We start from the raw sequence: 72,089 nt of genomic DNA, 5'->3' as shown, positions 1-72,089 counted from the left end.
ACGTCGTAACCAACATGATCGTTGTCAATTAAGTAAGTAATAAGCATTCCATATCACGCTTTATGTTTTTATTGTTAGTCAAAATTCTAGAAACGAGTTACTGCATATTTACAGATCTAAAATGTCCTTTATTTAACAATAATAATAAAATTTACAAATCAATTTAGATTGTAAAATTCATGTCACATATCATTATTTACAATTGATTTACATATTTTCTGGCAAAGCTCGTTTTTTGGAATATTATTGTTTGTACGTTGATGATATTTTAAAAGACTACATATTTTGGCTGTGGTAGTTTAATATCGTTTCAACTACAAGCCACCTTTACTTGGGAACATTTTTTTGTTTCAGTGTTTGCTCAATGTTTATAGTATATCTAGGGGAATGCAAAATTAGACAGTTCTACGGAATATTATTGAATAAGCTATATAAAAATTAAGGTATCGTTAATTTGCCTCCTATTTTATATATAGATGAGAATTTTATTGTACATTTGTTAAGACTAGCTAAATATACTAGTTTACTTGTACCTTCTGATCAATTCTTTTCTATTGTAATCAGATTCGTTATAAATATTTGATTGAGTTTCGCTCCTATCGATTTCTCAAAGACTGAGTATTGTTTCAGTTCCTCGATTGTTGTAATTTGTTTGTTATAAGCTCACAGAATTGTTAGTTACAGGATGAAGCTACCGATAAGCAGTAGGCATATCCTATGTTTTTTGCAGTTTATGGTAAAGTTTATAATTGTATTGATGAATGAAATAAATATATTTTATTTGTTATTTTTAAACATGTTAAGTTTGTACTATAGAGAAATAAATATAATATTGTTATCTTACGATTAGTAGTAACAAGCAGCCAAAATAATTAATTGTACCTAATCTAAATATTAATTACTAGTCAACTTCAAATATATGAACTATGAATAAATAAAATTAAATGTAAATTTGAAAATGGAATACTTGTATAAGATGTGAATTCGCATTATATTGCACCTAGTTGATAAGGAAGTAGCGTAGCTCGGCGCAAGGGGGCACGGGCGGCGCACGGTCCACTGCGGCTCTTGCGCGGGGCGGTCACGTGACGTGCGCCTGCGCACGCGGGCGAGGCTCGGGATTCGGAGGCAGCAATGTCACCAGAAGGCTTCAATCGGAACCAAAACATTTTATATAAATCTATACCCGTGGGCTGCCCGGAAACCCCCTGCGTGAAACCAAATTCTAAATCACATTTTAATAAAAGTTAGAATAATTAAATAAATTATATTATGTGAGTAAATCCATTTATAGAGAACTAAAAATAATTTATTCATATTTAGACGTCAGACGGAGTTTAATAATGTTATTATATATCACGTTTTCATGATTAGAAACGCTACTTACACAAAAAAATACAGTTTAGACACTGCACTCAACGATGAAAGCATTTCTATTAGACAAAAATAAAAGACGAATAATGCAATTCAACGTAGAGTTAGTCCAGAGAAATATATATTTAATTTATCTAAATAAATTTACAGAATCTAAATGTGTAGATTTTCCCTGTCATTTGCTGAAATAAATGTCCGTGTACCTTAAATAAATATGCCGTTGTCCGTTAGAATATAAATAGGTTTTAAATTGTATAATTAATTTGCTATTTATTAAAGTTTTAGGCCTGCAAAAAGCACACGAGATTTTAAGACATAGTTTTGGGAAGTTTATGAAAATGCACGTTACTAAATTGTGATTTACTTGAATACTCATGAAGTGCCAAATTTTGAGGCTGTAAAACTTTTATATTCGCTTTATAAATGGTTTATGTGCTATGTTTTGTCATATCATCTTAAATGTAGCTGGCTAAGCAACGCTGTTGGAAGAAAAAAAAAGTAGAAAATAAATGTGGAATTCTAGAAAAATCTAGGTATCCTTTCTGTCAACAATTTTCCCTGTAATAAAATTCTAATTTTTATTTTGCGCTATCGCTATCTAGTTAACGTATTCCCTGATTGATTTGTTATATTTTTTAACTAGGCAATCTGAAACTAATACGTTAATACGAAAATATGAGTAGCTCTGAATAATCCGATTCGCTTTTAATCATGGACCTAAGTTTCTTGTAATTTACACATATTTTGTTCAGTATACCTATTATATTGTACTTTAAAACCTGTTATCAAGTCAGACGTTGTACACCACGGACCGATCAAGTTGTCTAGGTTAGCAAAAAACGCTTTAGTTATTAATATCTCACTTGAAACTTTATCGTCGACACGACGAAATATTAATAATATCTGATTAGAATAATTTCCTACGTACTATGTTTACGCATTTTTAACCCCACCGAATTGGAATGATTGGATATTGTTGAAATGAACCTAAAATAATTTGTAGCTGTTTATAAATGTTCAAGCGTACTCAACGACTAGTATCTTCACAATGTGTACTTGTATGATGTTCTAACTACTCAGAAACGCGATGTAAACTACTCTCTCTAAACAACAAAATAACTTCTCAAAAATATCTGCCTAGAGAAATAAAGGCATTGAATTAATCATGTCTTTTTTACGACACTTTTGTTTGCAAATTGGCATAAAAGACTCCACATGCGGCGTTTATAAATCAATATTAATAATCAGTTTGTAAAATCCCGATTATTATAGATAATTAATCTTGATTGAAAAGTGTAAACACCGTTCAAGACTACATTAAACCAGAAAAATATCGTTACGAACACATTTAAAAAACTCTTTAATACATGAAAATGAATAAATAAAATGTTTTTAAAAACATTCATCTGAAATCGGACGTAAAAGCAAAATTTCATGAATGAAAATACTCTACAACGCCCTATTTTCAGGCGAGGAAAGGATAAAACTACATACATTTATTCATTTTTTTTAGTTGTTTATTTATAGTTTGAGAAGCGATTCGCTAAGAAATTTTAATAACATTCATTCATATTTTGAAATGAATGTAAGCTGTGATATTTTTTTTATTAGGTGCGAGGCATTTTCATTTGTCATTTCCAGTGTTACTGGATACATCTACTGTAAAGAAATAAAAGGTTTAGTTAATTTACTTTTGTAGTTGACAAATCACAATGTGAGAATAGACGCTGAAAGACAAGCGAGTAAGTGAACATCACAATCAATAATGTTAGAGAAGCGAGTAACCCTTACTCGATCGTGAATAGTTTAACGCGCCATCGCCAGTCCTTTACGCGAACAAGCGTGCGCTCGCGTCGAATCTGACGGGCAACTGAGTCGCGTCGCCGGCTCCCGCAGACAGCGTTCAGCCGGCCGAGCGTTGACCCTGTCTGGTGCCATTCAATCACGAAGTATTTGATAAACTTTAATTTATTTAATGGTTTTATTTTCATTGTATATTTTTTTGCCATCCGGTGCCATTTTTTCTTATCGCATTTCTGCATTAAAATAAAGTCCTGTCTGTGTGTTCGCTATAAATTTCATAAAGTTTTCACAAATAGATTGAGTTATTATTGAAGATTTAACTTAGGTATCTTTCACAGAGCAAAATTCTATGTGTGGCTATGGTCTTTCACTTGAGGTCTAAGTTTACCATTCCATTTATTAAAGTTGCTGTATGAGTTACTTTACTTGTTATCAAAATTTTGAAAAGCATTATTCATCAGTCGTCTGTGGGGTCTTTATCGTTGAGACAATTTTGTACAATAATAGTTTATTATGTAAAATTATTTAAACGTGCTTCAAAATGGTTTTTATGAAAAGAAAATTTCACTATTAAAAAACAAAAATTAGTTTTTAAAAGAATTAATATGATTTTTGCGGTTATAGCATGTTATAAATAACCGTAATAGCTTTAACTAGAAGGTACCTGATACTGAAAACAAAAAGAGTATTGCAAACCTATTTTTTAATAATAATAAGCTCTTCAATTCTGGCTCCGCTAAAGTCTTGAAAAACTAAATTTCTTTTATCTTCTTTCATGTTGTGCTCTATTTACAGAGCTTTACTCCCCACTGTTCTAAGTAGATACCTCTCAACAGTTAAATTTCTTTCTAAGACCAACTTTTCAATTTTAGTACAGATCATAATTTGATATTTAGTTGTATCTATCTTCAAATTACTAAAGTTTATAATTACATTTCTCACTATGTTTCTCGATGCAAGCTAAATTTTATGGTATTGGTGTGGTTAATGATGTTGCTCAAACTGAATAACTTTAAACATGTAGCTACATTGTACGAAATTTAGTTCTGTGATCCAATAAATTATATGATCTGTTTTATTGTTTTATTTGAAGCGAAATAATGATACAAGCGTTGCTGAAGTAGCTTAAACTACTCGTACAATCAAACCAAAGGTAAGATAGCAGATAATAGAAATGAACTGATTTGCAGAAGAGTAGGTAGTAACAATTCTGCAAATTATTTTATATCATCTGAATTTCGTAAAGTATTCGTCGACGTTTTTGCCTTTCCTTTAGTTTTTTAAGTACCTGACTCGTCAGTTGATAAAATAACTACAGGAGAGTTAAGAGCTACATAAGAGTCTACTGCCACACCTGTCTGTATATAACAAAAATGCAAGCTTAGACTCTACTAATGAAAACACGTATAACATTAGCCGGCATCTTGGCTCTTTCTCAATTCAGGGTAAATGCCAAGATAGTAGTTTTGACTCTATGTAGGTAGGTACATACGAGTTAAATTACGAATAGATCTTTCCTATTTGCTTTTGCGATGATCGGTTCGATTATTATTCAGCCGCATTATCATTTCAACGCTGTTTATCGACAGTAAGTTATACTGTAATAAAATCAAAATCAAAATCAAAAATCAAAATCAAAATCAAAACGTAAATATTTGGATAAGCGTTCATATTAAATTTACACAATATCGCGGAGTTAAATTGACTGACTTTTGAACTTGACCTTTACATTCGCTCGCGGGCAATAAAGAATGCATTTGTATTTTCAACGCTCCTGCAATAAATGCTGCTGCCTCCAATATCAAGGTTACAACTACTAGGTATAATAGAGAAAATAAACCGTCGTTCGCGGAGCCTTTCCTGGAAAACGGTGGAGTCTGCCTTTGCTGTGCCACTGTTCACAGAATCGTTTTATTAGAATTTTTAAGCGTAAATAAATAAGTTTTCTCTCGGAAATGGTAAACAAACAGACTCATGCTACTAAATTACATCAGCATCTACGAGTATGTAGACATTAGCGTGAATACTTAGTATAACGATTGTCATTTTATCTCGATTTTGGTATTCGTTGTTAGTATTTAAGTAGTTTGCTTTGTTTTTAAATAATTAAATTCAATGATGTTAAATGCTGCCAACATGGAATAAAATATCACAATCCCAGTAAAAAAATATTCCCCTTAAGAATAATTCTAAAGTAAGAGAAAATACAAGTTGTAATAATTCCATATTTATCATCTCCTCCTAACTCCATAACCATAATAAATTAGGGTTTTCGCGAATGAAAGATCCGCTAGATGGCGGGACGTGGATGTGGGGTCTGACTGCTGCGTGATTGGTGGATTTTGATATTATCTGTCAATGTCATGTCAAAAATAACCAATCATGCAGCATTTGGACCTCGCGTCTACGTATTGCCATCTGGCGGATTTTTCATTCGCGAAAACCCTCAGTATCATACACATAAACAATTTAACATCGTTACCAAATGCACGACACCGAACTAGGTACAAAATTAGTAACAGAATATCTTCTCTGCAATATCAATCTACCAGCAACAAGCATTTTGGTCGTTACAGTAGTTACTCACAATATTCGATTACAATTATACCTCCCACAGAGAGATTCACAATAATAGTTCACGGCACTGCACAAGGTACAGCCACAAACTGACTAGTAGACTGCATTATTATTTGAACATACTCGTATTAACGTTATTGCTATGTACTCGTATTTTAGGCTCCGTTTCTGAACGTTGTTGTTCCGCATTGTACAGTTATCCGATTTTGTTTTTTGCTATAGGAATAAAAGTTACACAGTTCATTACGGCTCGATGAATCATTCCAGAACTATCCGGAACTTCAGTAGCTGGAAATTTTGATCAACTGAAATAAAATGCGCGTATATTTTAGCAAGAAAATGCTTGATTACTTATCGTAAAATAAAAGTCAACTTCAAAATATGTACCTATACTAACATTCAATTTCATTTTTAAGCAACCTCGATGTTGTAGGTATCTTCTGTGGTTCATTTAATTCATTATTTTCAACAATATAGCGCTTTTCTTCTTCTCTCTTTATCTCAAGAATGTTAAAGAAATTCAATGGCCGCGTGAACTTTCTTATTATTCTTTGTTCGATCCGTATTGCTTTGTTGTTATGCACTAGTCCGCGATAGTATAAAACCATTGAATAGGAGTGAAGACTAGAATAATAATAAGACCTGATGAAGATCGGGATGATGTAGGTAGGTATGTTTAGAACTTGACTTCCAACTCAATGCTAGAAATCAACTATGAATATAAGTGTAAATTATTTTTAATTAGAAAAAATATTGTTTTTATATACAGGGTGTTAGGTAAATGGGTATATGAGCCGACAGTAGCCCATGTTAACTTGGGCATATAAATGGTATGGTGAAGTCAGAAATTTGATTTTAATTTTTTAAATTTTCATACAAAATAAATTTTATACAATTTTTTGACTTCACCATACCATTTATATGCCCATGTTAACATGGGCTAGTGTCGGCTCATATACCCATTTACCTAACGCCCTGTATAAACGAGTGAATGGAGACAATAAAATATATTTTGTTCAGTGTTATCAAATTATGTAAGTACTTTAACATGAATCAAATGTAATATTGAATGAATATCAGTTATTTATCCTTTAAACGTTTTGAATAGCAACACTCACCTATTCATTTTGTGTTTTGACATTTGATTTTGATGTGCTTTTTCAAGTTTGAATAATACGAGTCATCCTGTGCCAGTTTACGGGGAGTTGTAAGTAAACCTATTGACTATTCAGTAATCTGTACTTACTGCATATTTACATAATATTATCATGTTTCGTGAAACTAAACTAGTTTGTACGTACTATACTACAGTTAGAGATGGTTATCTCTAACTCTCTAACTTCGTACGCGTGTATCCCGTTTTACCCCCTTCATCTATCTTACGCGGCTTAGATTTTTTCATACAAATGTTTTTTCCCGCTAACTCCCGTTCCCGTGGGAATTTTGCAATATCCTGTTATAACTAAGCTTTAAGTTTACTAAGGTACCATGCATGCCAAATTTCAAGCGTCTCACTTAAGCGGTTTAGATGTTTCATACAAAAGGATTTTCCCGCTAATTCCCGTTCCCGTGGGAATTTCGGGAATTCCTTTCTTAGTGCACCTCTACGGTACCTAAGCTACTTCCCTTCCAAATTTAACCATTAAAGCTGCACACACGACGGAAGCTTAAAAAATTGAGTAACTTCTCCCGTTTTCCCAAAATTTCTCTTCACTATACTCTGCTCCTAAGTATACTATAACCTGCCTAGGATTATGAAGAATAATTGTACCAAGTTTCGTTAAAATCCGTCGAGTAGTTTTTGTTTCTATAAGGAACATACAGCCAGACAAAAATTTTACTGATTGCATTTTTGGCATCAGTATCGATCACTAATCAGTAATCACCCCCTGATAGTTATTTTGAAAATATATTTCATGTACAGAATTGACCTCTCTACAGATTTATTTTAAGTATAGATAAAAAGACCGACCCGACTGCGCCAGAAAGAGGGTTATGTTTTTCGAGTGTATGTATCTAAATATATATATAACTTAAAGGTCAGTCACCTTGAAGGTCAGTCACTGACTGACATAGTGATCTATCAACGCACAGCCCAAACCACTGCAGCACTGGACGGATCGGGCTGAAATTTGTATTTTGATGCACACATACCTAAATGAATAAGTCACAATTTAAGAAGTATATAATTTATAAGGTGTCTGTGGCTACTCCATTTTATAAAGTTGAAAGCAAATATAAACATTTGAGATAAGTTGGATAGTTCCCGAGATGTTGCGGACGGGAAATCCCACTGGGCGCACGGCTAGTCTGTATTATAAAAGGCAAAGTTCTGACTGATTCATTTTCTGTCTTTTCATCGCACAGAAAACATAGTTGAAAACAATGATATTATATAAAAACAAAAGCAGATATGTTATAAGCGCTCGCGCTGTGAATACTCAAATACGTCCCAATTGGGACGTCTTGTGTTTAGTCTTCGTGTGGCCTGCGTCGTGCGCAATCGCGTGCGTACCACACCGTAAGTTCCTGTTCTTACCAAAATAAATAAAAAATGCCATCGTGTGTGTTTCGAAAGTGTACCAATTATGACTCTAAAGTAAACAAAATACAAGGGATCTCTTACCACATGTGATTATGCAAAATTATTTAGTATTTATATTTTCAATTATTTATGCAAACAATCAAGACGCCATGCGCCATGTTCAAGTTAAGAAAGAGAAAGCGATCTTGTTTTGACGTTAGAGCGATAAGGATGCGTGCGCTGCGGACATAGATTACTTAGTGCAGAATCGTTAAAACTATAGCTATCTCTTTCATTTGCGTGCTATTTCGTATCTTTTGTTTCACTTATCAGTTACATTTGTCAATGTGTGCAATTTGGAATAGCTCGGCACGGATTCAAATCGTAATTTCTATGAACGTAACATATCTATAGTTCTTTAATATCATTGGTTGAAAACTTCAGAAAATTTTCTACGCGTTAGTTGCAAAATGTGTAATATTGAACTTCTTTTATGTTACCTTTTTAATGGCATCTCATCCATCCATCACATCGTCCTCTTTCAGCACTTTTGCCAGTATTCATTTTGTAGCACTAAATGTTACTGGATTGGAACCACAGGTCTAAGAAGCTTAGCCTTGGATTATTATGTTTGCTCTACGGTACCGGGGACGCGCTTAGTCCTTTGCCAAGCTTTGCACAAAGAACTATTGTGTAATATGTAAGGCTGCAAGGGGTGTTCAGCGAATCAAATATAATCAGATATTCAGTATGTATTAAAAACTTATAGGGATTGAGAGAATCGGAAGTAAATTAATTTATTGAATTACGAGTATTATGGTTTAATTCCACAAATTCATTTTAATTAACCGACAAAAAAAAGGAGTTTCCATGTTCCACTCTATGTTTTTTTCCTAGACAGTTTTTATACATGTTCAAAAATGAAAAAGGAGTTTTTTCTCTGCGAAAAGGCTAGGTTAAGTGCTCAGCAAGAAGGAATGCACCGGCATGCCGCGGCATTCCTACCTCCTTTTTAATTTTTGAGCAGATTGTATTTTACGACGAGTATTTTTACCCGACTACGGCAAAGCAAAAGGAGGGTTATGATTTTGACAGGCAATGTATGTATGTATGTTCATCGGTTCCCTCGTAACTTCTAAACTACTTATCAGAATTCGACAAATGACATAGGCGTAGTCACACGTTACATATACCTACCTACCGTAGCACTTTGACAACGTGTGACTGCGTGTTGCGGCTCAATCCGTCTATCAAGCGTCTCTAATACTTAATTGCATAACTTATAATTAAATAATCAATTAACTTCCTTTCTTAACTAAATCGTAATTTCTAATACATGTAATTGTTTGCTATTGCTTTGTCGCAGGCGTTTTTAAACTTCATACTATTTTGTACTGTCAAAATCACTTACCTTCCAGTCGCCGCGCGATACGCACTATTGTAATACATTTTCAAATAATACGAAATATTCATCAAACCTGAGTTTTATTGGCTCCGAATGTCAGCGAAGACATAAATTGGTGGCCCATGAGGGGAATCTAGCCACGAAACCAAGAAGAATTCGCCAATATCCTGCAAAAAGTTCGCCGCGTCATCGTGCTGACCAATACTTCAGGAAGACGAAATCCATCACCGAGGACAAGGGAACACCGATTGAGCTGCTGATACTGGCACAGGAGTCGATCTAAAGCTTCACACCGGCTGCAGTTCATGAGATAAGTGTCCAAATTTCCAAAATCCTTTCCTCCTATCATTCCTACAACCTATCGCATTCCATAGCACAGAATAAGTAATAGTACAGGTACAGAAGGATTACTCCGCAAGACGATTTAAATAAATGCGAGTCTTGCTACGACGCGATACAGTGGAATTCAGCTCGCACAGCACTACGTACCTACAATTTTATTCACCTACAAGTTTTGTCTCTTTCTATCGCGTGCCTCTGAACTCTTCTTACGCTGTTAGGGTTGCTGTCTAGTAAAAAAATAATTAATGTACTTATTTGTAATGAGTTACGTATGTAGGTAAGTGTGCATTCATTATGGAAAACCTTCATAGTAGGTTAGGTTCCTATACTATCCTAAGAATTATTGATTACCTACATGGCCAACATACCTTTCAGCATCTTTGGGAAGCGAAAAAAAAGATAAATCCGGTAGATTACTTTTCGAATTTAAACACCCGAACGCCGCACAATATTTCTTTCTCTTTATGTCCATTTTTAAATAATACTTCGATCATAGAATTTTAATCATACTACAACGCACGCCAGCGTCCTGACGAGCGCGCGCGTGACACTCGACTGATATAATACCCGCCGGCGGGGCGCTTCGCTGTAGGTAATTATCGGATATACCGCGCGGAGTGAGCCAGGCCTGACATCAGCTTTTGCAGATAAACTTTGCGGGTATGGGCACCTAACGCCATCTATGGGGAAGTTTTGAAACGTCACAAATTAGGCGGGAGCTTCAAAATTAGTTCCAGCCGATTTCAATACTTTTGTAGAGTTGTTTCATTGTCGACTAGAAGAAAATTTAGTGAAAAAAGTTGCTAGGAGTGAGGTTATATTTATGAAAATAAATTAAATTAAGATCTTATTAGAGTTTTATTGAATTAAAATAAAGAGAAAATCACTCTGCCACATCCAGTTTGATGTGCATGTGTAAAATGAGAGTGGTGGTGTGAAGGTTATTAGCTAGATGGCGCTTAGAGCGCTGTTATTGATCAAGTCTGCGAGAGCAGGTAAACAATATATTGGACTTGTTTTGTTCATAGGGGTAGGGGGTTGGTTTCACTTTCGCTAGCCCCGTCAACACGTGCTGTTTATCGCACTCTTCTCTCCTGAGATGTCTCGCTCTGTCACCCGGTGTGGACTAGACAGATTTCCGAGAATTCTTTAAAATCTGCGTTGAAGTAAAACTTGGAATATGTAGTTCAAGTTCAATAACGTCGCTTACGTTATGCATGTGTGTGTAACGCAGGTTATTGCAGTTTTGTCACTTGCTTCGAGCTTTGTTTTGATTTGTGAGGACATTATTATTTTAGTAAACATGATGTTTATGACGATGTCATAATTTTTTAATGACGATGGCTTTAAAAATCGGATAAATATTTTTTTGTTATCATTTCAGTTACGGTTACAGTCCGTCAGACAAATAATTAGAAAATATTAGACAGTTTTTTTTATTTTATTTCATAATTAAATAATAAACAGTGCTACATAAAGTTAAAATGTCGTGTGACGCGACGCGACTCAATATAATACATAAATACTGTAATGATTCGATTATGAAAAAAATTAAAAATACGTATCCAATATTTTTTATTGTCTGTCTTGACGGACTAAAAAGAATTTCGACTTCATTACCCAGTATCATCCCAATTATGGAATAGAAAAAGGTTTTTATTTTCGGAGAACCCTTTGTGGCGGTTGTTTACTGTGTGTAATGTTAAATTATGGACTAAAGTATGGTAACGGTAAGTAATGGTAGGTACTTATCTGCTAGGCGAGGAAAAAAAAATTTCAAAAGGTGTTAGCTACTTGCCTGAAGATTTATCTTTGATTTTCAGTATCGTTGCTTTTTTCTGTTTATTACCATCCATACCTTAATAATTATCTTATCCGGACTACTCTAAACAGACATGCATATTTTTGTTTCCATGTTTCTCCTGCCCGAAGAACCGCTTTATCTACCCGTCTCTCTAAATTTCTATCATGACCCCCTTACTCGAGGCCACTTACCTGGCCTCTCTGCCGTTGACGAAGTGGGGTGCCCTGATTCGCATCTAGATTTTAATATGTTAGACCTAACAAGCATCGGGAATACTGCACTGTAACTTAGCAGTTTTTTCTAAATAAAAATATTATGAGATGAGAGTACATAATATCAAATAAATTTCTGACAAATAATGTACCTATGTTAAAGTCATACATTGGAGGAAATCATCAAAATTATTATGACTCCTGAAACATTACTTCAAATGAATACTACTAATGAAAATATCTATTCTCCAAGCTTTTATTTGACTTCATTTTTAGTATTTTTTTATCTCCAGCCGAAATTACCGGAATTAGGTTTTTGCAAGGTAATAAATAGTATTTTAAATATGCAGACAAATTAATGTACATATTTAGAGAGTGCTGGTAGCTTCTCGCCAATGTATATGTCACCGTAAAATTGTGAATTTCGTCAGATTATAATCTGACGTAGTTAAATTACAATCTAACCTAACCTACAGTCCGCTCAACTTAAGCTGAGAATTGCATTTGTGTGAGTGCACACCGATAGTGTAGAGTGGCAATCGGCTTGAGGCGCGGCGCGTCCCGCGCATGGTTTAAACCGGTTTATACTAGTTTATAGCAAGCGGCCTGAGGCGCGGCGCGTCCGCCACGCGTCACTTCCCTGCCGCTCACATACTTCACTTCACCCCCGGTACTGGTAGCAGATAGATAGACGTGTAATTTTATGTAATTGTGTTCCAAATATTAGTGAAATGGCTCCTACTGTAAGTGAATTTCCTGTACGAAAACCATTAAGCAGGCAAGTGAAAGAAATTTTATGCTAATTGAATACGTATTTTAAAGGTGTGAACGAAAAGTTTTTAGTCTGTTTTTATTTTGTAATTTTATAAATTTGTTTGTCTTTTTGTTGTATTTTGTAAGGCTGGCTGGACGCCCTCTCTATAAACGGTGCTCGCAGAATATCAGCGTCGAGGTACTTCGTGCCTTGTTAATTGGCATATGCTGAGCGAGGACCTGTTTTTATTTATTTATTTATTGAAAAGGATGTGTCAAGTGTCGTTACATCGGCCCAATTGGTAGCTAGTGTTTTATGGAGTTCCTTTTAATAAAACATTAATTTTATTTGTATGTGTTTTACTAACTGTACTTTTGGCGATCACTCACACAAATGCAATTCTCAGCTTAAGTTGATAGGACTGTAACCCACTGTTAGTTTACAATCTAACGCGATATATTATAAACTGACAGAGTTCACAATTTCACGTTGACATATACAAGCAAACTTGTAGGCTCCATACTTTACACACATTTATGTACAAGATTTAAAATTAACAAAGTTGTCGGCCGTTTGGTGTAGTGGTTCGAAACGGACTACTATTCCGGAGGTAGCGGGTTCGATTCCCGCACAGTACAAACATTCATGCACACAGAACATAATTTAAGTATGTTTATATCCGTTGTCTAGTACCCATAGTAGGTACAAGCTTTGCTTAGTTTGAGACTTGAAGCGCAGTGTAAATGTCCAAGGATATTTATTATTATTTAAAATAAGTAAGATAATATTTTTATAGTGGTTTTTTTATGCAATACTTTAAAAAAATACATAGGTACATATTATTTCTTAAGTAAGTACTTTTGTATTCTTTTAAATTATTTACCATAATTATATTTAGATAGTTCTGTGAATGATTGGATGGTGATCGTCGATATTTCAAAAAGTTTTACTTTAAGGTATTGGCATATAGCCATATGTTGCACTCTTTGCCGGATAAAACGCGGACAGTCTTTGAGTAGATGGAGTATATCCTGGACAGCATTTGGATCGCAATTACACTTGTCGGTCTCAACTATCTTGAATCGAAGTAAGTATTGTCGGTGATAGCCGTGACCGGTTAGAATTTGTGTCAGGTGGAAGGAGTATTCCACCTGAGCGAAAAGTTGGATAATGTTGTCCAGGTTTGAAAGCCAGTTCCGAGTTTTAGTATGTGTGGGACAAATCTTGCAACTGAAATTGGGTAGACTTATGTAAGTACGATGACAATGCAATGATATGGTACCATTGAGCTGGTCTGATGATGGAGTCTGGAGGTGGCCATAGAAACTCCTAAACGAAACGGCGGAATCGCATCGAGTTTGGGTTCGTTCGATTTGTCTTTTCGAGCACTGTGATGCTAAATGATGGCCAGGGTTCTGATGATGTAGTCGGAAGGTGGCCATAGGAACTCCTAAACGAAACGGGGGAAAATAATCGAGTTTGGGTTCGTTGGATTTGCACACCCGAGGACTTTGGTGCTAAATGGTGACCAGGGTCCGGATGATGGAGTCGGGAGGCGGCCATAGGAACTCCTAAACGAAACGACGGAAACTCATCGAGTTTGGGTTCGTTAGATTTGTCTTTTCGAGCACTACCGTGAAATAGTGTTACATTACAAGAAATGCGGAGATTGAGAACAATTAAAAAGTGTAAAATAAAATTATAATAACAAACTTTTTTTTAAACTAGCTTTTATTTTATAATGCAGTTGTACAAAAACGAAAAATAACCCAAAAAAATGTACTTACCTAAAATAATTTGGAAAGCTTGTATCGCAAACAGAAAACAGAGGAATCGAAATTATTTTATGTACGTACAATTATTATTTTTTTCGTTTTAGTACAACTGCATTTTAGAATAAAAGCTTGTTTTTAAAAAAAGTTTTTAGATTTACCTACCTTATGGGTTTTTCATGTTATCAGAACTCAGAGTGAATTTAATAAAATATGTACTTATACTTTAAGATGATATTCCTTGAAATATGATTATATACCAATAATGTAGGATTAAACATAATGCAGTGTAATTAATTGTCATCTGCAAATTACGCTTATCTTCTTACTAATATTATAAATGCGAAAGTTTGGATTTCTGGATGTCTGGATGTTTGTTACTCTTTCATCCAAAAACTGCTGAACGAATATTTATGAAACTTTAAAATATTATTGTTTATAACCCAGAATAACATAATAGGCTATAAATTTATGACGATTTATGACAAAATTTCACACGGGTGAAGCCGCTGGAAAAAGTTAGTACTTATTAATTATATCTCAATCACAAGTCTTTGTGAAATAAATCAAATTAGAATCCTCTTCGCATCTTTATGTTATACAGAACCTCCCTATTTTTTCCGAAATGCTGACAACGTTAAGATAATTGTGAGATTCAAATTCACAAGAGGTCATACCTACTATAAATCTTGATAGGACGGGAATGTTAATTTTATATTAAACAAATATTCAGTCCCACAGATATTTTAATGCCTTATGCGTTATAATGTCGAATATGCTGACAATTATTGGAAAAATAAATAATATATTTAGTTTTATTTCTTTCACAGCTCTATTCAGCTTTGTTGAATACATTCTCGCTTCGAATACGCTGTAGATAAATAATTGTATTTACAAGTTTGGGACACATTCATGTGATAATACTTTTGTATATACACATACTAACCTTACAAGCAATCTTTGATAAATCTCATAATATGTATACAAGTATTTTAAAGAAGTAAGTGTGTATAACTACAAGAGTATTATATTTAAAGCTTAGTTCTTAAACGTTGTAGGCGATTTGGCTACAAGCATAATGTAAAGTAAAACAACGCAAAGAAAACCTATCCAAAAAGTTAAGCTATGTACAAGTCATAGAATATACAACCTTTTGTTTTCACTAATACTGTTTCTTCAAGGGCACTATGGTGTTCTATGTGGATTAAAATAGTAATAATATTATTGTTATAGCTAGTGTCTCACTATAGTTTGTATTTATTGCTGATTTATAAGCTTACTCGGTTACTTATGTAGACCTTGGGACTACCTCCACGAAACTGTCAGTTTCATGTTACTTACCTCAAAAATGACAGACTTTCATGCAAAACCATAACTTTACAGGCTGCAGCAATGTGCTTTCAGCCATTGAGATTGTTTATTTATAAAAATATCTTTTTTTTTGTTTCATTCATCAAAACCTTTCCAACACTGATGCTCAACAACCCCGGATTTTATGAATTACGTACGATTTCAATTTCGCCCCCACTTATTGGGTTTACTAAATATTATAGAGGGAGAAAATTAGAATATAAAAAAATACTTTCTCTTATGAATCGGTAGATATGTTAGTTCATATTTTTTTTGTTTTAAGTCATAGAAAACAGAATAATAATATTTTATCGATTGATATAATATTAATGGCCAGAATGGTATTTATAAAAAAATTGAAACTAAAACATTACGAAAGCCTGTCACCTACATGCATTAATTGTAACATAATTATTATGGCCTTTACACGGCACAAAATATTGCTCCAATATCTTATAATCTAGAACATGAATGTGACCCGTTACAATTATTTCTCAAAAGATGATCACTTACAATTTAATTACCATCTAACTTTTAATAATGGTGCAGGTATAATCAACCGAAAATAATATCGCGATTAAGCGAATCAACCGCTATTGGTTACCTATCTACATACAATACATACATTGAAACTGCAATGCCTAATATATTACATTAAATTCACACGAATTTCTGTACAATTGATTCTATCTGATAACCGCTTTTAACATAATAATCTAATAATATGCAATGTAATGGTTATTGATTTACTAAAAAATACTCGTCATAACCACATAATTATCAAAAAATTTGACGATACAAACTTACAAACAAAAATTTTTAATAAGAAATTATTATAAAATATACCTTACACCAGAATAAATTATTTGAATTGATATCCCAGTGGTAGAGATTCTTGATTATTATCAATGATCAATAACACCCGATTAAAAATTCTGAGATGAAGAAATCTTTGCTTTACCCTTCTTTGCATTAATCTTAATCCGTCTTTTTAATTGAGCTCTCTAGCCGTTTTTATAAAAATACACCAAGTTACATGAAGTTATTGAATTCAATTTAGTATACGGGGTGAGATTTTGTAATGCCACCTGGAGGGAAAGTACTCTTAATACTGTGGATAGAACATTTACTCAAAGAAAACATTCTTTTAATTTTGAAAACAAAAAGAAGCAAAAATATATTTCCGAAAATTTTGCGAAAATTTACCACCATACCATTTTTTTGTAAATAATTGAAATAATTTAAAATTGCATGATTTTCCTTTCATCTGATTTATCAATTTTGTTAGAGATTTCATCCTTATACCTACTTAACCTTAACGATCGATGCAATAAAAATAAAGGATGTAATTTTTAACAGATTTTAGTTGGTTCGATTCCCGAAAATAAAGAAATGTTTTCTTTGAGTAAAATGTTCCATCTACAGTGTGAAGAGTACTTTCCCTCCAGGTGGCATTACATAATTCCATCCTTTATAAAATTTGGATCATACAATATTCGTAATGTGGTGTACTATTTATATTCATTTTTCTATGTAGCCATGCCAAATTACTCATAGTTATAACAATCTATTACATTACTACATAGTATTAAACAGCAGTGGAAATTTTAATTCATTAAGATATTTCATTTTACATTAATCTTATGCGATAACAATACAATTTTATCATCAATTGCTAAAAATGTAATTAAATTTCAAGGCTGAAAATATACGTAACGACAAATCAATGTCTTATGAGTACATATTGTTTGAATATCATTAAAAGTTTACAATGTAATTTATAACCTATTGAAAAGGCGACATAGCATCGATAACAAGTTCAGAAGAATTACATATAAACTTTATAGCCACTGAGCTTAGTATTTGAGAGACAGAAGAAGAAAATAATGTAAGACGGGACAACGAATCAGTATGTATGCTTCAAAAATAATAATATTCTCAGTTACCTTTAAGCTCTGTGGCTTTAAAGTGAAATAAGTATAAAAAGCTAGTGAAATGTTTTGTTAATTATGATTTTTACTCTATGTAGATATCTTCAATCGGATACGCTGTCTCTATAAACTTCTGATAAAACCTCTGGAAAGCTCTCCTGAAAAGATAAAATAATATGTTATGAAACTATCTTTTATGTCTTTATGGACTGCAAACTCGACTTATTGCTTAAATGTGTCTCAGAACACTAGATTTCTCTGTCTCTGTGTCTGTGGCTGTTTTTCAAGTTTCATAAGTAATGATGATCAATGATCTGCCGGCGTCTTAAAAAAAGTTTTTAATACTTTTTAAGTTCTCATCCCTCTTTTGCCCAGATTTTTAAGAATAAGCTATCAAATTAAATAAAAAGTAAGCATACGTTTTTTATTTTCAGTAATATCAAAATTTTTTATGAAAAAATACACACTAAGAAATCATCATCAAATCTAAAATCGGCGATTGAAGGATTGCACTATAACTGTTAAAAAATAATATTTAAATAACTAAATGCAGGCGTTTCGTACAATTTTAATAACATAACAGTAAAGAACTACTACATAGATGGATAAGGCAGCATTTCGTGTAACAAAAACTCTTTGTTTTTGCTGGCTGTTTTATTTTGCTGGCCACTTTTGTATTTTTTAATTTTAAATTTGTCAAGAACGTGGTTTCGTAAAGAAATACACTCAACATTAAATAAACCGCACCTTCCGCGACGTGAACTTTTAAGAATTTCTTCTGACACAATCATGGTGCCCCAACAATATTGGTGTTATTTGAAAGCCCAATAAACATCCTTAAAGAAAAACACATTTCTTAATAAATGATTAAAATATACCATAAATGTGACTTGAAAAAAGACCTCACTTTGGGCTCACCTCTGGGATCAATTAGACCAAATTTTATGGTTATAAAACCAAATAATGATCACACATGTCCTCTTTAACAGATGGATAGCGATTAATCCCAAATTAACAGTTTTATAGGCATAAAAGTTTGCTCAAGCGTAACTACCTATTTTTTGAAGAAGTGACTCTGGATTCTTCTACAGACATATTTTTGGGGTAAAAACCTATCCTTTAATGAAATGAAGTTTAGAACTAGGCTTTTAAATGGTGCCAATATTGGTGGGAAGTGGGGATGCATACGTTTGAGAAGTGCTTGTTGCGTGAGGTGCGATTTATTTGATGCCGAGTGTATTTTGATGCCTGCCAATCAATAAACGTAAAGTATCAGAGCTGAGAACTCAGAATTTTATTGAATATTGTATTAAACATAATGTGCAGGACGACTACAAATCGGCCGAACGGAACCCTAAAAAGATCAAAAGAAACCGCAGTAAATACCTATACGTACCTATAGGTATGTAATAAATCATCGGCGCTCGGCAAGTACATCAAAAGACAGAGACAGCGCGAGCGCGCAAAGGACAGCGATAGTACGCGCGCCCGAAGGACCAGAAAAATGTGCAGGACTGTTTATTTATCCGGCCAAAAAACTGTACGGAACTGTCGGAGGCCAGATAACTGATGACTGGAGTGAATGAGCGGAGTGGGCTGTACGGATGCGGTGAAACGGAGAGCGGTGGACTGTAGACTGTAGAAGCTCCGCTGGACGGTGTGTGTCTCCAATCGCTGCACTACTATACTATAATCGGTGGTGGATCGTTGCCACGTCTTCGTACCTCGTGGCTTCTATACTATGTGCGGTGTGACGCTATTAAACGGTGAACACGGTGCGGTCGATGTCACACGCTGTAGGAGTCCGGTCAATACGGTATCCGTAGTCGCTATGCTATACGGTGTCCGAGGTCTATGCTGTAGTCGTTGTTCTATTCACTATCTTCACTATGCGCTCTTGAGACTCTTGCGTAGACTGTTCTTCGCTGTACTATCGGAGACTATTCTCTTCGGTTTACTTCAGAAGACTATGCTTGGTGCGGCCCGGCAGCCGGTTTATATACCCATAAAATCCCGCCTATTTTCTAGAATAATACGCGGTCCGCCCGTATTCGGGAATACGCAAGTACTTACTCGAACTCGCGGGAGTCGTAAACAAACTATAAGGCGTCCGGATATGAGCCTTATCGCGTAGATCGTAAGGGCGGTTATCGCGGGCGCGCGTACTATCGCTGTCCTTTGCGCGCTCGCGCTGTCTCTGTCTTTTGATGTACTTGCCGAGCGCCGATGATTTATTACATACCTATAGGTACGTATAGGTATTTACTGCGGTTTCTTTTGATCTTTTTAGGGTTCCGTTCGGCCGATTTGTAAATAAGGCTCATATCCGGACGCCTTATAGTTTGTTTACGACTCCCGCGAGTTCGAGTAAGTACTTGCGTATTCCCGAATACGGGCGGACCGCGTATTATTCTAGAAAATAGGCGGGATTTTATGGGTATATAAACCGGCTGCCGGGCCGCACCAAGCATAGTCTTCTCTAATCAATCGAAGTGAATAGTCTTCTGAAGTAAACCGAAGAGAATAGTCTCCGATAGTACAGCGAAGAACAGTCTACGCAAGAGTCTCAAGAGCGCATAGTGAAGATAGTGAATAGAACAACGACTACAGCATAGACCTCGGACACCGTATAGCATAGCGACTTCGGATACCGTATTGACCGGACTCCTACAGCGTGTGACATCGACCGCACCGTGTTCACCGTTTAATAGCGTCACACCGCACATAGTATAGAAGCCACGAGGTACGAAGACGTGGCAACGATCCACCACCGATTATAGTATAGTAGTGCAGCGATTGGAGACACCGTCAGCGGAGCTTCTACAGTCTACAGTCCACCGCTCTCCGTTTCACCGCATCCGTACAGCCCACTCCGCTCATTCACTCCAGTCATCGATTATCTGGCCTCCGATAGTTCCGTACAGTTTTTCTAGCCGGATAATAAACAGTCCTGCACACATAATCTTGTACAATTATGTCTATTTTTGTGCCATGTGGTTTTTGTGCCTTCTAGGATACTATTCGGATTTTAGTATGTTTTTAAACAAATTAATCAGTATTGGAGTTTATCGTATTTTTGGTTTTTGTCATACCAATCCTACCACGCCACTCCTGTTCCGACACAAATACATGAAGGAGTCCTCCATTTTTCCCTCTGTTATCTGTCGTTTTTCGCTTTATCACCTGCCGTTTTTCATTTTAGGTACTTATCTGGTTGCAGGTCGTTAATTTTGTGAAAGGGAATTGTTTTCGCTATTTTGCATGCACCATGTGCTTGATTTAATAACTTGGGTTTTTAAAATGTAGTCCAAAATCATTTATAATTCCGTGAGTTGTTATTAACCTCCAGTACCAGTAGTCCGATTGTTCGTCCGGTTAACCAAACTATAAACTTTTTAGTAGCAGTGCATCGGTTCAAAAGTAGAACCGAACTACTGATACTCTTTAATAGCAACAGTTTGGTTGGTAATATTCAGAAATAAATTGAACAATATTATTTTATTGATAATTCTATAATGTTATTATATTCAGGTCAAAGTGAATGCAGCCTGCATTATGTATGAACAACATTGTCGGTCTCTACACATTTTGTTCTGATCCGATCTGACAGTGCGGGCACGAGCAAAGAACGTAACCTGACAGCTGCTGGTTGCGTTCATTTCATCTGGTCGCAGACCGTAAAACGCTTCATTAAATACACTCTGTATCACCAAAGGTAGTTTGTTTAAACTGAAATGGAAGATGATAATATTGTTACTGTTTATACTTACCCCACGGCTTCGGCGACAGGCCTAGTAGACTCCTGGCCCCGGAAGACGTGGCACGCAAACCGTTGCAGCGTTGGATGCTTTGTGATGAATCCCAGATACCGGTGATCACGGGGGTGAAACGCGCAGAACGATACGTTCTTCAGCGAGTAGAAGTAGTCAATGCAAGGGCCACTACGACTTCTCTGTAATAATAATTTAGATGTGTTCAATAACGCGAGTAGTTATTCTTTCAAATTTATTTAGTGTTAGTTTTGTATATTGAACGTTTCATCATCATGTCAGCCATAGGACGTCAACTGCTGAACATAGGCCTCCCCCAATGATTTCCTTCATTCTCAATAGTTCTACTGAAAGTGAACAGTTTTACCGTAGAACTACTTTTAATAATTATTTACTTTTTTTTCATTTGTTTATAAACGATATTATATATTTTTTTAAATATTGTGTAAAAATAATATTAAGTTTTCTTCAGAAATAATGTTCCCACTAGTTTCACTAGCTAGGTATTCGGTGGTACATTTAAAAGTAGAACTAGTGGGAAATAAGTCCCATTAGTACTACGAACTATTGAGAATGAAGGAATGATTTCCACAATGACCGGTTGGTAGTGGTCTGCATCCAGCGCAAGGAACATATTTACTAGGATCCAGCGCCTTCCTGTTATCTTTATGAGGTCGTTGGTCCACCTTGTGGGTGGATGTCCTCCTTTCCAGAACCTTGCTGCCCCATCGGCCGTCAGTCCTGCGTACTATGTGCTCTAAGCTGTGTTTCAAGGTTGGGCAAAGTTAAGAACATAATGACTAGGTCACAGTCATTTTACTATCATCATTATCATCTGGATATTTGGTTTCCACTGCAGGAGTATGAGGGTCATCTTCTTTCCCTAACATGTCTAATTCACCGGACGCGAAAGGAAGGATTAGGCCTACGTCGTCACCCTAGTCAGATGGTGTGTCGAGGCATGATATCCTTTAGTCGCCTATTTATGAAAGAGTTGGGGTGGTCATATTCTTCAAATATTCAATGTGTTAATAAACATAGGTTAAAAATGTAACACTTACATCTGGCTTTGATCGGTCGACCATACGTAGGCCTTGGTCTGATACTTCCAATATACAGGGCTGCACGACTGGTTCTCCACTGCACTCGCCGACGATCTTCTTCACCGCTTGACATACCACACCTGTTCCTTTGTGAGCCAAGGTTTCTACTGACCCCATATATCTAGAAAAAAAGTGTAACTCAAACAGTGTTCAAAGCATTTAGTTGTCTTGTGGTGTAACAGTCGAACTCTAACCCGAATCTGGATTGGATTCCCACACCAGTTGCAATTTCACTTTATGTTTGTTAACAATAAAATCAGGACGTTCTAGCAAGCTTCAATAAATCCGATTTACAAAAAAAAATTAGAGAATTCTTTCTGCGGAGGGAAATTTTGAGCTGTTACGTTTTTATTTAGCACAAGCGGCCGCCCGCGACTTCGTACGCGTAGATCCCGTTTTACCCCCTTCATCTATCTTACGCGGTTTAGATTTTTCATACAAAAGGATTTTCCCGGTAATTCCCGTTGCCATGGGAATTTCAGGAAATTCTTTCTTAATGCACCTCTACGGTACCTAAGCTACGTCCCTTCCAAATTTCTAGTGCCTACGTTTTGCCGTTTAGGCTGTGCGTTGATATTGTCAGTGAGTCAGTCATACAAAAGGATTTTCCCGCAATTCCCGTCCCTGTAGGAATTTTTCAATATCCTGTTGTAACTAAGCTTTAAGTTTACTAAGGTACTTGCATGCCAAATTTCAAGCGTCTAACTTAAGCGGTTTAGATTTTTCATACAAAATGATTTTCCCGCCTATTCCCGTTCCCGAGGGAATTCCTAAGTATACTATAACCTGCCCAGGAGTATGAAGAATAATTGACCTCTCTACAGATATATTATAAGTATAGATGATGCCAATGGTGGCTCATATTAGTCGACACCCTGAAGACTAAAATATTCCTTATCAATATTTAATTTTCTTCTCTTTTATAAACGTGAATCATAATAAGCATAGAAATAAATACCTCGAGTACCTACAATACAGTATAGCTTTCCAGCTGTATGTAAATCGAATTTTCGTATAGATCCAGTTTATTCTGTAACCTATTATTAGTATCTTTTGATAGAGCTCGTGAAACACTTTCAAAATAAGGAAGTAACCAGTTTTTCGATATCTTGTGTAGTTTTACAAATAATCAAGTGAGATCACTTATCGTTTCCACCCTGTATAAAATGTACTATCACTATTTGAGATATACAATGTTATACCAAACACAACGTTATCTTTGGAAGGGCCACCATAGACACGACACGCGCCGTACTCTCCATTCTGAATGCGGTTACCCACTAATATCACTATTCATCAATTTCCCGTTAATACTCGTAATTTCTCGGTACTTGACGTCAAACTGCAACGATCGTCACAGGGCGTGTAGTGGCCTCTTTGATTAAAATTAAAAGCGATATAAATAACACAACGCCCCTTCGTCCATTCAATGTAGGTATTTGCCGACAAGATTAGCTTGACCTGGTATAATAACTCCTTTCGGAAATGTCATTGCAGATTAAATTGAATGAATTTATTCCCAATGATTAGACAGATACAAAATTGTCATTTAGGAATTTTACATTGTCATGTTGTTGGATAAAAAAAACCTCTGTGGTCTAGTGGTAAGACCACCTGCTTTAGACGCAGAGGTCCCGGGTTCGATGCCCAGCGGGGGCAGATTTTTTTGTTTGGTTTGGTTGGTGGTAGGGCTTGTTCTAAGTCCGCCTGGCTAGCTACCACCATCTTACCTAAGTCTGTCGCCATAACAACAATGTTAACAGCATTATTGTGTTCCGCAGTTAGAGGTAAGATAGCCAGTTCCTCCGTGGTTGAGGATTCCGGGTGAAGCTCGCTTCCACCTTCGGCCTGATCGTCACTTACCATCAGGTGAGATACAGGCCAAGAGCTTCCTCGTTGTGGATTAAAAAAAAGTCCTGATCAATTGTACTACCGTTACAAAGAATGAGATTTCCATATGCTTGTGTGTGTAAAGTATCCAGATATTTAAAAAAGTCTATCATCATAGTCGGATAATACTTACATTAGATACGGGTCCCGTATGAAGCCAGGATACGCCTCCAATAGTTAGTTACACGGGGGTATTTATTGGTCTTGTAAGAAGTGCTTCGCTTTGTGGGATCATGACGTTACGTTTTGTTTCTTATGAAATACTTACTAATATTAAATAATATACTACTTACCCTAATAAATATCTCTCTCGTTTCACTTTGGCATTGGCTGGGTCAAAATCGTTATAGTCCATGTCAACAGCATACGCAGACGGGAAAATTCCTTGTTGGCCTGTCCTGAGATTTACACCTGTGAAAAAGGAGCAGTTGATAAAATATTCGTGAGTTGTTTGTATTTACATTTTATTTACTTGTGATTCTTACCTTCGCACCATAAATCATCTGCTTCCTTTTGTACATAAATGGGATCCCCAATTTCTACTTCGATTTCATCGTGATGTCTAGGGTTGAACTTGTGTAGGCCTCTGTGCGTAGCTTCGAGCATTTCTAGTTGGTTATGTGGAACTGTTGTCATGTTACCCGCAAAATGAATGCCGCTGATACTGCAACTTGATGATGGTGATACTAAAAAAAATAAAAATACAAATATGAAAATCTAGATTATGTTGAATTGATGGTGATTATGAAGGCAGAATACGTCTATTGCATTAAAAGATCTTCATAAAAAGAATATCCATTAAGAAGAGAGATTGTGATGTTTTAATTACCTTAAGTATAAATGATAAAAGGAGTGCAAGTAGATTATTTTTTCAATCGTGAAGACTGAGGGAGGGTTAAATTGAGGTCACTACTTCAGCGTTAGACTTAATGAGCCGCCATAGAGGCGTCTGAGATGACTCATTTTTTACTTAACCTGCCCTTCGCAGCTGGGATCAGATGCATATTTAGATTGCAAAAATATGATACAAAATACGAACCATTTTGTTGTAACGGCGTTGGTGATATACTTTTCGGCCCCGTGTCGATAGGGGAGTGTGCTGTGCTGTGTCCACTGTCGACATCACCCAGACTCTGCAGTCTCTCCGAGTCAGGGCTCGAGTCTTCGTCAAGGAGGTACCCGCACTTGAGCACTAGTAGTGGTCGGCCCTGGCATCCTGGTCTGATCAGCACTCCAGCGAGGGCTCCTAGCTCATCAGCGAGAGATGCGGGCTGGCTGCATGCTAATATAGAAGCTGGAATTTGTGAAGATTTTATCTCAGGGAATGTTTCCTAAAACTTTTATTACGGCATAATAACATATTATTTGGTAGCTTTGTTTACTCAAAACTTGACCTTTGTAATATAAATTAATATTTTATTAAGCCTTATAGCACAAGTTTGTCATTTTTTATAGCAATATTGGTGTAACTGTAATTGAACTAAAGATTAAGTTTTGATTTCTAATACAAAATAATATTTTCATAACTTCTTTGCCTTGCCATGAGTTTGTTCCCAATATTTTGAATATCTACCTACAGTTTTTTTAGGGATTTAACTCGGATTTAATGGGCATGATGATAGATTTTTGCCTCAGAAACAAAGAAGTTCCAATAAATAAATGGTGCACAAATTCCTCGAGATATCACTGTTTGAAAATCAAATTTTTGGACTTTTTGAGTAAAACTACCCAATAACCCTACATACTAAATGATTTTTCTTCGTGCACCGCTTAAAGATTTCTTTGTTTGTTCCTATTTTATATATGATAATGGTAATATAATGAACCACAGCATGTCATTGATATTTATTTATTCTTTTTAAATATAGGCACAACAAGATCATTTAACTTTCACCTATCGTGGCTTTACTTAACTACTACAAAAAAACTTTTTAAAAGCATTAAAATGTAGATTGGTTTTTAGAATTTTAACTTTAACGTCTACAACTAAATTAATTCTTCTTCAATGAAACATTAAATAAGTTGTAACCAATTTTTGAACACAGTATTACATAAGATCCGATGGTGACAGTACTTTAACGTGAGTAGTAGTAGTCGCCTATGCATGCATGTTCAATGGTGCCCTATAATCGTTAATGTACATTTATGAATTCTGATATCATCGATTTTCTTTCCTTATTGTGTCAGTTATGGTTTTCTCATTGTATTCAATCAAATGGAGTTGTCGTATAAAAAATGAGCAATTTTTTAAGTAAACACTATTATTTAGAATTTTAGAAGGTACCGTTTTCGTTAATTAAAAGACCATCACTATTGTTACGTATTATTTTTGAAATAATTTTAAATATCTAAATTATCAAAAGGGCGTCTCTCATGATCTCCGAGTAAAGATACTTCTCAATAAATATTTAATAATAACAATACAGTATTCTAGCTTCAAACTCTTTGTCATGGTCTCGTTGCTACTTGTGACTTTAAGCAACGAGTAGCCTACTTTTACATATTACTCAGACATTGTGAACGAATCCCTAAAGTTCGTAAAAAAATTTGTAATAAAAGTTTTTTGTTGTAGAAAAAATAATTAAATTTCTTTTATAGATTTGGACTTTTGAAATGAAATTGATTATTTTATTTTAAAAAATACAGGGTGGAATTTTGTAATGTCACCTGGAGGGAAAGTACTCTTAATATTGTAGATTGAAAAAAATTCTCAAAGAAAACATTCCTTTATTTTTGAAAAGACATAGAACTGCATTCAAATATTTCCAAAAATTTGCTTACCGCACCCGGGAATCGAACCAAATAAAGTCTGTTAAAAATTACACCCTGTGTTTTTATTACATCGATCGTTAGGGTTAAGTATAAGGATGAAATCTCTCTAACAAACTTGATAATTCAAAGGAAAGGAAAACCATGAAATCTTAAATGATTTTAATTATGTACAGAAAATTGTAGTATGGTATTGAATTTTCGAAAAAAAATTCGAAAATCTTTGAATGCAGTTCTATTTCTTTTCAAAAATAAAGGAATGTTTTCTTTCAGTAAATTTTTTATCTACAGTATTAAAATTACTTTCCCTCCAGGTGGCATTATAAAATTCCACCCTGTATATGTATGTAGGTTTAAATGAGAAATATGATTATTAAAATTTAAAATAAATATAGAAGTAAGTATAATTAAAAGAAATATTTGTGATTTATTTGTTACAGAGAGCAATGATAACTACATTATTTGACGTCTGTAACTGTGTATCATGTTATCAGATCAATTTCGTGAAAATTCTAATCATACAATATAGGATATACCTACCTTCAACAGAAACAAAAAAATTTTCGCTCCGGCAATATAAAAAGTGATAAACAATATTATAGGAAAAGTCAGTCGCGAGAGCGCAGTTGCAGTTTAAAAATAGAGAGTCAAATATAGGCGCAGACTTATATTAACTGTCTGGCGACCTTTACCTGTGATATTGAACTTTCATAGTGGCGTACTAGTATCTATATTTAATAAACAGATGGTACTAACATCTTTTGTCCTTTGGTATTTCGGGTAATTTTCTCCTTCGTCTTTGGCCATTTGTGAATGTTTGATGACTCGGGCTCCGTTGTGTTTCAATTACGTCGGGTTGTGGTGGTGGAGAGACAATTTCTTCTTGTGCTGAGGCTGCCGTTTCATTGTCGCCCATACATCCTCTGTCCTCCTCAGGCGAGCCGTCACTTTTTGATGACGGTGATTCATCATCCAAACCCACATTTGGCACTAACCTGTATCGATCAAGAGAAAACCTTCCATTAGTGATGCCAATGAACTGGTGAATGAATAAAACACGTCACTCAGATAGAATCCAATTTTGCTCACGTGACAAATGCACCCCGACATTATTGTTTTCAGGTGAATCAACCGGCGCGGGGTATTCACATATAAAAACATTGCGTAAAATGTACTTACGAGTAAAACGGAGTGGGAGCTTTTATGTGCTGGGGTAATCTGTCGAATACTCGACGAAATTCTTCGAACTCGCTATCGGCCATGTCGCTTTTACACCTGATTGTCGGCGGAGACAGTGTCGCATGCGCGAATGGTCCCCGCAACTATATCGACCGTAGTCAATGGAACCAGATGAGTGCGATCGCATTGCGCATGTCAACCCTCCCTTGTACGCGCAACGTCACAGCGCAGGCGCGAGTGTCCCCAACAAATGCATTGAACTTGATGCATCAGCGGGAAACCCCTTCAAAACTTTAATTAGGCTTGTTGAACGCTATGTCACAGACGACCTAGTGACCGACTTGTAAGCACATGTATTTGAAACACGGGATGGGCTTGTTTATGTTTATCGCCTATCGTATAAGCGTTTTTGGTAAATAAACTTATTCATTATACATAATTATGATAAATAAATAACTTTTTAATTTTAATAAAACAGGGTTTTCAATAAGAACTTTTTTTTGGAAATCAAAATAAAATAATGAATTAAGATGCCCATATTACATTGTGTTCAAAATTAAAGTTTATTAACTAAGTATCATTGAAAAATGAGAATGTCACGCCACGACCACAGTTACAGATGTCGATTCATTAATAAAAGCTTTCGGTCCCTTGGAATTTTTCCTTTCCAAAGTGGAAAACAATTTTTTATTGTGTTATTTATTTTTGAGGAATAAAATAAAGGGACCACCTCGTGGTGCACCCTGGGCAACGTCCGCGTTGTCTGTTCACGCGGGCGGCTAACTTCTCACTTGCGCGGCAGGTCTCGTCAAAAGGACCGGGGGCCGTCGAGGCATTTGCCCGGGCCACGATGCAGGGCCCATTCTTTGGAGGGCCGCTCTCGGTACTTCTCTGATCAGCAGAGCTGACTAAGCAGCGGCATGGAGCAGACCGTAACCCGCTACGGCGGGCTGGGGGTCCTGTTATACGAATGTCCAACTAGGACAATAACTCGCGGCTCCGTTTCTTTGGGCTCTGGTGGAAACCAGATGACTAATATTATGCATTTTAGGAGTGCTGATTTCAGATCCCCCTTCCTCCAGTCAAGATTATTTAATGGTCGTATCGAGCAGTCTGGAATGCATTCTCTCAGCGGTCGCAGGCATAAGTACACAACGGTCATTCTCACGATCAGGCGTTCTCAGCCTAATTACCATATCATTTTTGAAATTTGGCTTGATTGACTTAAATGCATTTAAATATAAAACACATGAAAAGTACGAATTTAACAATCGTAAAGGCGTCATTCAAAGCGGTTTTCGCGTAAATGAGATCCAAAAATTTTATGGTCACGGTAATTAGATAAGGCTAATACTTAATCTAACGGTAATTAGAAAATATATGTTAAATAGCAAAAATCATCATCTTGCATTGATAAATTTGTATACAAATATAAACGTCATAAAAAAAAGCTGTAGGTACACTTAACAAACCCTTTGAAAAAGAAAAACACTAATTTCTATTATTTATTGTATCAAGATATTTTAAGTATACTGCAAGAATCTAGGCTATAACAGGAACACTTAGTTTCAGCAAAAAGGGGATACGTGTCACATTTCAAATGAGAGCATTTAGCTGAATCAGAATCTTAATCATAATTTATTTGATTTAAATGTGGTACAAACGATTTAACGTACAGATAATTAATGGATCAGGAGGTCTCACGAATTAGACTTTTCGGATATGCATACATCGAAAAAGTTATTAATGATATAAGTGATTTTTCCTCTTTTTAATCTATCTGCGATCAGCCATCAGCCATTATCAGATTAAATTAAATTTGTAATAATGACAGTTCCAGCTCTGCATATCCCATGATTTGTCACCTCGATTCTTTTACAACAAGTTTTCAGATTCATGCTATTCGCTTTCTCCTGAGCCTGAATGCAGAATTCTCAGAATTTAGAAGGGATGCAGTAAATAGATTTCATGACGGTCTAGTCTTTGTTTGTAAGCTTTACAGGAATTTTCTACACCCTCTTTGACGTTTGGTATCACTTCAGTGGACTTTGTAAACCAAGGTGCACAGCTCAAGATTTTTAATACTTTATTTTGAAAACGTTAAAGTATTTCTACATTTGCGAGGCTAAGTCGATGCCATATGTCTACATGGGTCTTAGGATGCATTTGTATATAGTTTGTTCTCCGAGCTTCTTCTGCCCAGTATCCATTGCATATCACGAAGTTTTTTCTATGCATAAGAAATCAGTTAGGATGCAGTCTAAGATGGTGCAAAGTGCCTATACACTCTTGTCTTGAAAAGTCCCATTGTCTGTTGATTTGTTCCCTTTTGTTCTTAATGTAATCACGCCAGGTAAGTGTTCATGTTGGACAATCTCATCTTCTTAGGGCAAAGGTAATATGGATAGATTTTAATGGTATTATATTAGAAATAATTAATGATTTAACATGTAAATATCAATGAATTATTAATAGTAAATTAAGTGTCTGGTACACTGTGACATCTACTGGCCATCGAAAAGCCCCGATTTCACTCCAGCTAACTTCTTTTTGTTAGCTTTTTCTACCTTAGAGGTTGAAATATACTCTAAAATCCAACAACCATGCAGCAACTGAAGCTGAACATTCGTCATGAAATCGAATCTATTTCGAGGTTACTCTAACGAAAGCTTTTCATAATTTTGATGTCAGATTGGAAGAAAAGTCCGTAAAGTTGTTATGGGAAAGTCTAGGTATATTTCATATTTTATCATCATACTTATTCAATCGTGAGTGCAATTTGTAGGTAATAATTTCATACAACGGTGATTATAAATATATGGTAATTAGTACATGGAAATTATAAAACGATAGTTTTTCTTCAAAATTTCCACAATCTGCAACGTATGCAAATGCTGTCTTACTACAACGTATGAAGGCCAAAGTACTGGATCTACCTTCAAAAATCGAATATAAAAATAAGGGCATGGTAAATAGAAAAATTGAAAACCAAAGATATGGTAATTATACTCTTACGCAATTCATCGACGGTACGCCAACGCAATAGACGTCTACTTGCTAACAGGTCTTAGAACTAACTAAGGGCTCGCGCCGCGCGCGTAAATGATGTGTCAAATATTATTATTTAGGCTTGTGTGCCCAAAAACAGAAAACGTCACGGGAATTAGGACTTTCGCTCGGACAAGCAGTTTTTTAATTCTAATTATTTACAGAATGGTTCTATTGAATAGATATTTTGCTATGCATAAGACAATCTTTTGTACTCTTTAAAATGTTGAATGCAGAGAACCAAATCTATACGACATAAAAATTACAGCCAACTTTTAACATTAAGTCGGTGTGCGGACGCGTAACGGTAATTAGAGAACAGAGGTTAATGAAATTAATTAAGTCACAAATACTTAAAATAGAGGCCTATGATTTAATGCACAACTGGATAGGGTTGTTAAGTAACATATATTGTCATTTTTAACGATTTAACAGCCCGGACACGCAAAAACTAGCTCATCTGAGAATGGCCGACAAATTGCCCGCGCCCCTCTTTAAAAATCTGTGCCCGCGCCCCCCACTTTGGGAACCAATGACTTAGAAGCAGTTCACAACAGTATGTTTCTCTAGAAACTTCCTGCCCCGTACAACCAAACTGTGGAACGGACTGTCATCTACGGTGGTTCCGGACCGATACGACCAAACTCAAGAAGAGGCCTTACAGACAATAGGCTCCACATCTTATAGGCCGGCAACGCACCTGTAACGCCCCTGGGACTGCGGGTGTCTATGATCGACGGTAATCACTTACCATCAGGTGATCCGTCTGCTCGTTTGCCTCTTGTCACATAAAAAAGTACCTACCTAAATAACTTAGTTGACGTTTTATAAAAGTATTTCAATTTTATTCATCAATCGACTTTTTCTTAGATCTATAATTTCTGGGAGAACACAATCAAAATAAAATTGTGTTAATCGTCCGTCGAACTACATATCTTTTGTTCCCAGAAATTATCGTCTCTGAAAACTTTGATGACTTTTATATTAAATTCACAGCCAGTCCACACAGCAGACAAAAACACACATTCTTGTTAGCGATATGTAGTAATTTAAAGTAAAGTTTTTTTTGCTGAATAGCAATATCTAGATCGATAACAAAAATAGAAAGAGGGTACTTTATTTCGATGTCACATCTTCATATATTCCGTCCTGTGATGCGTCCAGGAAGAAAAGGGATTTGTCAATAAACAACCCACATTTCTCGATGGCTATGTTCTCTTGGCGACTTAGTTGTTCAATAGCTTTTGCCTCGTTTTCTTTGCTGTGTTTAACTGATGCCATAATATTATCCACATTATACCTAAGTATTTCAAGCCAGAGTGCGCTTTCTGCTTGGAGTATTGTTTCGCGCTCATTTTCATGACGCATTGTAGCTTGTTTTTGTAGACTCTCCAAAAAACAAGATTTGGCTTGTTCGTAATCTGCAGAATTCATGTCAGGCTTCTGACATTTATTTGTATCTTTTTTGTGTCTTCAGTACAGTAATAGGGTATAAATATATACTTTCTGACCCGTGGAACACCAAAGTGGTACACCTAGGTTTTCCATGGTTAACTTCTTGTGCCCCTGGTTCACCTAGGTGTTCTGCTATTCAAAATAATTCAAAATCAAAATATCAAAATATTTTTATTGAGCCATCCATTATTCTTACTAACTAATCAACAAAAACATAACTTATCAGTAAGTGTACAATGTACATTGTTTATTTACACATAGATAATTCAAAATAATGTACCCGTAGTTCACCTATTTCGTGAAATACAAGTAATAAGGATTCTAAATAATTCAAAAACTAAATGTTAAAATTGATAAAATTAAACATATTCAGGGCAAGACAAGAAAGAAAACTGTTTTGGTAATGCAACAATTTAATAAGAGATAGAAAACAAATTTTACCCCAGAGGTGAATACTCTAGTTTAAATTAATAGATATTGTGTCAAATGCTTGGTTCGCATAAACAATTTAAAAATCGCCTAATTAACTTCGTAGCTTTTCTAATGCACACTCTATAGTGATTTCCTTATTAACTAATTGCATTTGTATGTTGAGAATATAGTTATCATTTTCGAGAAATATTTTTCTTTTTTTAATAGGAATTTTATCAGCATGTTCAACTGATACACTTTTTTCTAAATTATTTAATAGTCTTAATAATGTCACTGTGTTTTTGTTTAGCCCTCGGTTTAATTTGGCATTGAACCCCTCGGTGACATTATTGGTACGGTGTTGCTGTCCAAATACACTTAATGTTTTCATTATATCATGTTTAAACCAAAAACAATAAAATTTATATAATTTATAAATTTTGACATTGAAATATTATAATGGTCACATTCGGAAACTATGTATTTCCAACCATCTAAAATAAATTCTTCCGGAAGTAATGGTAGAACTGCCGTGAATGCAATAATTCGCTTTTGAGGTTTTGATTTAAGATTCCTTAGTTTCATCATTTTCCACAAATAATTCGACCAATGATAATAGCAGCCTATAATCTTCACATTTGGGAATATACTAGATGCTATAGCTTTTAATGCTCCAATTTCAAAATCTACGTGGAATTGCTGAGGATTCCATACAGGTAACTGACTCTTAAATAATTCAAATAAAATAAAGTAGGTTTTTTTCTTTTTTGTCCGGCAATAACGCAAATATTAGGGGTATTACCTTTGTAGCAGTAATAGAACTTCCTACTTCGCCATATAAATAATATAAAGTTGGTAGAAAGGCTTGGGGCAACTACATTATTTTGAATTATTTTGAATAGCCGAACGCCTAGGTGAACCAGGGGTACAAAAAATTAACCGTGGAACACCTAGGTGAACCAGGGGTACAAGAAGTTAACCATTGAACACCTAGGTGTACCACTTTGGTGTTCCACGGGTCAGAAGAGATATAAATTACAATCGGAATGATCTCCAAAGATGTGTTTGGGGCTGTTAAGAATTTCTTTTTGTAATCAAATAGATTCCGATGTAGACGTCTTGGTCTTCCAATGCCGTACTGCAGCCCTGACAGCTGTTCTTAATCTGACTAATCGTTCAGGTGTTAGTAATTTACGTTCCTTTAAGGGAATCGTGGTATTTGTTTACAGGAGCAAATTTTTTCCGTTGTAGTTGCTGAGTAGTTGGTTAGTGCATCAAATTTTTTGAATAGGCACTTCAGGATACGGTCTACTCTCTAGTAGTTATACGTGCTGGCATCACCATCTGCAATTAGCGTATTGTAAATCAGTTTCCGTTTCTTTAAAGAAGATTTGAATCCCTCATCTAATATATTTGGTTCCATACTTGATACATCAGTATCAACCAACACCCATTGAGACGTCGTGCTCCATGATGGTAAGCGTGCATTACGGAGCAGTGCGACAGTGAGTGGCGGGTGTCGGCGTTTTGTGTGGCACGTAATGACCACTAGAGTGGCGAGTCGCGGACACTACTGTAGCGAGTGGCCGCCACCGGATACACGGGTGCAGCGCTTTTATACAGAATACAATATTATTATTAAAAAGTGTGTTAAGTCGCCGTCGCTGGGCACCGGTGACTGTCGGTAGCCCATTTGCGCCGAGCCTCACAAAGGTAAAAATCATCTTTATCACCATTTCAGGATGCCTCCCCCTACCGATGATAAACCGTTTGGTGTAGTGGTTCAGAACGGACTACTATGTCGAGAGGTCCCGGGTTCGATTCCCGGCCGAGCAGAAATTGAAATGATGAATAATTGTAATTTCTGTGACGGGTTTGGGAGTTACTTTAATATGTATGTATTTACAAAATAAAAAGTATTTCAGTATGTTTATATCCGTTGTCTAGTACCCATAGTACAAGCTTTGCTAAGTTTGGGACTAGAAGCGTAGTGTAAAAATGTCCAAGGATATTTATTTATTTATTATAATTTCCATATTGGATGATTGGTAACGGTCTGCATTCAGTGCCTTCTCACAACCTTTATAAGTTACCCTTTCATATCTATCCCTAATTATTGTTTTTTTTCTGTTCGCCATGATCATTACTTAAGTAGGAGTACTTCTTTACTTTCAAAGTTCAAGCGAATGCCACAACTTTAACAAACAGCTTTAATTAAAGCTTTACGATTACGTAGCCGTCTCAGGGGCTACAAACAATTGATTTTATGTCCTCCGTGAATGCTAAAGTACGAAGACTAATGTCGCCCACGCTTTCTTCTCGCTCTGCTACAATATTTTTTACCTAACTGTTCCACAGTAACTTGACGCTTTTTATAACCAACTCAAATTAAATGAAAGAAAGAAAGAAAGAAAGAAAATATTTTATTTGGCCCAACATATTAAATTATTACAGTATACAGTTTACAATACTTGCACATTTGTGGACCAAAATGGCATCCGCTCAACATTGTGTCCTGCTCTGAGGTAGACCCAGAACAGGACGCTGTTATTCTGCGGAGGCCACTTTTTTAAAAGAGCGTCACATTGGACGCCATAAACATTGGCATTTTTATTTTAAAATTATATAAACTTATACAAAACTTCAACGATTACATAAATATGTAGGTGTGTGTGCTAGCTGTGTGTGTTAGGTGTGTGTGTTAGGTGTATATGTTAGGTGTGTGTGTTGGGTGTATGTGGCTTGTGTGTGTGTCAACAGAAAGTGCTAGATGTGTCAAAAAGTTATGTTTGTGTAATAAAGGGAAGAGATGCAGAACAACTACTCAGGCAATAGACATTTGTTCGTCTAATATAAATTTCTTTAAATTACGTTTGAAAGTAGCATTTGATTTGGAGTTTCGAATTGGCGGCGGTAAGTTATTCCAACATTTCGTGGCAGAATATCGAAAGCTACCAATCAATTTATTTATCAAAAATAACATTGTAAGCAAATCAAAACTAAACTTGGTTTGAACAAAAGTTATGAATCACATTGTCTTAACAAAAATCGAATTAAATAATTTCGGTTTTGGTTAGAAAAAACGCATCTCAATCCACACGACAATGCGTCGAATAAGTTATAATAACGGAATTGGAATGAAGTTCATTGGCGAGATTATAGGTACACGAAATTGACCTTGGTGTGCGAATTTTGTAGAGATAAAAATCCTTTTGTTCTTCTAGTTAGCGCAAGCCATCTAAAAAAGCCAATGCTACCCAGTGACATTTGCAATTAATGAATGAATAAAAGTGTACCTACTTGTATACATGTATTAATTGTGCAAATAAATATTTGAATTTCAAAAGGTTACTACGAGTATGTCTTCCGAGACCTCCGGGTCAAGGATGGCAATACGCCCAGTAAACCGCTCATTATCCTGGAATACCTTAACAAGACGCTGCTTCTTTGCCTTGATAGTTTCTAAAGGCAGTCGGAAAAATGCTTTTTTTGAGTTAAGATAGCGAAAAATGTTCGTGAGCCGTTTCAAAGTCGCAAGTGATAAAAACACTGTTTTCCCTCTTCTCCTATGATGTTGTTCCTACCTTCAAGAGTTTTTTCAATATCTTCCATCACTTGATCCTTAGTCTTCTTTAAGGAGTATTGTAGTTGTACGAGTATATGATTACTAGAGAAACTGTGAGAGGACTTGCCTGTTCTTGATAGTTAGTTTAAAAATTCTTGAGTGAATCCTCTCTTCCTCACACCAGAAAACGAAGCCTGCTTGTGTCTACAGGGTCAACATTTCCTAAACATTTTGTCAAAAGTGCTTGTGCCATTATAGACATAGGTATTTTATATTTAAATCTTATCGGAGCAAAATCTAACTTTGGTGCTTCACCCCTTTTTAAGAAAACAGAGTTCATTTCTTTCCTTTGGAACCATTTATTTGTTCACAAATATCCAGGTCTTCGGGGTAGATACCAAACATGGCATGGAAAACAATTTGAGCTGTTTTTATTATACATATCTGAACTACTACTGTGCATGCGGAAAACCATACCACATTTCATCTTATCTTATCTTATCTTATCTTATCTTATCAAAACTTTTGAGTGGATGTAGCAATTTATTTGTAATGTTTATTTGGAAAATATATAAAGTTAAAATATTATACATAGAAATAAACTACCTACATAGACTAAAATATTCATAAGCCATAATAGGTAACATCTGGAGGCTATTAGATAATGCTCCTTTAAGTTTATTGTAATATTTTTCTTCCATTACAAACATTACAGCTTATATAAGAGTTCCTCAGCTTCTAATCACACCTGTCCGTCTTTCTGGAGCAAAAGTTATTCCTTGTAGTAATGGAACATGATGATTCTTTAGTCGATATTGAGTTATGTTTTAAGTTGATTCACTGTATTTATCCCGCCTACCAATAACCATTCCTGATGATTTTCTTTTGCCACTAATTTTTGCTACATTTTCCCTTACTCTAAATCTTATCACTCCTGTTTTTACTTCATCAAAACACTATTCGTATTACAATTAGGAAGTTTAATTCAATCTTTGTCTTCTTAATTTTCTCCACTATGTCACTAATTAATAGAACTTCAGTCTCCATTATCTTAGTTGTATAAGACATACATCTAAGTTTTACTCTTTGCGTAAATACGTGAAAACCGTCATAAGGACACCTGCTAATTTCTTATATCCGACTGCAATAAAGTTATTATAATACCTAAGCAAGATAATAAGTTATTAATCTATACGTCTCTTTCCGCCAACCTGTTTTCAGGATCAATCTCCATATACACGGTGTTAGGTAAATGGGTATATGAGCTGACACTAGCCCATTATATTAACATATTAAAATAAATGGTATGGTGAAGTCAGAAAATTGATATCATCATTTTAATTTTCATACAAATCTGATTTTATAAATTTTGTTTTGTATGGACATTGAAAAAATTTAAATGATATCAAACTAACTTCACCGTACCATTTATACGCATATGTTAACATGGGCTAGTGTCTGCTCATATACCCATTTACCTAACACCCTGTAGATGTGGATGCCGTATTGAATTTTAGAAGAAAGGTGTGTTAATATTATTTATATAAACTGAATCGTTAATTTATAAATAGGTACTATCACTGTTTCTGCAAGTCAGATTTATTCATTATTATTTACTTACTAAATTAGCAGACAGATGAGAAGTAGTTTTGTATAGCATCTTTCATGATAGAAATGTGAACTATTTTAGGAATTGAAACTCGAGATAAAAAAAGCTATGAAGTGAACTAAGTTTGCTTCTAGTGCTGTCCAAACAGCATTGCGTCATCTGTGGTCGATTGGCGGCTTAGAGTGTTGATTTTGCTCTCAGACGTGCCCCGGCCGGCTCGGACTGGATGAGGGCGGAATCTTACCACTGGCACAGTTCCGTTTACTTTAGGTGCTCTAATACTTCAATGGACATAACAATCACATGGACCAAGGCTTCTTTTATTAATAATAACCGAAGAAATTATCTTTGAGGATTTATAAAATTCCTAACAATACTTTATTGTTCACCACACACAGAACAAGAACAATTAAAAGAAATACACAGGGCCAGTACAATTTATTATTTTCTTGTCGCTCTTCCCACTACATAATTTATTAATATCTTACCTACTGAACAACTGACTACGAATTTTTTACCATCTAACTTTCATTAATAACTCATAAAATTTACAATAATAATGCTTATAAAAATACATCCAGTCTAATTGATGGGGAAAAACTACACCTAGCCACTCTAGTATAGTACCGGTTCGTATAACTAAATTCTGGTGGCGTTTTTCCAAATTGTCACCGAGCATCTTTTAGTGGTAATCCTTGTGATAGTGATGCTAGTCAACAGGGGGAAGTTATGACACCAATAACCACAAAAAAATATAATAAAATTTCAGCAGGGATATCCTTTAAACAAAGATCGGTATCTAATTGTTTTTAAATATTTTAATACATGGTGCCCCCTAACGGAGCGAAACTGCTAAATTAAATGTCGTATTGTCTAGAAGTGTGCCAATATGAGGACAAGATATAGTGAAGCCAAAGACCTGATTTCCACTCGGCTATAGCCAGAAGACGAGCTCGATCTGCAGAACTGGAAGACGTGTTTAATAGGTTATTCCGTACAAGTCTGCAGTGCGACTCGTCCCACTACCTTTGTGAAATGTGAGACAATGGAAAAATTTCAGAGCTTAACTGTCTCCAAGTATTAATGTCTTCGGCTAGGTGGATGGTAATTGAGTTAGAACACTTACTCAGTATTTTTGAAACCAATCCACTAGTGCTATGAGCTGAAGACAAAAAAGCCGGTAGAGCAACACTGGAAATTTTGCGGATACCCAAACTTTCAAACCTAATAGGAAGAGAAGCTTGGGTCTATGAAAGATCAATCATCTAAAAAAAGTATATTTAAAACGGAGGATATAATTTGTTTTGAAGAGGTATCTAATTTGGCAGTTAAGCTAGGGTATTTCCAAAAATATTATTATGAAGAACGAATACAATACTTATGTGAATTTAGGGACAAAAAGACAAGACCGAATAATAATAATTGTGCACGCCATGTGTTATTTACACGCCATTAATTTTAAGTAAACGGTTCGAAACATTTTCAAAGCTGTATCATTTTTCGTCTGTAAAAGAAGCAAACGATTCCTTTATTATAGGAGACTCAACGAGGCGTAGCGAATCTTTTTTAATATTTATAATATTGAGAGCTATGAAATTAAAATTTGAAAACGCTATCTGAATTAGGGGAGGAGTCGGGTGCAAACAATAATCACATTTTGAAAAAAAATAATCTAAACCAGCTTTTTTCACAATTTTGTGTTAGCATATTTAAATCGGCCAAAACTGTATTAGGGTTTCCTCAAAGGGTCCCGTCGTCTAATGGCCGTTTTCACCATCAATCCCTAATTTTATATGTGACCCCTATGAACACAAAATTACTATTATGTGTTACCATAGGGATCACTTAAAAATTAGGGATTGATGGTGAAAACGGGCATAAATCCACTAAATTAAAAGCATTTTTAACATCCACTGTCAGCAGGACGTCGCTCGGATTACTGTACAAAAAAGAGCGGAATGAACGAATGGCGGCTTCGCAATCGCCTTTTATACCAAAGCCATGCTGGACAGGTTCAAAATAAGCTGCAAGGCTATCGGAAACAGCCCTACAGCAAATTTTGGCCCTTAGTCGTCTCAGAGTTGAGCAATGGGTCGAATGCCACCATCCTTTTTTTAAAAGCGCAGATATTGACTCCGTATAAAATATTTATAAATTGAGGGTTGACGCCACCAGATAGCATCTTGTCAGTACGAACAACTCCTTCAGGAGGATAGTACCGGCTTCGCCACAGTTAGCACATACTAGATCTTTGAGATGCTGTGGAATAAGACCATCCAAGCTGCCCGCAGAACCACTCGCAAAGGAATTGATTGCACCCAATAACACTTCTGGTGTCGTCTGGAGGCAGGACTGTGTAGGATCTGGTTGATCAGGGTATACTGTGCTGGTTGCTGAAAGTGGATGTTTGCTTTTAAGGGCCGAGAGGGGGGTATCAGGAGTGTAAGGTGCTATAAGATCGTCGGAGAACAAAATACGAGCAGCACCTTTGATGTCGCCGTCACTGATTTTTGATTCTATATGTTTTATAAAATTTTCACTATTAGAAGTACGGGAGCTAGATATGGAAATGATAATATCAGAGGTTTGCCACGGTGCACTACAATTTTACTAAATTCTGTTGGTCAATGATTGTTAGTTACTTATTTGTTTCAGATTTTATGTATGAAACTCTATAAGAAAATGTAAACAAATGCTTCCAGGCCTCAACAGAGTTGCTTCTAACTACTTGGGATATGGAATGACTTAGGCACTGTGTAAATATAACACGAGCGTCACGACGAATGCGTTTAATGATGGGATGCGAATGTTTAGGTGGCGTATTTTTTCCAAAAAGGACACGTGGACGGTGAGGGTTGAGATGAGGATCGATTTGGTTGGATGGAATCTGGAACTGCACTTTGATGAATATGGCTAAGATGAATTCTCAGGCCCCGTTGGCTTTTGAATTTATAAATTGTGGTACAAATACCTATCACCCCATTTCCCCCTTTTTGGCGAAAAAATTGTTCTTTTTTATTTAGTGACTTATTAAACTCTCAATGAATTGTTTTTTTTTTTTACAAAACAGACCTGTTACCGACATTATTCTACAAAACCTTGTTGCCTGGAAGTATCACTCAAACCACTTGTTAAGAAACTGACATTCTAAGTTTATTGGTATTTGAAATTATAGCATATTATGTTCACAGTGGCCCTTTTGCAGTATTATTGATGTTTCTCGACGTCACGAGTCACAAGTAATCACAGCTGAAACTGCTCGTTCGTTAGCCATAATTGGGTTTTGGATTAATCAATTCAATTAGCCAGATATAAAGTCAAACGTTGCTTGATTGATCTTAGAAAGAATTGTTGTTTGCAAATACTAATAGACATGAATCGCGGGAATCAGAAAGGAGCTGGGAGCCGTCTCGGGGGAAATCGAATTAGAAGCGACTCGCAGCCAAAGGAGACACACTAAGGCTTAGCACAGTCCACAGTCTACGCCGAACAGTTTGAAATTTGCTTTGATTGACAAATAAAGTTACCAGAGCATTCACATTATCTGGATATACCTACATATTCATAGAATCCAGTTCAGAAAAGTTACATAATACATGCTGATGTTATTTGTCACTCACCTGCTTCTAAAAATAAAGTTTGTGGGTACGACATTGTAATGAACTTTTTACGAAGATACTATTCTGAATACGTATGTATGTATAAAATATTTATCATCCCAAATTAGGCAAGTTTATTGTTGTATGTTACTCCAATGTCTTATAGAAAATGGTTACAATAATTGATTTATTACTCCCAACGCAAATTAAGGATAGAATATTAATTTGTGCGATGTAACGAGGCGTGAATAAGTCAAGATAACGTATGACGTCACCCACGTTTGTGATAGTCATGTCCAGCCATAGGGGTGGTATCAGATTTTGCATGTAACTTGGTATGTACTATGGGCGAAATAATGAAAATGCCTACTAGAAAATGTTCGATTTACACTGTTAATTTAAAAAAAATTAAACGTGCCAGTAAAATTATATTATTTGTCTGAAGAATTTGTATTTTTACTAAATAATTTTGCCAGTGGGTGGAATGAATGTCGTGAGATAGAGCTCCATTTTATTTTTACATGGCGAAGGCATTGAATAAATGGCGGGGTTCTGCTTGGTAATGAACGATAGGGAATGCTCTTTCGCTAAACAATGGTAATAAATACAGTGACTATCGCTTAACACCCGTCAGGAGGATGGAGGCCGGACGCACACGTTTGCACCGTGGTGTGAGTTTAGTCTGGGTGTACGATGTGAGCTTTTACACCGAATAAATAGTTTTATTTAAATTAATAAATTGAAAATAAACCAACTTGGCCAATACTATCAAATTGGAATAGAATATGTGTTTCATTGTTATTTCGATTGCGTTCCTACACAGTAACTATATTATTACTTTCATAAAAGTGAAAAATTAACAACTACTTAAGAATACAAATAAATGAAATAGTAAATTGAAGTTATTTTATATCACTTATTTATTAGTTCATACCGTTGTAAAAATTGATTGCAACATAATTTGTCTAATCTCATCTTCGAAGTGAAAAAACTTTACTTCGGGCTTTGCATCGAGCAACCACAAACTCCTACTAGGTATATCCCAAGCTTCACAGCTTAAATAACTTTAAAACTGAAATAAAATAAATAAATCTTAGATAAAGTGTGTCCGTGACTTAACGGTGTGAAAAGCGAACGTTTCCAAGTTACTCCGAACAGTTGATTCAGCCAATCAAATATACCCACCCTCCGGCGTGTCTCCCGCGCCTCTTCTCTTTATAAGGCGAGCACATCCCCTAGAATGGCACAGTATCCCTTAGTCCACTGCGTCGTCGCATCAATTTTGACCGGAATATCTTCCAAAGTAATTTAATTGATTATTGTAATCTTGTAATCATGAGTGGATCAGGGAAAGGCCTTCTGGGTCTCTGGTTGTACCGAAATGGTTCTGACTGGCAAGTAAAGAATGAGTCACCTCATCATCCCAAACTTGGTGATCTTCAAGCACAAGTAGCTGCTCAGCAGCAAGCCCACGCTGAAGGCGAAAGGATTTCAGTGATTTTCACCTTGAAGAATCAAGTCGGAGGGCTGGTTCGAGCCTTGTCTGTTTTCCAAGATCTGGGAATAAATGTTCTCCATATTGAATCAAGGAAGTCTATGACAGCTGTGTCTTCTGTAAGTTTAGCATTTATTGTGTATGCTGTGTTATCTTTTTTAATTTCAATTATAAAAAGAGTAATGTATATTGTAAATTCATTCAGGCTGACATTCTAGTGGACGTAGAATGTGATCCAAATAGGATGGAACAGTTAAAGCGAATGCTAAAACGTGAAGTTCAAGATTTTGAGGTGGTTCCGCCTCAATCTGGCGAGGAGTTTCCACCACCGACTCCTCTCTCGGCAGCTGCTAGTTTTGGTATTTTTCAATTTTATTTTCAAAGAACTATTACTGTGCCAGCCTGTATTCAATATGTGTGCATTTTATTTTTTTTTCCTATGGGATCAATTAGACCAATTTTTATGGTTATAAAACCAGTTTTATTTGATTATTTGGATAATGATCTCACGTCTCCTCTTTAAAAGATGGATAGCGATTAATCCCAACTTAACAATTTTATAGCCATAAAAGTTGGCTCTAGCGTAACTACCTATTTTTTGATGAAGTGACTCTGGATCCTTCTAAAGACATATTTTGCGGGGAAAAAACTTTCCTTTAATGAAATGAAGGTTAGAACTAGTCTTTTAAATGGTGCCAATATAGGTGGGAAGTGGGGATGCATACGTTTGAAAATGCTTGTCGCTGAGGTGCGATTTATTTGATGTAGAGTGTATTTTTTGTTACAAACACGTTCCATATTAATCGCCATTATGTGAATTGTGCAAAACACTGCTCGTATGAAAGAAACTTCAAACTTCAGAAACTTCGTAGTTACAAAATTATATTTACAATAATTTTACATGCCTATTCTGAACCTTATTTACTATGTGCAAATTAAAGAAAATTTCAGTAGTAATATAGTGACAAGTATTTCCATGTATTCAAAACTGAAACCAATTTACGCTCTATCATGCGAAGTCTAATTTTAATTTATTTATAATATTTAAGAATTTTATTGCTTTAATGAAAAACCACGTAATTAGTGTTATTACCAATTAAATATGGCTAGAATATGTAAAAAAATCGTGTAATAGAAGATACGATCAAAAAAATATTATCTTATTTAAAATTAATTGCAAAATCTTACCATATTTTTACTACCACCATTGCATGTAAGAGCCCCACACTTAAAACGATTTTACGAATCTTTTCATCATTTAAATTTTAGCAAGGCAACAATAAAGATAAATACCACGATTTCTTTAAGGTACCTACCTACCTAATCACTTAACTGATTGCTACAGTTGGCGATCAATGCTGGATTGAATTTCAGATTCCGATGAAGTTCTGAAGTTAAGCAATTGATTATACTTTAGTAGTCAAGACGCGATATCTTTAGAGCCATAACATTCAGTGGCACTTTAAATAAGGTCACTGAGTAGTATAAATTAAACTTTTTAGATATTTGAGTGCATTATACCATACAAACATGATGAACGAATATGTCAAGCAACACAGTGAGATAGATATTTTTAAATATTGAAAAAGCTTTTAATTTAGTGAAAATAACAAATTTTTATCTTTACATAAACAAAGTTGCTACCGTTTTATGTACGCTTAAATCTTATCTATACAACTATTTTTAACGCAGTTTTCAGCAATAGATAGTAGTGATTCAAGAGAAAGTTATGTATGATATAATAGGTATGATAAAATACCTGTGCGAAACCGGGGCGGGTCACTAGTATTGTAAAAATAACTCGATTCCTTAGCGAACATTCTGTTAATTATTTTAAGCTTTCACATTGCATGACTATTTTGTTCGTTTAAAATTAAAACAATGAATTTTCCAAAACCATAAAAACAAGTGACAAACGCTAAGAACACACATAATGAAAAACAAATTTCTAGCTGGCCAGGCGCGCGACAAAAGTTGCCATATGCGACCTTTACAATTTAATTGTTTTTTTTTAATCCATCTAATGCCCTTCAAGGGACAGACCAATGCCAATGCCCTTAGATATCTTTTGTCTCGGCACTCGTCTGAAAGTGAAAAGTAAAGAAAGGTGTTATTCTAGTATTCTAAAAGAAAAAAACTATTAAAAATAATATTTCTTTATTGCTTTGAGAACATTATTACAAATAGTGGTCGAAGTAACCTTTTAAGCATTAGAACAATTAATTCTGTGCCAGGAGACTTCGCTTCTTTTTATTGTATTGATGATAACATTATAATTTATGATCTTTTACATAAATTAAAAATCAATAAATAAGGAATACAACACAACACAAGCAAATAATTGATCAGATTGCAAATTTAGATTATACAGAATGAAATCACTCATTTCTATATGACATTTCATTCAACCAACATACTTAATTTGTTTTTTATTCCTGTATGTTACTATTATTATTATTTCTGTATGTACCTACTTGCGCGTATTTTATTTACAGTCAATTTACAGTATCACTTCCGATCCGATCAGTGTTAAGTTAGCTTTGCTAATATTTGATGTGTGCAAAATGTAAATGTTTGTACTGAAATGAAAATATGTACCTACCTACTGAGAAATATTTACGATACGCATAAAGGGAAATGCATCTTTCACTCGTTAGACATGAAATTGTATTTTAAACTGAAAAGCAGTATGTTATACAAAATTAACGAGCATTGTTGCTAATAACAAAGAGGAAATGTGGCTGATTTTGCTACCTGCTTGTTTTAAGGAAGAAAATTACCTTTGAAAGAATGAAACGTCACTATGAACTAAAACTACTAAATCCTACAAATTAATTCTTTAAAATCAAGCACGTAATGAAAAGTCAAAGAAAATGTTTTAAAATCATTATTAAATGTAATCATGAAAATCAAAATGGATTTCCTCGCTACTTTCATATTACTTAATTTAAATTATACTGATTTTTAAGGTGCCCTCAACTTTATTATCAAATCTTTAGCATTGTATATAATTTATCATTCAGTGATGTTTTTATCCAATCATTTAAAAGCATTTAGTCGCAGTTTTTTTGTCGCTTGCATGATTTTATTGTTGGCTTTCTGTTTGAGTTATTCTAACATTTTATTTCATTTTCCTATATAATTTTCAAGACGATGATTTTTTGTTCGTTATATTAAATATCTTGAATATACAGATTTCGGGGAGATGCACTGGTTCCCGCGTAAGATCTCAGACCTGGATCGAGCTCAGAATGTCCTGATGTACGGCTCTGAGCTGGACGCCGACCACCCTGGATTCAAGGATCCTGTGTACCGCAAACGTCGGGAGCAGTTCGCGGCCATTGCAAACAACTATAAATAGTTAGTATTTAATTAATTGACTCACGTTCCGCCACGTCTATTGAGACGACTCCCATTGGAGTGCAAAATGTCACTCAGACAATTGGGGCAGGGGCAGGGGGTTAATTGCATGAACGGAATTGCGGGAAGCACCTGAATGTGGACAGCTCAAGATCGACAGTTGTAGAAATCCTTGGGGGAGGCCTTTGTCCAGCAGTAGGCATCACTTGGCTAAAACTTACGAACAAAATATTCATATTTTTTTAAATTAATTTTGATCTAACTAAATACTTCTTGCTTTTCTTCGACGGTTGTTGATAATATAAAAGTTACGAATTGTTTTTAAAGCTGGTAAAGGCAAAGTAATATGACTAAAGTAACAAACACTTCTTGCCTTTTTGAATCAAGGTGCCTACTTATTCAATTATACACACACTTGTTTGTTGATTGTTTGTAAACTCATACACATAATACACGTATAAATCCACACATTCACACAAACACTGGTGGTATTCGTGGAGATATCTTATTAAACTTTTTAATTAACCATTTGTATTATAGTGGTCAGCCCATTCCTAAGGTACAGTACACCGAGACCGAAATCAAAACTTGGTAAGTGTTCAGAAGTTTCCAGCAGGTATCTAAGTGTTATTGTTGGGTCGCTTACCGCTTTTTAGGTTGGTTTTGTTTATGTTTGTGTAAAATTAGTGCGATCGCATTTGTTTTCGTATAGTCGGCGAATTCTTGAAAAAAATACATTTCATAAAACGAAAAGTCGTGCAAAATAAATAATGATCCTGAAAATGAAATCATAATTATGATAAACATAAACATTTTCACAACTGTTTACAAATCTCATTCCACAGTTTACTTTCAAGAGTCATGTGTTGTTTTATATTTAAGGCATTCCATAAAATCGGTAGCCAAAATGATGTTGTTTTCATATTATTTGCGCAATATTTTTTGTGTCAAACAATTTTTAAGTGCTTTGTGTTATACCCACTTTTCTTTTTGCTATTTATTCCATAGCAGTGCTTACGGCCGTTATATTGAATACACAGTATTAGTTTTTGTGCTGTTAATTATTATCGATCAAGGCTACTAACTAAACTGCAAATTCTTTTGCATTCACTGAAATGTAACGTGCAATTCACGCATTTAGCCACTTTTATAACAAGTCGACTTTTTCTTTTTTGATTAAGATTGGAATGTTTTGTTTCCCAATTTTATTCAACATACGAGTATCGTTGTGCCCTCTTTGTAAAGGAATACGCACTATGAGTATAGAGGATATAATTAATTTTACTTCGTGACTTAAAAAAGCTCTTGAAGTCTTTACTCCAATATTTTACTGTAGATAAAATCCGAAACGTATGTTATTAAAGAATAAGCCTATAACAAGGATAAAGTGGGTATTCCTTGTTCTGAAAGCTCTCCTATAAGGACCCTGTCTTATAATTTGTTTGCAAAGACTTGTTGCTAACTTGAATTGCCATTTACAGGGGTATTGTATTCCGTGAGCTGCACAAACTTTATCAGAAACACGCTTGCGAGGAGTACCTGGAGAATTGGCCCCAGTTAGTCAAGTACTGTGGTTACAGGGAGGACAACTTGCCTCAGGTATTAATGGCTTTTGTTGTATCATTGAAGTGCTGTTACTACAAGTTTCCGATAAAGTTTATCTAGAGAACAATCTAGATATTGTTATGGTTATACCCGTACCGCATCCTCAATTTTGATCACATATTGTGCCTAAAATCTATGTAATACTTTATTCATTTATTTTATGTAATGTTCGTCGAGTTGGAGAATAAAATAAAATTGGTGAAACAAACTTGATTCAAGTTTCCAAGTTAAAACGAATGTTGATTTACTAAACTGAAAGTGAATGCATAATTAGCTCATTTAATCTTTCAGTTGGAAGACGTGAGCGCTTTTTTGAAGCGCAAAACTGGTTTTCAATTACGGCCTGTCGCCGGATATTTGTCACCCAGAGATTTTCTCTCTGGTTTAGCATTTAGGGTGTTTCATTGCACCCAATATATTCGTCATTCATCGGATCCTTTTTACACTCCGGAACCGTAAGTACAAGATACAGTCGGTAATAAATCATTTTTTTATGCATAATGATATCGGTTACAATAAATAAAAGTACCACAGTAATAAGCGAACATCACAGGAATAGTAAACGTTCAAACTTAATAAATAGATTACTTAACAAACTTTATAATCCTTATTTATTGTTAAATCCCTTTATTGTAAGTAAACATAAATCAATAAATTACTTCGGTCCTATTTTGTGGCTTCGGTCTTAGTTCAGATAGACTCCATTCAGATTCAGATAATTTCAAATAAGATTTTGCTAACTTGACATTACCATAATTCCACTTACTAGAATCACAATCCGCAATAAAGATATAACACCGCTTTGGGCAACGTATTCAGAATAATGTAGATAGTGTGATTCATCGTCTAATAATACCCGACTAGAGTTCAAATACCAGAGCCAAGGTTGTATTTGATACTCAATATTACTGGATTAATATTAAACTGTGAAATAAGTGATAAAATAAGATAGTAAAAGTTCTATTTTTAGGGATTGCTGCCACGAATTACTTGGTCACATGCCACTGCTGGCAAATCCGAGCTTTGCTCAGTTCTCTCAAGAGATCGGACTGGCTTCTCTTGGTGCTTCGGATGATGATATTGATAAACTAGCGACGGTAAGTGACAATACGAAAATATTAGTAGATATTTAGATGAAAGTCATTCTAAATATCACCTACATATAGGTATAGGGGAGAGGGGGGCAGCTTTGGACAGGGGCAGCTTAGAACAAATGAATTTAAAAATCACTGGTTTAGGCTACAATGGTATAAATCATAATTTATATTGCTAGCACTGATGCGCATAGCCGTCACATTTCATTTTTAATATCTAACTGTAGGTTAACCGGCAAAAGTGGTTTTTTGTTTTTGACTGCCAATTTCGCACTTTTTTATTTTGGTTCTAAGGATTTTGTGGACGTAGTTTTATAAAATAGTGAGTGGTTTGTTTACTATATGGAAGTTTAAATAGTTTCAATGAAGATTTGATAAGAAATTGCGATATAAAAGTATGTTCCGTTATTAAATTTATGTTTTTTTCTGGAAATATACCCATGGGGCAGCTTTGAACGAAATGGTTGGGGCACCTTTGAACTTTATAAATTTTCTTTTTTAAGTGGTATTATGAAACCTTAAGTTTTCTAATACTTCGTAGAAGGTTTTTACATAAAAATAAGCAGATTGCTTTACTGTGACAGATAAAATTTCAAGCTGGGTGAAGTCCGGGCAAAAGCTAGTTTTAGTAGTTGATTGATATTTTTTAAATTATGCAGTTTTGTCTTTGATGTGTCATTAAACAGAAAGTTTATTAGTATTTAGTTAATTGATATATCTTATATTTACTTTTTTTTAATAATATCCCTTAGTTTTGTGTTACTTTGTACAGAGTGATGTTAAATAAAATAAATATGTTAAATTGATCCCAAATGACACTGATCATTGAAAATTTTGTTTATTAATTATTTAAAAAATACACTTTCATAAATATTCAGTTTCATATCATTTTAAAAAATACTAATTCAAAACTGCCCCAGGCGTGTTCAAGGCTGCCCCGACTACGGGGCAGTTTTGAACGTTTACAGGTCTGTGCAAAAATCTAAATATCTTAATAAGCGTTCATGAATAATTAAGAAGAACATCATTATTTTGTTGTGTGATAACCATGACCTCTATCTAGGAAGAAAAAATTAATGAAATCGTTCAAATTTGGAAGATATTTAATAAAGTATGAAAATTGTTCAAAGCTGCCCCCCTCTCCCCTACTTAGTTTTGAATAATCGAGTCAATCCCATGCGATACTATTTTTTTATCCCAATTTGAAGTGATCCGGTATGCATACGAATAAAATACCTCATTAGTTCCAGCTGAATTGAGTAAATTATTTTAGCAAACAACATTCATAATTGGGCACTCGATGATTGGGTAGTTGAGATAAATATCATTTTCTGTAGGTAGGTATATCTCTTTTACGTATAATCGAGCGCGAATTTTCTTTATTATTTTTATCTGTATCTGGATAACTTATCTTCATGAATTCTAAGCACGTGTTCCAAATTAACTCGTTAATACAACTTTGAAAGTTTACAGAACACTTCTATCTATCAGAAATACTTCGGAAACTATGCGTGGAATTTGTCTTGCTCTGGCGTAGTGGTTTTGGCAACTCGCTTGATTTTCTCGATTAATGTTTTGTCTCATCCATCTCAGGAAATTTATACTTTTAACTTTTGTATATGTGGCATCTCAATGCCACAAGCGGTCATTTCATTATTTATTATGACAACATTTTTTATTATTTTCTGTAGGGTACCTATTAAAATCAGTTATAAATTGCTTGTAAAGGTCGATAAATTTTCCAGCTTTATTTCTTCACCGTCGAGTTCGGGCTGTGCCGGCAGACGGACGGCTCTTTCCGAGTGTATGGCGCTGGTCTACTATCATCAGTCGCTGAGCTTCAGCATGCCTTGACCACCTCCGAGAAAATCAAGCGCTTCGATCCTGACGTCACCGTTAACGAAGAGTGCATCATTACTTCTTACCAGAATGCTTACTACTACACTGATTCGTTTGAGGAAGCCAAGGAGAAAATGAGGTGATTATTAACATTGTCTTTTCGAAAACTATCAAATAACTTAGATATTGATCTTGAATAATGTAAAGTTATTAAAAAAGAGCACAAACCCTAGAAACCGTAATAGCTTGTAAAAACAACTAATGTCATCCGCCAACGTACCAGGTGGAAATTGTTAACGTGCCACTTAAGAATTAAAGCTGTAATAAGAGAATCAAGGTAATTTCCACTACTTCAGAGATCCAAGACGGTCTCGGTGTGTCGTTACATCTTGTTTGTTCTACACGCTCGTAAAATTGCGCTCTCAAAACATATTCCGGAGAGCACTCAAATTATCGCTGTTTTCACGATCATGAAATACCTAATACATACATTTTGTTCGGTTGGACGTAGCTTCCAGAAAAAATGTTCCATAATATTTGATAAGTTTGCTATTGGCGCGAGTCCCTGCATAACTGAAATCAGAAACACAATAATGCTCGCTAATGGATACTTTAGCCGTCCAGTGGCGTGGGCTGAAGGTTGTCTCGTCTTTGTGGAAATTCCACGTGTTGATCCTATTTAGTTGAACAATGGATTTTTTTTATGAGTATTCTTAAGTTTAGATTTGGACGTATACATTAATTCAGAGTGCTAAAGTTTTTTTCCTTAAGGCCATCAACAGTGCTTTTAGAGAAAGAAAATTTACGCCGAAACGAATATCTGTACTTGACCTATATTTAGATACGATTTATATTTTTACTGCCTTAAAAATAAACGTGATGGTACGTTGACACAATTCAGTCTCCAACATTAGGATTACAGAAATTTAATAAAGGTACAAACTACAGTTATGTAATGTGTAATTACAGGGCTTTCGCTGAAAGTATACAACGACCATTCGGGGTCCGCTACAACCCTTACACCCAGAGTGTTGAGGTGTTGAGCAACGCTCAGAAGATCACTGCTCTAGTGAGGGAGTTACGAGGAGACATCTGCATAGTGTCGTCTGCTATCAAGAAGATTTCAGCCCAAGACTCCACTCTCGACGTGGAAACCATCGCCAATATGCTACACACTGGCTTACAGGTGAGAAAACGCTTGTACAATGGGGCTATTCCCTCCTCTTGTTCCCACCGCTGCAACTCCTGTGTAGCCAGGATCTACAGCTTCACCGCCAATAAAAACCCAACCAATGAAGGTCAAGTTTGTCCCGGGTGAAAGTTAAACGCTTGTTCAAGACAAATTAATTAGGTGACCAATGTGACCATAGAGATCACTCATTGTTTCAGCAATGTGTATAATTACATTTTATGCATAATAAATACAATCATTCTTCCATGATTATTCATAATGATTACTTATTTACGTAGTGATTTTTAGTTCTGAATTGTCCAGGAAATTTAATTAGGCATTTATATTTCGTACTGTCTCGATATTAAGGACATTAATATTACGAGACTGTTGTTATAAAAGCTTCATTTAGAAATGAACGGTAATTTGACTTCGTTTTCCATCCACGTAATAATTAAATGTGCCTAAATTTTGATTGTATTTAAAGCAGCTTAAACTAAGTGAACTGATTAAGATCTTTGTGTTTTGTGTATAGTTATGGTAACCCAAAGAAGATTGTCTGTTTGAACTCAAAAACACACGCAAGTTATACCTGGCACGCTTGTATTTACTGTTAAATTAAAACATAAGATATCGTACCAAAGGGATCAGAGGTAAACATTTTAGCCTTTGATCATTACTTCAAAGAAATATGTAATTAATTACGCCTACAGACGCCACCCGCTGTTTACAATTCAGTAAACATTTTGACCTAAATGTACCTTTGTGCCGTTACTATAAATAATAAGAATTCATGTCGTTAATAGAAAAAATATTTTAGCCGTAAAAGGATAGCTTGTAACGTTTTATTTTCACTGAAAAGGAACTTTGGCCTATTCCATGAAAAAAGCATTAGGTACTGTAAAGGCATTGATCCTTCCCGCTTGCTCGTTGCGCCGCAATGCAGAGTTTCTTTCAATTTCCGACTTTTCATTCGAAAATGATTGATTCGTAATCCCAAATTCATCTGAGATTGATTCGACGCACAGGCAATCTTTATCGTACGAACCATTCCTGTATAATAAAATATGGATACTTTTATTGCCAAAGCTCTTTCAAATAGCAACAAATGATACTATGATGATAGTTTGCGATTACCTAAGATATTTAGTATCGTATATCAGGAAGTAAAATGTAATTATGGATTTTTGTATTTTCATCATATTGGTTTTCATGCAGGTTAACGAAAGAAGCCCACAAAGTACATCTGGATGCAGCACTCCTAACTCTGAACGTGGACATTCACCTAAGCCTGATGCCTGCAAGTAATTCGACTCCCGACGACTTATGGCCACGATGAAAGGTTTTACGATCTGCAAGACAATATTATAACAATAAAATATGTATTATGATGACAATAAGTTATACCCACTTATAACTATAATCATTTAAATATTCCTACATTATAATATGTCAAACATAATCACAATAATAATTTCATCTTTGAATTAAAATATGCATTTATAATAATGCTTAATTAAACTGACACTATTACATAAAAATGTTTATCGAAGTAACGTAAGTAGTTGTAGACTAATCAAATATTTATTATGTCCCTCTAGGACCACTTGTCTCTAGCTGATATAATATTTATTACCTACTTAAGTAAACAGTGGTAATTAAAAACTAAATTAGAATAAAATTATAATGATGTATTCGTTACAAATAATTAATTACCTTCTACTTTTATTAGTGCACCTGAACTACATTATAAAAATGATAAATATAAAGCCCCATATTTAGACCGTAACTTACTTAAGTTTCTCTCGATTTAAAAATCATACATAAACAAAATTAGGTAACTTAACTTGTATAAAAATTTAAGTAAGACTAAGTAATCATTTTATGAATACCAATTAATCTTATGTAGCTGTTAGGTTATACCAAATTAAATCATGATGGCAAAATGGTTGTTTTATTTGCAGCCCCACCCAAATTTATTTTAGAATAATATATTTTCAAAAATAAAATACAAGTGAATGTGGGTTAATTGTAACTGACATCAAAGCGTTTGACTGATCCAGTAAGCGGCTCAAAATATATCGATGACTAAGTAGTGTTCAGTCAAACAAGAACAGGTCCACTAAACATAAACCGACATGTTATAAACCATACCTCTGGTTTTACCCGTAAACATTCATTTACTGGCAGCTCTAAAATAGAAATGATTTAACGATCGTAATCTAACCTTAGACGATGTGGAGTTAACGGCATTTCTAGCCACACGTTTGGAGAATATCCAAAAGAACGAAATTAAGTAATTAATGACACGAAAAAACAGGAATATACGACTGTATCGTCACCGCGCCATTAAAATCATTACGGGAGAGGCAAAATGTTTCTCTGACGTAGGACTTCCGAAGCGGTTTAGGCACGTTGCCAAAAATATTATACCATTAATTTTTAAAATGAAATGTTGCAACGATGCAAAATTGGGTCGTGTATGGTATCCGTATGTGCGTTCGAAGATGAGTAAGGATGGTTTAAAAAAATCATAAGCTTTTGTTGAAAGTGGCGCAGACCGACTCTCGTAAATCAGAGCGATGTTTGAAATACGGAAGATAATGTGCCATCCCGTGTATATTAAACTAAAGTCCTTGGCAATGTTTCTTGAATTTAATTATATCTACTTACGTATCTGTCAAAATCGTATGAAAGTTGGCAAGTGAACGTAAAGAGTAGTGACGAAATTAGCTTTTAACATTGAAAATTGTAATCACATGACTCTTAATTCAGGTCTCGTAAAGGAAGAATTTTGAAAATTGTGTACTATTGTTAAATGTCAATCTGCTATTAATAGTACCTTTTCTTATTATGGTACACTATCAATTTAAAATATTTAACATATTTTCAGATAATAATTTATTAAATTATTAATAATAAATACAATAACAAAAAAATCTATGCAAAAATTTTCAGGAACTCTCTCAGAGTCAGAGTAGAGTCAAAGTAAATGTAAGATAGATCAAGTTGTTTATTTAAACATTTTTAAAAGTAAGAGAGATGCTTAAAAATTTTAAATGGTGGTGACACGAATTGAGTTATTGTAGATTATGAACAATTGACCACGGATTTCATAAAATCAAACCGTAGTAAATAGTTCAACTGGGCTGTAGTTTACCACAAGTTCGTGCTATTATATTACTAACTAGCTGACCCGGCAAACTCTGTTCCGCCTTAAAGGCAATAAATAAGCCATCGCAATTTTTCCTTATTTGCTCACCGTTTAGACCTACCCTGGACTACGACAAAAATTTTAAAACCAAAATCAGCTCAGTCGGCCCAGCCGTTCTCGAGTTTTAATCAGACTAACGAATAAAAATGAATTGCCATTTTTATTTATATAGATAACTATTCATGCCACAAATTGTCCCGATTCTAATTTTATCGAAACTTAAAATTCTGTAATCACTATTACGATACCACCTCTTTTATAGGTAATGTATTTAACTAACCAATATAAATGCCGTAATTATTATTATCGGTAGAATTTTTAAATGATTTTAAAATTAAAAAAAATATATAACGTTTAAAGTCACTATCGATTCAAAATGATGATATAATATTCTGTGCCTAACAAATATTGGCAAAAATAGGACCTTATTATTTTCTTGTAAGTAGATAGGTACTGGCTATTATTAGGAGACGAGTATGAAAAAGATTGACCATGTCAAAAGACAAACAAAGGCGTTATCTACTCATACAAGAAAAACACGAATTATCAATATTATACTCGATATACAATTTCATTTATGTTTATTTATAGGCTGAAATTCGGAGTTAAAATTATTCCTATTTAAGAGTAAAACGAAGAGGATAATTATTTTAAAGGATACGGACAAAAATAGGTCAGTAGAGCATTGCGGAACTGAGAGCGGTTAGCAATGTCAAGCGAGTAGCCCAAAAAGTTCTCATCAACTTGCAGTAGAGTTTGGCGCGTTGGCTTGTTTAGTGTTTAGTTCAAAGTTGGCAATGGGATGTGTTTAACGTGTTAGCTATGATTAAGGGTAATGACATTGGGGACTAGAGTACGACAAATTAATGTCGGCCAGCCTCCACCGGGATGGCCAGAGCGACCGCAGTCGCGTCGAGCGCCCGACGCGTCCCGACGCCGCCACCGACTCCACCGCTTGCCGCCCGCCCACGCTAATCGATATCACTGTTCCGCACATGCACGCTTTTATAGCAACACGTAAACATTTTTTTTGCCGTTAAAATTTTAATCACGCGGATCTATAATCAACTATGTAATCCATCCCTTCCCCATCAAAGAATCCAGCGCTCGCATGACAGTCCGCGTCGCGATGTAAACAATATGAAAATAAACGGTCGCGTAACAGCTGACTTATCCAAACAGCTGATCGTTTCACGCGTGCACCAATGATCGTTTTTAAAGGTATTTTATCTAAATTGTAATATATTTTTGCACAGCGAATGCGATTTGCGACTGTCTAGAAAGAGTTTGGATGGAATTAAGTTTATGTGGATGTTTTTAGTACGTCAAAGCGTTAATAGCGGGCGCGCATGGAGTGTGTGTCGCCAATAGATCGTGTGAAGTATGTTCGCGATTTGAGAATATAAACGTGCGGTTTGCGAAGGCCGCGGTTTGCGTCGACGCAGCGTCGGTCCCGGCTGGGGAAGTTGGCAGAGGCGCGCGCGCGTCTCTCCGCGATGCTCCCGTGATCGCGCGGTCGCTGCCAGTACAACCTTGCGCGCCCTGAGGACATGTCGATGTTATGGATTACCAATGCGTCGTCGTGTACACCGTCATCAACATCGCGCCGCCCAAACTCACGGCGCAGGCAACGGAATTCTCCAACGGTTGTGTCACTTGGTTCAAAAATAAAATCAAGAGGTTAGTCAATTTCAACACCATTTCAACTCTGCCAAAATTCAGTGATTTTCAATTATTTCGGAGAATCAGCTTCATTTGTCTTTTTAAGATTTTTGTTTCAATTTTTTTTTTTGCTAAAGTTTGTGGTCGTTTTACGATTGATGATTTGGAATTTTCTTATTACGCTCATTAAATTGAACTACTATACAATATTTTTTACATATCTTTCGTCTACCTTATTTTGCTTTTAAATATTTATAACCACTTCCTGCCTATTTCCATCGAGTTCTAATAATTTATTTCTACTTGTTGACCGAGTCTTCCTGAACTAATAAATTAGGACAAGCCTTCAGAGATCGTGCCGGCATACAATTAGTGCCCACGTAGTAATACTTACCGACCGGAGTGCATTGATTAGCACACACCCTCATCGCTACTCTATAATAATAATAATTGGCTTGGGTGACCCTGATGTAGTATGATGTTTTTAATTTAATTAGCTTTTATTACTATGTTTTTCTTTTTTCGCCATTTTAAAAATGTAATGGGATCTATTTAACATTTTAGCTGACACAGTAAACATCAAGTCAGTTAAAATGTCTCAAATCATCCTATGGCAATCTTGTACAGATTTCCGTAGGATGCTTGCTTGTAAAATCCGAAAAAACTTTACACAATTTTAATGTCATGTGTGTTAATTTAAGTATGATAACAAAATTAATGTAAATCTGTTTGAACGTAACTAAAAACAGTTAACTACTTACTATACATAAATACAAACGTATTCATATTACATGCCGGGTGCTAGTTTTATGTCGAGGAAGGCTGTAATGGAAATTACTAGCATTCCAACCGCTAATTTCAATAAATAAAACAGCTGTCAGGACGGCACACCCTACTAATACAAATGGAAAGCACGCCACTCACTCATATCCACTTAGATTATCATATTGTGCGAATGTTATAATTACAATTCATTTTAGTATTAGTTGCTCAGCGAATTTTCCAGAGAATGCTTGTAATCTGTAGCGGCAATTTGAAACTTTTTATAAAATCGTAATTAAAAAAGTTTGGATGTTTGTGCCGTAAAACTTCTGGGACGCAAGAGCGCGACAGACAGTTATGTGAAAAGACCCTAGTACGATATGACATTATAGGTAGTCTAGTTCGATATGGGTACATGCTGATGCGTAGCTCATACGTCATCATTATCAAACCCACGTCAATCCGCTATTAGGTATAGGGTGTATGGGACAGTTTGGCAACTGCTTAAGCAATAAATTGAGGCAGACATCTTGATTCACTTCTTCTTCATTCTCAGACTTTTAACACAAAATAAAAAACTATACTTATCTTATTATATCCACAGAATCTTTTTTTTACTCCATTTATTATACTTATGCAAACAGTATATTATAAAGCTTTCCAATTTATGGAGCTGTACCTAATCGGTGACATTTTACAACAAAAAAATATCAACGCTGTCGATTTTTTTACAATATTACCGCAGGTTTCATAGTCTGATTTCATTATAGCAGTTGAACACTGGCTGAAAAGTACTCTTTACCGATCGATATCATTAATCAAGTGTTGCTTAGTCTCGTTTTTCATAAAAATAAATTGTACTTTGACTCACCTTTCTTAATCAAACTGATAATGGTAACAATAATGAAGTTTATTAAACAACTGTAAACAGAGATACAACTGTAATTAATTCAGGTCACAACATTCAAGCTCAATGACTACCGAATTGCTTATTTTGGACTACTTTAAAAAGGATTCCATGGCCATAAGCATTAAAAGTGTATGAAAGCAAGATACATACGGAGGCAAATGGGTTGAGAAAGCACTCTTAATCCGCCCCGCTTATTATTATGTAGAACTCTTGAGCAGTTCCGGATACTACGATAACGATATTGCGTATATTTTATGTATAGATACATGGCGACAGATGTACTTTGCTCGTATTTCAATTACATAATTTGTTCCAATCAGCCATTATAAATTCCTCAATCGTTAGGATATTCGAGAATAGGTATTCTTTAGGCCTTGAGAATCTATAATAATCTTGGAAAATAAACGTGGTCTATTCTGTCGCTGTATCGAAATAGATTCTATTTTTTTAATTTGACGATAAAAATAATAACCCATGGTACGAGTAGAGTCTGAAAGTATATTATTTTTTATTATAATAAATTAGAAACGTGAAAAAAGGTCGAATTCACTTCATATTAGAGCATCATAACTCTGCCTGTACATTGAGTGAGCATGCCTTGTGGCGCATCCACATATGCTGGGCGGCACGGCCGGCACACTGGCAAGGCATTTGAAAGCCGGCGGCAAACCCGGCAGCATAAGCCGGCGGCATGTGTGGACACGCCATTGGAAAGCATTCAATTTACACTTATCTATTAGTAAAAGGCCTAAAACAATTATTTGTAAAAACAATCTTACCATTTGTAAAAAGATGAAACCAAATATAGTGAAAAGTCGGCTAACTCAGTTCTCATAGAGGATCAGCCGGATCTCCGCATTATTATAAGTTTTTAAATATCATCATCAGTTCCCGTAACTTTGTAAAAACTCTCTAAAGTAAGTGTCTTTAGTTTTAGATTTTTTTGTGCTCACTCAATCCGCACGCTATGCAGGGTGTCCCAAAAACAATGGATAACCCTGTAACCATCGATAGGCCTCGCCTCGTCAAATTTGTAACTTTTTGATTACAGCCCTTACAAATCTAAAATTATAGACCCTAACTTTAGAGAGTTTTACCAAAGTAACTAGCACTAATGATATTTTATAAACTTATTTAATTATAATAACACGGAGATACGGCTGATTCTCTGTGAGAACTGAGTGAGCCGACTTTTAAATATTTTTGTTTCATCTTTTTACAAATGGTAAGATTGTTTTTACAAATTGTTTTATGCTTTTTACTAATAGATAAGTATAAATTTTATGCTTTCCAGAGGATGCTCACTCAAAGCACACACATACTATCAAAACAGCCGTGCAAAACATCGGCAATACGATCCTAAGAGCTTTACGATGTCCAATACAAAAGTGGAACAGATAGATGGTTTAAATTAAATTGCGCAGACCTCGAAAGTGCTAGAAGATTGAAAACTAATACAATCGAGTTGCAACACTGAAGAATTTTGCAATATAGGATACTGTATTGAGCATTTTCAACTACTAATATTACTCTGTCGAGTAGTGTTGTCACTCGTTTCGTTACTCGTTTATTTTTAAAAAAGAGATCAACTTTTAGTAACATCAAGAATATCAGCTTATCCACCTTATCGATAAAATTAGATAATTTACGAGAATATTTTATGCTAAGCTAAATCAAAATGTCCAAAGAAAATCTGTATTTTGAAACTTCAATCAAACTAAAGCAGATTCTAGCATATTGTTGTTTGTTGGAACTTTTTTGTATAAATGGCAGATTCTTAATTGAAAGTTGTTTCAGTAAACCGTAGATTCTTAGTTTATCTTTATTATGACAATATAATTTTTTTTTTTTTTTTTTAAATAATCTTTGGACAATTTCACACAGCGCCAGCTAGCCCCAAAGTAAGCAACTTAATGCTTGTGTTATGGGTGCTAGCTTAACGGATATACTACTTATATACTTTTTTTTTTTAAATACATAAATATTATACATAGTCACACCCAGACCCGTCACAGAAATTAAAATTCATCATTTCAATTTCTGCCCGGCCGGGAATCGAACCCGGGACCTCTCGGCATAGGAGTCCGTTCTGAACCACTACACCAAACGGCCGACAAATTATTATTAAGCTGCAGACGGCAACAAATGAGTTTGAGGATTGAGGAACCTCCGTGGTTCCGGGTGAAGCTCACGTCTTCCACCTTCGGCCTGATCATCACTTACCATCAGGTGAGATACAGGCCATGAGCTTCCTCATTGTGGATAAAAAATAATAACATAAATAACAATTCATTTCTCCCACGGAAGATGTTTATAAGACTGCTATGTTTATTCCTCTTTCGTCCAAACAAGATAAGATGTTTTGGGATCAACGCAGCTTTTGTCTGAAAATGATTATGATCCTGATTAATATTAATGTGCAGGGTAATATTTCTCTAATGAATAAAGTTATTCTCATTATTCTCTAAAACATTTATAATGCGTGTCGAAAGTTCCAAACCGACACATTGTAAACCGTTATCTTGCGAATCAAAGTTAGAAATTTAGAAACTGGAGAAAACCATTAAACTTTATAATGAAGTACAAACTCTAGTAGGTATTTTCTTTTAAGTAAAGATCTTATTAAGTTACCGTTCCTATTTGTGTTGAATAGGTTTTTGTTTTTAGCTTACATCTTATTAAGTATCTTATAAATTTTACTTCCACTAACAACTGAAACTCGTGTAGGCGCATGATATTAAATTGTTCTCATAACTCTCATTACATTGTTCTAAAATGGAGGCAGAGTAAGTTTTAATTGGGACGTGTAAATTAAAAGTTATCGTATCGTTACCATAACATTTCTATACCGATATTTTGTTCTATACTCGCATTCGATAATGACTTACTAAGCCATTGATTATTTATTAATTTGACCTATCGATTTATTTATTCGATAATGGATACGTACGCAATACGCATTTGATGGAATAATAGGCTGTCGTGAATAGGAAAACTACGAATTAAGTTTTGTGGTGCGATTTGCGTCGGCAACGCGCTGAAGTTTAGAAGTGTCGCTCTTTGCATAATAATAATTCAGAATCAATTATTTGTAATATTCTGATACTCAAAAAAACCTAGGTAAAGATAATTTGAATCAAGTCAAAAAAATCTTAGGGTCTTTTCTGGTCAAAATCCCTTTGATAGCTTGAATGCACCTAATAACATAAGACCAAGTCCAAAAATAAAAATGAAATTTAATAATCTTTCAGAGCTTTGAATACAGCAATCAGTGTTCGAAACGTCCTAGAAATCCCTGATTAGGAACTGTGTCGACTCCTGCTATATTTAGACGCTCAAATGCAACACACATCATGCAAATTGCAAATTTGAATAATTTATTTTCTATTCCAGGGCGGTAGCGGTGTATTTGCATTCGCTGAAACTGACGCCGAACAATGGCTTCATACACGGAAACCTTGCGTGCATTTACTACAAACAAGGCCTAATCGACCTAGCTATAGACACATATCGCCGTGCTATAGAACTCCAGCCCAATTTCCCAGATGCGTACTGCAATCTGGCTAATGCACTGAAAGAAAAGGGCCATGTCGTGGAAGCTGAGGAGTGCTATAACATGGCTTTACGATTATGCCCCTCACATGTTGATACACTCAACAATCTCGGTAACGTTAAGAGAGAACAGGGCAACATAGCCGAGGCTAAGAAATTATATATGAGGGCTTTGGAAGTGTTCCCTAACTTTGCCGCAACACACAGCAATTTAGCCTCGCTTTTGCAGCAGCAAGGTAATTACAATTATTGTGCTAAGATTAGTGTATGTACTTAAGTGCGTAGTGAAGTTATACATGAAGTAGTGCGAGTCTAAAAACTATTAAAAAATGATTAAAAAATATTTTTGGGTCTAGCAGAGTAAAACAATTATTGATAGCATTTATGTGAATCGAAAGCTACTTTTTAATGCAATCCAAGAATCGATCTGATTACATTTTAAACTGAGAATAGACTGATAAAGAGTTAATTATTATGTATAGTGTTTAATAAACTAGAATTTACAGCCATATAGCTAGTTTGTCTTAGGGATGTCCAACATTTTCTCTTAACTCTTCACTCCAACAATTCGATCCATAGACTGTTATTTGCTATTATTTAATTTTATCATTTTCAATGCTTCAGGTATTTGATTTGACAGATAGAACTAAAACTAATATATTTAATAATTTTTGGGGAATGTTTAACATTATTTTCTGAAGTGAATTTATTTAGCAGTCTAAAAAAATATTTTTTCACAGGTAAACTACATGAAGCGTTAATACATTACAAACAAGCTATCAACATTCAACCCAAATTTGCAGATGCTTACAGTAATATGGGAAACACCCTGAGAGAACTGCAAGACATTACGGGTGCACTCGTATGTTTTAAAAAAGCCATACAAATCAATCCATCTTTTGCAGATGCTCATTGTAATCTAGCAAGCATTCACAAAGATATGGGAAACATCACTGAAGCGATAGATTCTTACAGGAATGCTTTAGAGTTGAAAACAGATTTTCCCGATGCTTACTGTAGTTTGGCTCATTGTTTACAAATAGTCTGTGATTGGGACGATTACGAAGAGCGGATGGCTAATATTGTTGCAATTGTTGAAGACCAATTAAAGAGTGATAAGTTATCTTCTGTACATCCACATCATTCCGTTTTATATCCACTATGTAACAAAGCTAGAAAAGAAATAGCTGTTAGGCATGCAAACTTGTATGCCGAAAAAGTAGAAATGCTGGGTGAGCATGTAAGTTTTTCGTACCAAAAAGAAAAAAAGAGTGAAAGATTGCGAGTTGGCTACGTAAGTAGTGATTTTGGTAATCATCCTACATCACATTTGATGCAGTCAATTCCGGGATTGCATGAAAAATCAAAAGTGGAATGCTTTTGCTACGCTTTAAACCCAGATGACGGTACAACATTCCGTAGTAAAATAGCGAAAGAGTCGGAACATTTCTATGATTTATCAAAAGTTACATGTAATATTGCAGCTGCAAAGAAAATCCATAATGACGGTATTCATATTTTGGTAAATATGAATGGTTACACAAAGGGTGCTAGAAATGAAATATTTGCTTTAAAGCCAGCACCAATTCAAGTCATGTGGCTTGGGTACCCAGGCACAAGTGGCGCTGAGTATATAGATTATTATATAACAGATGAAATTTCTTCACCTCTTGTAATGAAAACTGATTTTACTGAAAAATTCGCTTTCATGCCACATACTTATTTTGTTGGAGATCACCACCAAATGTTTCCACATTTGAAAATCAATTATAAAGTTAATACAAATGACAATGACTCGTACGATTTTAATGAAGCTTTAATTAATGCAGCTGAAAATATCAATATTAAAGAAACTCTTAGTGTAAAAGAAAAAAAAGAAATTATTCATTATGAACAAAAGCCACCTATAGAAGAAATCGTAAGAAAAGTTAACATTCAAAGTTATGTTATGGAAATGACAATGAATTCTAGACAATTGCAGGTATTAACTTGTGCAGTATACTGAATTGTATATTTTTGTTTTAGCATGGTTTATATTGCTATGTTGTTTAAGGTGCTAGTAAATGGTGCGACGATTGACAATGGTCTATCCATACATCATAGTAACAAAAAAGTAGCATCGGGTGAAGAGACATATGACAATATTATATTTACATCGCGGAAACAATACGGTCTTCCGAACGACGCAATTATATACTGTAATTTTAACCAATTATACAAAATTGATCCATCCGTTATGAAAATGTGGATTAACATTTTGAAATTAGTGCCAAACAGTGTTCTTTGGCTACTGAGTTTTCCTCCTGCTGGAGAACCTCATGTTAAAAAATATGCTCAAAATTCAGGTAAGTAATTCTAAGGACCAAAAAAAGTACTTCAAACCCTGGTGGTATCGTGGATCTCTATACAGTTTAACACTCAGACCCACCATACTACTGGCGATACCACTGCGCGGTGGATCTGAAGTGTTAACCAACGGTACCACCAATCTATCGTGTTGTGAAATACCTTTATAAAATAAAAATGCTTTCATTGAACATACATATTTTATGTTATTGAAAATAAAGGAAAAGAAGTAAAAATAAAAATTGAATGGAAAAAAGATAATATATTACATTAGAAAAGCTGTAATCTTTGGCGCTGCTACTTTAATCTATGTGCGCAATTTTTGTAGTGCATATCCAACAGAGATGTTTTTATGGACAATTTGCAGTTGTACATCGGTAATGAAATCATCGTTAATCATTTTTGCTCCTTCCTTCGCTTCTTAGAAGGACCATTTCAAATTTGTGGATATTTTTAATACTTTGAATAGTCGCATTATTTTAATTGTATTTTTATTAACGAGTTTATTACTTTTCGAGTGGTACGACTCCAAAATATTTGTTGTTCTACGTTCGGGCCTGTGGAAATAACAAAAACCCTTGGATAAAATAAAGGTTTATTTTCCTTAAAATGCTCAAACAGCTATCAAAATATTACTTACTTCAAAAACTTAAAACAAAATGGTATTAAAAAGAGTAAAAAAGTACTTATAAAACATAGACAAAGATTCAGTCATAACGTATTGAACGCCATTTTGAATTTCTTTAGCAGGAAGAAGTGGTAGTACGCTTGCTAAGGCTACTAGTCTTCGGCCTTGCTTATGTTTGGTACATCTTAAAGCAGAAAGGCAACTTTCTTACACATGTTTTTTTTTATTCACAACGAGGAAGCTCTTGGCCTGCTGTTTCGTGTCCAATGATAATAGCAGCCTCGTAAATTTTCTGATGGAAATAATGCCATGGCCATCATGGCATTATTTCCATCAGATAATGCCATGATGGCGTTCATTGCACCTTTTTCGTAGTCTGTGTGGACTTTGTGTGGGTTCTATCCTAGGATTTGTTACTTTATCATACTGTACTAAATGAGATAACTCTTTTCAGTTCGATCCGACATGAGTGCGAAAATCTCCATTCTCTTCTTCTTCTCACATCTCCATGAATTTATAAACTTTAGTAAAGGGTTTTGGCCAAGAATAAAATGTACTATTGAAAAAATATTCATCAGTATTCGGAATTACTTGTCGCATTCTTTCGAGCAAAAAACTATAATTCGTATTTGATTAGTTTCATCACTATAGTAAAAAGTAAAAACATAGACAAAGATTCAGTCTTAACGTATCCAACGCCATTTTGAATTTCTTCAGCAGGAAGAAGTGGTAGTACGCTTGCTAAGGCTACTAGTCTTCGGCCTGGCTTAGGTTTGGTACATCTTAAAGCAGAAAGGCAACTTTCTTCCACTTTTTTTTTTTATTCACAACGAGGAAGCTCTTGGCCTGTTGTTTCATGTCCAATGATAGTAGCAGCCTCGTAAATTTCCTGATGGAAATAATACCATGATGGCGTTCATTGCACCTTTTTCGTAGTCTGTGTGGACTTTATGTAGGATTCTATCCTAAGATTTGTTACTTTATCATACTGTACAAAATGAGATAACTCTTTTAGTTCGAACCGACATGAGTGCGAAAATCTCCATTCTCTTCTTCTTCTCACATCTCCATGAATTTATAAACTTGAGTAAAGGGTTTTGGCCAAGAATAAAATGTACTATTGAAAAAATATTCATCAGTATTTGGAATTACTTGTCGCATTCTTTCGAGCAAATACTATAATTCGGGTTTGATTAGTTTCATCACTGTAATAGTCTGCTAAAATAAAATCATGACACTGACCCGAAATTTCAATTTCTTCCAAATCACGGCATATAGTTTTTGAAGTTTCAAGAGCTGATTTTGTTCGGGCGTCCTGAAGAAAATGCTACGCCTTCATACCTAGGATATTCCCCTATTTCAAAATTAATTTCCGTGTCTTCGTAACTTCTCTTTATATTTTCGTACAATCGTTCAGTAGGTTCATCAGATGAAAGTACCACTTCACGCAAATAAGGTACATTTTTTTTTCAATATTTCGTTACTCGATGAATTTATTTCACACTTGTGTGATCCTTACTTTTCATGTAGTTATTCTCCTGAAACATAACCGGGTTGTATTATAAGTATTTCTAAATCATAGGTCTAAAGAAAACTTGTGACTCGCACTTGGCCGGTTTTTATTTTATTTTACAAAAGTATTTCGCAACACTATACGTAGATTGGTGGTACCGTTAAACTTTACTACCAGGGGTATCGTGGGTCTGAAGTAAAAAAAAAATATAATAATTTATAAAGCCTTTCAAGATAAACTTATTCAGTTACATTCTAATTATTTGTTTCAGGGTTATCACCTAGTCGAATCGTATTTTCTCGTATAGCGTGCAAAGAAGAACATGTTCGTAGAGGGCAGTTAGCTGATGTTTGTTTGGATACCCCGCTATGTAACGGCCATACAACTGCAATGGATGTTTTGTGGGCAGGAGTCCCACTCGTCACACTGCCGGGAGAAACACTAGCATCAAGGTAACCTCAAAAATTAACAATAAAAGACATGCACACACAACGCTAGGGACTTTAGCATTTCGTTCACAATATTACGGGCTGACGGCAGTTTTATCACCGATTGGTTATCAATTTGACATCTTAAAATATTACTTTGTATACGTATCAAATTTTCATAACCTAATACGAAAATTATGGACGAGCGCCTAAACGAATAAGGGCCTTCGCTAAAATCTCACGTGCACTGCTCATATTTATTTCCGATAACACTCCGCGCGTGCACCCGCGCGATTTTTAGTAGAGGGACCTAGTTAACAACAACCACTCCATTGGAATATTCAATTGCAATATGTTATTTTATGGTACCTAGTTATTAGAATAGAATAGAATAGAATATTGTTTATTTGGCACAATACTCAATACAAGATAAAACATACATAAAAAAAACTAAAAAAGAAACGTTATAAAATTTAAAAAAAAGTTTGAAATCTATATAAATAAAAATGAATTGATGTTCGTTAGTCGGATTATAACTCGAGAACGGCTGGGCCGATTGAGCTGATTTTGGTTTTAAAATGTTTGTCGTAGTCCAGGGTAGGTCTAAACGGTGAGTAAATACGCGCGCGATATTGTTTTTCTGTGACAGACAAAATTCCACGCGGGCGAAGCCGCGGGCGGAAAGCTAGTAGAAAATAAAATTTTGAGTGCCCTGTGCCAAAAAGGTCCCTGGCTCAGCATTAGTAGCAATAGCAAGGACCTGTGGGGCACTGGGGTCGCCGTAAAAATTAAAAACAAACACACAGATTACCTACCACAGAAATACAGACAATAAAATCATAAAACAATTATATAAAAAAAGTTCCAGAAGTGCAAAATGTTACAAAGAAAAATTAAATGAGTAAATTAAACAAATAAAAAAATAAAATTAGGAGGAAAAGGTAAAAAAGGACAAATTATATAAATAAGATTAATGCACAGGCATGACACATTAAAAATAAAAGGGCACATTTTTACAACTTTGGCTGCTAGGTCCAAAGTATTGTGTTGAAGAACAATAATAATTGCCAAATGATAGAGAATCGTAAATTTAAAATAATATTCTTGCTGGCACGAATTGGGCCTGCGACTTTTGCGATTATTCCTTTTTTAAAAATGAAATATTACCCTTCATGGCCTAAATGTGTCTTCAAATATAAATTTTAGCGCCTATTATTAACTCTTTTGTGAACAGAATTAATGACAACATTCGCGGGTTATATAATAATAAACTAATACCTATTGACTGCTCATGTAAATATGAGTAGATTCATGTATTTTTACGAGTATATTGATTCAATGTTTTCCTGTTACGTGCACGAATAATTATTTTGATTCACTACTTTACTTTCATAAGTTACAGTAAGAAGAGAAAAAATGACACCTACTTGGATTGATTTCAGAGTTGCTGCTTCACAATTGAACACATTGGGGTGTTCTGAGCTTATTGCAAACAGTCCAAAGGAATATCAAGATATTGCTGTAAAGTTAGGTCTAGACAGGCAATAGTAAGTTTTTATGATAATCCCTTTTACCTATTATTATTACTCGTACCGAATAATTAGATAACTTACGTATTTACAAACATTACTATGAAGACTCAAGGTCTCAAGGTATGTGTGGAATCCACGCGCACTGTGAGACATTGTCCACGCCGTGGACGCACAGGGACCCAAAATTTGAGTATAAGACTGGCGGAGTGACTCACACGAACCAATCACAAGAGTTCTATTCAACGCTGTGAGTTCGACTTCGCATAGCGTTGCTACTTCACTTCCGCAAGCATCGTTTGTGAATACAGGATACACCTGTTGTTGGGGGGTTGTTGCTCAGATTTAAGCCTCCTGCCGAATCATAAAACAGACGACTGCATAATCATTGTACTCGTAAATAAGTTACCTTACCCATTTTTGTTGCATTGGCTCCAATTTCAACTAGTACCTACCTAAGATGCACAGTGTTTAGCTTGAGCTTTGTTGTCTGTACTAAACAAGTTGTTCAAAACAAAAAATGTGTCACAACAACAGTAGAGGTTACCAAAACTAACTGCAAATCACGTAAACAATTACGTTTTATCGGTAAACACCCATAAATCATTATGAGCGTTTGTTTACAAAAATTTTGGTAAGCAGTTGTTTGAATAGTGTTATTATACCGCTCTGTTCAATGGATAAAAATGAATGAAGCCTTTCTGTTTCGTCCGGACACAAAAGTTTTATGTAACGTAATAAAATTAAAGTTTAGCACAGCCTGCTTTGATACTTAGAAATCTCTGACCCACACATGATTCATTTAAAATTTAAAAGATTGGAATTTACGTATGGCTCCAGTTTATAATGCTAAAATATTAATCATGTTTTACAATGTATTGTAACATTATGTATCTACCTAATAATCTGTTTTCTTTTGTAGAAAGAAAAAAAAGGATTTTTATACTCAAAGCGTTGTTTTATATCGGCGACAATAGCCCAAGATTACAATTCTAGAAGATTAGTCATTTGTATTGTTCACATTACTAACAGCCCCGTTAACTCCCCTTGATAAACTAAATGCTTATTACAAATTGGTTAACTATCACTACAATTTATAGACTAAGAACGGGGTTGAAACCAGCGTCCCTTGAATCTTGAGCCATCCAGTCCGACACCGACACCGTTGAGCTAAATTGTCGCCTCAAATTCCAAGAACGCTAGTTTGTGGTCGACCGATGGACTCTACGGTGAAGCCACTTGTAACAGAAGCGAATATATATTTAGCTTACTTGGAGGGGACAATAAGGAGATCATAGTAGCTCATTCGTAAAATGAAATAACTTTGATGCTTGTTGCTATCACAAAACCATTAATAGATTTATCATTTTAGTTGCAGGTATGTGAGAGCAAAGGTATCTAAAGCCCGTTTGGAAAGCACACTATTTGATTGCAAACATTACGCTCGTGGACTGGAAACTCTTTACGAAAAAATGTGGAAACGATATGAGAATGATGAGCGACCCGATCATATAAAGGCCTACTAAATTACACGGATCACTGTCTCGAGAAAAAAGGTACACAAGTTATTTTTAGTATTGTACCCTAATAACTTCGTCAATAGGGTATTTGCCTCCACTAATCAATTGACGTACTTTTTACAATTGTCAAAATGAGACTCACCGATAGATTTTGTATGGCAAAGTGACGTCACTATTTTGTCAACTCAATTAAACTACTTTTTTTAATTACAATGCAACCAAAAATCTTAATCTAATTTACAGGTAATTTAAAATTAATTATTTATTTAAGACCAGAACGAAGTGCCATTTTTTAAAAAGTTGTGCTTTAGAATTATTGGGGAGTGAAAATACCCAATTCTAATACTCAGAGAAATCTCTAGAACTCAACCTTTCTCCTTAGTAGGCAAATTGTTTGCCGGTTTATTTTAATTACGGCAATAGATCGGTTTGTTTTAATTACTTAAAATAATATTTCATTAATTATTGCTTTGTTTGTTTCAGCAAAATGAGGATATGCGACATGGAAAGAATATTCTGACAACGAAATAATTTCCCCCTTCTACATCTACATATTCGAATAGGTCCTCCGTCCAGACAATGTCCAGAAAAAGTTCGATTTTATGAAAGTAGTTTTTAAAATTGTCATTATTGTAAGTGCGCAAATGAATAAAACTCAAGTTTTCTTAATCGTATCTAAATATTTTAACGTCTTAGATAATAGTTATAAGAACATTATTGATGTGATTATCAAGAAATTGTTTTGGGATGAGTGTTTAATGTTATATGCCGCAATGAAATTTTATTCCATTATTAAAAACTTTCAAAATAAAGACAGAGATATATCATTTTTTATTATCATTCCCCTTTTAATGATGGAACTACTGATGATAAATTTGCATCATTTTAAAAGGAGCTAATGATATAAATTAATATCAGTAGCTCCATCATGGAACTATTGGATGGTACTAGTGTCAACGAAGGTTCTAAATTACCTACTTTTTTATAATAAAACAACTCTGGTCACTACTAATGAAACGAATAGAGGTTAATCGTTTTTTAATGATGTACTCCTTTAACAACAGCAACTCTCTTCGTTCCAACTAATAACCTTCTACTTAACGCGAAAACCACATATTTTTAAGCACATTCGCGTTCATTCATCTCAATTAGCTTTCCGCCGGTGGATGACCGTTTAAGTGGTACTTAACTAGTCTAGTCTCAGTTGGTTGGATA

The 72,089-nt window shown here is 35.0% G+C and overlaps 4 protein-coding genes across 5 annotated transcripts; 3 read left to right on the top strand and 1 right to left on the bottom strand.

The window, feature by feature from the left end:
• Positions 1-17,621: 17,621 nt before the first annotated feature.
• Aplip1 (JNK-interacting protein Aplip1) lies at positions 17,622-28,680 on the bottom strand. Its single transcript, XM_028304403.1, has 8 exons — positions 28,560-28,680; positions 28,137-28,375; positions 25,651-25,905; positions 25,097-25,297; positions 24,905-25,022; positions 22,680-22,842; positions 21,619-21,800; positions 17,622-18,006 (listed from the first exon to the last, which is right to left on the bottom strand). The coding sequence occupies exons 1-8, from the start codon at positions 28,640-28,642 to the stop codon at positions 17,934-17,936; spliced, it is 1,314 nt and encodes a 437-aa protein (XP_028160204.1). The 5' UTR covers positions 28,643-28,680; the 3' UTR covers positions 17,622-17,933.
• Positions 28,681-43,581: 14,901 nt separating this feature from the next.
• Trhn (tryptophan hydroxylase) lies at positions 43,582-54,486 on the top strand. The gene is made up of 10 exons (XM_028304489.1): positions 43,582-43,860; positions 43,947-44,100; positions 46,936-47,101; positions 47,642-47,692; positions 48,583-48,700; positions 48,998-49,161; positions 49,677-49,803; positions 51,546-51,778; positions 52,609-52,825; positions 54,029-54,486. Exons 1-10 carry the CDS (start codon positions 43,582-43,584, stop codon positions 54,116-54,118), a joined length of 1,599 nt encoding a protein of 532 aa, XP_028160290.1. The 3' UTR covers positions 54,119-54,486.
• Positions 54,487-56,890: 2,404 nt separating this feature from the next.
• Positions 56,891-57,576, top strand: LOC114352745 (uncharacterized). 2 transcript variants are annotated; one of them, XM_028304451.1, is made up of 2 exons: positions 56,891-57,041; positions 57,380-57,576. In XM_028304451.1, exons 1-2 carry the CDS (start codon positions 56,891-56,893, stop codon positions 57,568-57,570), a joined length of 342 nt encoding a protein of 113 aa, XP_028160252.1. In that variant the 3' UTR covers positions 57,571-57,576. The 2 variants fall into 2 exon arrangements, with proteins under 2 accessions (XP_028160252.1, XP_028160260.1); XM_028304459.1 differs by lacking the exon at positions 57,380-57,576 and adding an exon at positions 57,281-57,348.
• Positions 57,389-71,692, top strand: LOC114352735 (UDP-N-acetylglucosamine--peptide N-acetylglucosaminyltransferase 110 kDa subunit). The gene is made up of 8 exons (XM_028304438.1): positions 57,389-57,704; positions 62,752-63,146; positions 63,651-64,891; positions 64,964-65,255; positions 67,669-67,849; positions 69,268-69,372; positions 70,727-70,910; positions 71,358-71,692. Exons 1-7 carry the CDS (start codon positions 57,586-57,588, stop codon positions 70,878-70,880), a joined length of 2,487 nt encoding a protein of 828 aa, XP_028160239.1. The 5' UTR covers positions 57,389-57,585; the 3' UTR covers positions 70,881-70,910; positions 71,358-71,692.
• Positions 71,693-72,089: the final 397 nt, after the last annotated feature.

This window comes from Ostrinia furnacalis, unplaced genomic scaffold (genome assembly GCF_004193835.3).
Source record: "Ostrinia furnacalis isolate ACB-3 unplaced genomic scaffold, ASM419383v2 OfSCF0143, whole genome shotgun sequence".
Taxonomy (NCBI): Eukaryota; Metazoa; Arthropoda; class Insecta; order Lepidoptera; family Crambidae; genus Ostrinia; species Ostrinia furnacalis.
This window is presented reverse-complemented; position numbering and strand designations above follow the sequence as displayed.

What these genes read in the sequence shown, in the direction of transcription:
- Aplip1 (XM_028304403.1), bottom strand. Translation starts at nt 28,642, where the DNA reads ATGGCCGATAGCGAGTTCGAAGAATTTCGTCGAGTATTCGACAGATTA. An exon ending in AACGCCGTTACAACAAAATG is followed by an intron (nt 25,298 to 25,650) that starts GTTCGTATTTTG and finishes TATTTTTTTTAG; the next exon opens with TATCACCATCATCAAGTTGC. An exon ending in TCGACCGATCAAAGCCAGAT is followed by an intron (nt 21,801 to 22,679) that starts GTAAGTGTTACA and finishes TTATTATTACAG; the next exon opens with AGAAGTCGTAGTGGCCCTTG.
- Trhn (XM_028304489.1), top strand. Translation starts at nt 43,582, where the DNA reads ATGAGTGGATCAGGGAAAGGCCTTCTGGGTCTCTGGTTGTACCGAAAT. An exon ending in GAAGCCAAGGAGAAAATGAG is followed by an intron (nt 51,779 to 52,608) that starts GTGATTATTAAC and finishes GTGTAATTACAG; the next exon opens with GGCTTTCGCTGAAAGTATAC. An exon ending in TGCTACACACTGGCTTACAG is followed by an intron (nt 52,826 to 54,028) that starts GTGAGAAAACGC and finishes GTTTTCATGCAG; the next exon opens with GTTAACGAAAGAAGCCCACA.
- LOC114352745 (XM_028304451.1), top strand. Translation starts at nt 56,891, where the DNA reads ATGTCGGCCAGCCTCCACCGGGATGGCCAGAGCGACCGCAGTCGCGTC. An exon ending in GCACGCTTTTATAGCAACAC is followed by an intron (nt 57,042 to 57,379) that starts GTAAACATTTTT and finishes GCGCGCATGGAG; the next exon opens with TGTGTGTCGCCAATAGATCG.
- LOC114352735 (XM_028304438.1), top strand. Translation starts at nt 57,586, where the DNA reads ATGGATTACCAATGCGTCGTCGTGTACACCGTCATCAACATCGCGCCG. An exon ending in GGAGAAACACTAGCATCAAG is followed by an intron (nt 67,850 to 69,267) that starts GTAACCTCAAAA and finishes GATTGATTTCAG; the next exon opens with AGTTGCTGCTTCACAATTGA. An exon ending in TTAGGTCTAGACAGGCAATA is followed by an intron (nt 69,373 to 70,726) that starts GTAAGTTTTTAT and finishes TTATCATTTTAG; the next exon opens with TTGCAGGTATGTGAGAGCAA.